Genomic DNA, 72089 nt, shown 5'->3' with positions numbered 1-72089 from the left:
ATGTTTTGATGGTAGACTGCTCAGTAATTAGTAGTCAATAACAAAAATTACTCAAATACTGTGAGAGATTTAAACCCTATTCCCAAGTTTTGTTCCGTCATGATTAATTACGCCTCTCATCTTATAATTGATTCAAAGGACAGCAGATCTGTAGACATAAGTGGCAGAAAACCCTCTATTATTTATCCAATTAAACTAATCTCCACTGCAGACACAACTGCCTGCTACATCTTCCAGAACTTATCGTGATCAGGAGACAATGAAGGTGCTGAGGGACTGCACAAGCGGGAGCTTTTATCCTTCCTTCCCTCCCCTTACGTAGGGGACGGCAGCAATGCAAACAAGTCACATCTGTTCACCCCAGAAGTGATTCAATTGCTGGATGTGAGCTGCATTTCAGTGACACTCACTAACATCCCATCAGCATTGTCAAACTGTGTCAAAAGTGTCAGGAGGCGGAGGATGTTCTTTAGGTGTATCCAATAAGTTCCCTGTCATATTTTGGATGAGCTGACGACTGCCATCAAAGCGAGAGTATCTGTAGCTAACAGAGCGGAGGAGGAGGAGGAGGAGGAGGAGGAGAGAGCTACATTGCATCGCATAATATTGAGGCTGCTAATGTCTTTCTTATTGCTCTAAGATGCAGAGAGGACAATGGGATATGATTCAGTAGAGTAGGATATTTTGGGATATGATGGGATGGGATAGGGTAACATATTGGCTCAAATTATGGTCAATATGATTTTGATCTTGTAAAGGGATGTTCACAAATAATTCCAAAATTTTGTAGTTATAAAACCTTTGTAAACCTGTAAAATGAACATGCTTAAGAAATCCAAATTTGTGCACGTGTAGAAAAGATTTGTATTTGTAAAAACTAAAAGAGGCTGTGCAACTGAAACCTGTGAACAAATGACATCAGTGGCAACACAAAGACAGAACGTCTGTGAACAGATACAGAGCAGAAACTAAAAAGGTCTCACAGTGAGTGACCGGGAGGTAGATTTTCTGCGACCCAGGCGGGTTTACATTAGAGGAACCAGGGGCACGTTCAATCTGAAAACGTTGCGCACCCTTTTGCTACAGTTTCCAGGTTGAACAACATGTCTATGTTTAAAATAAATATTTCGCTACTTTTTGTCAGGGCTAAATGTGCCACAGGGGTCTCACACAGCATTTATATCCCTTTGTCGTGCGTCCAACGTATTGAGACCATGTCCTGCATTTTGATTGATTGTGATAGTGCTGAATGCATAGAAAAAGCGATGCGTGAATGCATGTGTGAATGAGTGAATGTGGCTTGCAGTGTTAAGTGCTTTGAGTGGTTGACAGGACTAGAAAAGTGCTATATAAGTGCGGTCCATTTACCATCTAGTTTTCAAGAGTCAACACTGCAGGACACATGCTTTTTTTAAAACTTGGCTTTTATCCAATGGTTGTGAGGAAATCAGGGAAGGCTGTCGTCATGGAGTTTTGTTTGATGGCAATCAAACTGTGCACACGTGGATCTTTGCTGCCTACACTACTCCCAACGGGGAAAATTGCATGTCACCACAGTCACAAGCTATGCAGATTTCAGTGGAATATGACGGACACTCCCACGTAGAAAAGGAAAAGCAGCTGCAACAAAGACTGGGAAACAACTTCTAAGCGGGTGAAGCCAGTGGAAGATATTTCTCTTCTGCCTTTTTTGCCAGAGTTATTTTTCAGTTTCACACGGGAGAGAGCATGATGTGACGCGACACAGTGCACAGTGTGAGACTCACAAGAAACATGTGGCTCAAAAAGAGAATTGTTGATCTGTGGATGTATTCCTACTGAAACCTAGAGATGATTGCCACATAGATGAGGTAACAGCAGCGGGCATAACTTGCATTTACCACATTGTTCAGCTCAGCTTTGGTGACGTGTCCCACACTGTCCCACACTGTCCCACACTGTCCCACACAAACATACTCTTTCCCCACATTTGGTTTTTAGGAATCTGGTCATCCCAGTTTGCATTTACGCACAACACATTAAATATTTACCATTATTTTCTGCAGCATCATCAAATATAATTAAACCCACCTGGGTCACTGATCTACCATCTGATTGGACAGTTTGACTCTACTTTGTGATTGGGTTGTTACTGTCCAATCGGATTCAGGTGTAAAACCAGGCTCAAAACTCAGACTGTATATAAAAATAAATGCACAACTTCAGTGTCCCACACTGTGTGGGAACTTTGAGCACTGCCCAAAGTAGCAGTGCTCCAGCTACATTCATGAATTAATTAGTCAGCATTATCAGCTGCAGCAAGGGGATGTTGATGCATAACGCCACACTCCGTACCCGTGCTTCACAAAAAATGGTTTTGTGTTGAATAATGTTTCACAATCAAGTATGTTTACTACAGCGCTGCTGTTCATGGTGTAGAGCTTACGTTATGTTAGGTTAAGCCTGGAGGCTGCTGAGATTAGGGTTTAAATTGGGACACTATAACTTCTTTACAACTGGATGGAATATCAGGCACAAGAGTTTGGCCATCTATCTTGGGAAATAAGAAAAATACATCTAGAAAGGCAAGGTACAATTTTTAATTTTTTTTTCATGTGCAATATCCGATAAAACTCTCTTGATAAAAAGGGAAGAGAGACACAGACCAGTCAAAATAGAGAGGCAGGGTGCTGGCTGTGGTGTTGGCTGAGCCATGGGGGACACAGAAAGAAAATGAATTTCATTCCACGCGTCACTTGACTCCCTTATTTATATTAATGGTGAAATAAAATTGATTGGATGACATCTGATAAATATTTATGTTTGGTCCTAAATTTTTATTTATGTACCTTTACTTTGTGCTTCATTTAACATATAATATATGTTTCTTTGTCTCATTGATGAAGGTTGATTTTAATGGACACTGAACAACTGTCTTTGATCACATATCTGTGCTTATAAAAAAAAAAAGATTTACAAGGGGACAAATACAATCACTGTAATGTTCAGAACCATTGAGTGTTTGGATTCACACCAACTGTGACTAAGTACAGCATCACAGATGACAGGTTTTGAACATTTAATTATTTTTGAAAGACCCCAGTGTGTTGAACTTCGAAGTAATCTCAAAGTCCTCTATTTTCACTTAATACATTTAAACACTCTTTTTCAGAAGAAGCTCAGAACCTGGATACAGCAACCAGTAACTTCCTGCTTCATGTATAATGTCATGTCTAAAAACTGTCAAAACAACAGTTTGTTTTTCATATTCTTATGTTACTTGATAGATGATATGCACATTTTTTTTTTTTGAATACAGAAACTATCATATCAAAATACTATTTTGGTTTTGTTTTTTCTATCTTGGGTCAATTATGTAAAGTCATTAAACGTTTCCATATGTACATGGATTCTTTTACTTGTTTGTTTTTGACAGTTTATTGTGACATCTATGCTTGCGTATGGGTTTTGCTTACACCAAATTTCTTTTTAGCAAATATTCTTTTAGTCACTTCCCTTTTTATAATTTGAGCAAGTGTCTTTTGACAGAACTTTTTTGCAGAATTCTACAAGCGAATAAGCGTATAATTTAAATAATACATCCATATGGAAGACAAAAAGAAACACATAAATCATCATCCATCATTTTCATCAACATTTTATCAGCATCACCAAGAGAAAGTACATGGATCCTCTGTATTTGAATATAGCCACTATGTTCTCACTGAGCAGAGGAAAACAAAGACAGTTAGTGTGGAATTGGCAAGCAATGTCAAAATGACAATTTAAAATATCAGAGAATGCTCAGTTATAGTGCTAAACACCGGTGTGAAGAATGAATATGTATATGATGAATTAAAGAGATTTATTATTCCAGTTTGTATGTATATATTCAAAACTGAAGGCCATGTTTCTCTGTGGTTAAACCTTGAGGAAAATAGGCATGTGTATTTTTCATTTTGCTTACAGTGCCCATTGAATTTTGCCATAAGGCACAGTGGTCATAACATAAAACAAATCCTTGGATGCATGGCATCTCTCAAAGAGCAAAGACCCTGTTTGGGCCCTGTCACGTTTGCAAATCCAGTACGTTTATAAAAGAGTTAGTTTCTCCTGGAACTCAGTTGAAAATGGTACAAAAATTTATTACAGAAACATGTTGTGCATTTTAACAAATGTTTGCAACCCTCATAGCATTCATAAAACCTCTGTGTGGCACATAAAGGACAAGGTTGTGATGACGCATTGTTATGTTTGTCATCATGTGGAGTGGTGGTTAGCTTGCATGCTGATTGCATATGCAACATCTTTACCTTGACATGCTGACAACACTGAGACAGAGTAGTTCCCTGATTATGAACTACAGCTCTTTGGTATGCATGCACGCCTGCACTAGCAGCAGTAAACTGTATACATCTCTGACAATTTGACGCGACTGTAATTTAATGTGTCGCCTCGGTTGACGCCAGTGGAGGACGGACACAAAGACACCTTGAAAGTGGTATTTTAAGATTTTGTTGTAAAGCTCTGCAGAATGTGTTCAAACAAAATCTATTGTATTCTCTTTTCAGCAGTGTTAGTCAGTGCACAAAAGAAGCAGAGGTCAAAATGTAAACAATGTTTGCTAAAAACATAAAAACAACATACTTTTAAAGTAGTAAGTAGAAATAAAGGTTATCTATACAAATATAAACAATACCAGTCAAGTGTGCATTTGTAATAATTGACTACTTAATTGTAGACTATGTGTTCTGCTAATGCAGGTGTCACTACTTGTTCTTGTGTATGAGATTTCCCACCCTTTGAAAGAATTTCTCCAGCTTATTTTCATGGTGACCTCGTGTAGCCCGGGTAAAGTTATGTTCATTAGCTGCCTCACCTTTAGTAAGGCTTTTGGTTTTCTCCTGAGAGTGTGGAGATGGAGATTGTTTCTTTTCAATCGAGCAGAAAGGCTCGAATCTGCTGTACAGGCGATTCTCGGCTCCTCGACTTTTGCCCCAGCTGCCTGCTTCGAGGCCAGACCTCGTGCTACTGTCGAGACCGGTAGATTTCTTTGGCGTGGTTGTTTTTGGGAGGGGAGCCTGTGGTCGTTGCTCCTCAGTTGTGAATCGAGGTTTTGAGTTTAGATGGTCGTCCTTTAGCCACTTCCTCTGGTTCTCTGAGGAGGACCTGACTGACTCAGTTGTGCTTTGGTTAAGTTTTCTATCTGATGTTTTCTCCTCATCCTCCGCCGTTATAGTGTCTGTGCTCCCACTTGACTTGAGACTCGATGTTTCCACGGTTCCAAATGAATCCCCTTTTTTCTCCGGTATGTTTGATACTATTTTCTTCTGTAGAAAATGCTGAGAGCCCATCCTGTTGGATTTAGCTGTCAAATCCTTGCCTCTCACATCCAGCACTGCTGCAGACACAGTCCTGGATGGTGGCTCCTGCCAGTTGGGACCCTTTGAGCCTGTGATACTCTTGACATCATGATGAGAGACGGACCTTTGATCCTCATTCAGATTCAACCCATATCCGCCATTCTGTGCATGGATCCCTGCTGCGCTTCTATGTATCTGCATCCTTGCAAGGGCATCATACATCTGACCAGAGGACTCATGTGTGTAGTCAGTGTTTGATCTTGGATCTGCCACACTATGCCTTTTCTGCCAACTGTCTGCTAGGATGTCAGGGTTTGTTATCATCTGTCCACCTGTTGCTCTGCCGTAGCTGGTATATACAGAGTGGTGAGAGTTTCTCCCTGGGCCGTAGCTTGCATTGTTACGATTGTCATCCAAAATCTGCCAACTTTTTCTCTTTAACATGAACTCATCATTATTTATCCTATTCTCACCTGCTGCTGTTGGATTCCACTGCATCGATGAGTAGTGCAAAGGGATGTTTTGTGCTGCTGGGGAGCTAACACTGGGGGAAATGTTGTTTATGTGTCTATTTGGTTCCATTTGCTCCGGCATGTTGGGCCTGAAAGCAAGGGAAGACCTCAATCTTCCCTGCATGTAGGAGCCACCTTTGTCCATTGATTCAAACTGGTCTAAATAGTCAGAAGAGTCTCCGAATGGGATGTCGGGGCGTTTGAGGTAAGACTCGATCCGCAATGTGCGCATGAACGCCTTGGACGTATTCTCCAGCGTTGGGATATTCTGCTGCATGGACAGAACCTGTTTGTCACTGCCATTGTAAGACTGACGTATGTTTTGACCTCTGTGCATCTGTGGCACTTTTAAATAATTATCCATGGCATACTTGTTTGTTCCATTCCCCGTGTCTCTGGAGATATTCCAGTTGCTCCCTCTGGGCCTCATGTTCTGGGGCGGGATTCCCTCTTGTCTCTCTCCCGCGTAGCTGTGCCTTTTGTAGAAGTTCATCGCCTCTGCAGACTGGAAATGGGACAACTGGTTCTGAACACTGATCCCATTCTCAATCAAGGGCCCGAGGTTGTGAGGTTCCTCTTCGAAGAGCCTCTCTTCGAGGTCTCTCGTGCCCAGTTTCCTCTCACAGGTCTTGCGGTAGACCGTGTCCAGCGTGTGCCTCAACTGGTCCCTCCGGTCGATTTTCTGGGCAGAATGAGAATTTGGCAAAACCTGTCGTCCATGTTGCGCGTTGCGTTGGAACAAGCCCTCCGGGGGGCAAAGCTCAGCTGGTACAGTCGACCGGGCGTAGAGTGTTCGAAACTCCTCATCGTACGACTTCACCAGATGGCCTTTGATGACCTGCACCATGCTCAGATTGATCTTCTCAAATGACCACGTCAAGCTGTAAACAAACACGAGAACATGAATATCAATCAATGTTAGGACAAAACAAACTCCCTTAAAAAATGTTGCTTTATATGTGTTTTGGCTGTTTCGTTTTCATATTTATACTGTAAGAATCTTTTTTTTTTTTTTAAGTTTAGTCACAAAGTGCTTCAAAATGCATGATGATGATGACAGCAATTTAGTAGAGTGACAGTAAATGTAGTGCTTACGAATGCGTACACTTTAGTGGTCTCCGCCACAGATCCTCTTGTACTGCAGTTTCATTTACCTGTATGAGCCATAAATCGCTGTGTGGCAGTCGACTAAGAGAAACTTCTGCTCCATCGCCCCATGAAATTTAGCTCCTGATTGACAGAGGTAATCCTGACCTTTCACAGTGCGTACCCTCATATTCTGTCATCAGAACAGTGAAAGGAAAACGAAAGAAAAGATTTATCACAGTTAAAGTTTACAGAAAAAAGGTAATAAGCATGTCAATCATGATACTTGTATTTGTTGAGTTCCTGAGTTGTTGTCATTGTTGCATGTCATATGTACCTAACAGGAATTAAAAGGGTGTGTTTGACTCACAGATAAATGATTATGACTCCACCCAACAAACAGGAGAAACCAGGTTTCTTTTACTCAGCAGTGAAGCTTTAACACAGTATATTTAAACAGACTAATTGACATCTGCACCTTTGTATGCACGTGAACTTGTAGGCAAAGACACAATGTGCACGAGTTGTACATCAACACCTCAAAGCAACAAAACAAAGAATTTGGAATGACTTTACAAAATGTGTTACTGTAAACTGCGTTAGAATCAAGAAACATTGTTCATATTGAGATTATCACGCTGATGTTTTAGATGGTATACTCACCCTGAGTTGTTGAATTTTTACATCTTGATTTTCAGCCATTGTGAGGAAACTTTTCAAATGGAAATCATCCAAAAGCACATAGACTGGGACCCCTCGTATCGAGGCATCAACAATCTCTCTGAATATATCGACATCAGTGAAGACGTCCATCACAATGGCAACGACCTGTGAGGGAGAGGTGAATAAATCATGATCAGTGAAGACCAGAGTGGGTACAATCGTACATTTAACCCCGTCACACTTGTGAATGACATATTCAAGAACACACTCACAGTCATACTTTATGCACATGAATAATAAATGTGAGTCTGGGAATCGGTTGTTATTGTAAATGGGAGACAGATTAAGCATATGCAGTAAAAGTAGCCAATATGATTTTACTGAGATGGATTTAGGGAAGTGAAGGAGAAACTGGGGATGAATGTTTTGTACTTTTAATCAATACAACATTTATTTGCCCCGATTCCATTTCTGTCACTGTCAATCTCACACTGGGCATAGTGAAGCTGCAATGAAAGTTCATCAAAATAATGTGCAGTGTGTAGCAGTAACATCATACTGTGTCTCAGTAGCATGTAATGAGCTCATTAATGAACTCATATCCAACTATATAGCAGTATTTTTTTAGTTAATCTATTTCCCTCTTTTAATTTCCTGTGTAGGATAAGTCTCTGTAAAAAAGATTTCTATCCCTCAAATGTACCATGAGATAGACATCTACGCCCAACCAGTGCATTTAAATAAACATTATTTCACGAAAATTGTGGTTTTGTCAGATGTCAAGATATTCCAGCTGTTATGTCATCCATTTCATTTGGATGGTTTTACGCTGCACTGGCTGCAATTATGGGGAACAGAGAGAAATAGACTCTGGTATGTTTCTCTGTCCAGACCTCTCTGTCAGTCTTTTGCTGTGTAAGTTGGTTTAATTAAGAAGAACATATTGCAAATATATTCTTGGGTTTAATTAAGAGCGAGCACAACAGTAACAACAATGCAGCAGAATATTAACTGCAGACTAACCACAGTTGTGAGCTCCAAAACTAGTTTATGATTCATCATGACACAGTCTGAGAAGTAAGTGAGGCGTTAACTGTGTGAAAGACATGATTCCATAATGGTGTAATAGCACTGCAAATGGTTCCCACACTTTCCTCTTATGATGATAAGTTGCAAAACCAGATTTTGACCTCAGCAAACCTAGCAGACACTCCTTGACTTTGGTAACCGAGAGCAACAAAGGTCTGTGGAGCTGCCTGGAGGGGGTAAAGGTGCGTGTGACGTACCAAAAGAACAGTTCTCAAATTAAACAGTACATCTAAGCCAATATGCTGTTTTGGTTTGTGTGTGAGTGTGTGTCTCAGCACTTTGTTGCAGGTAGTTTTTATTACCTGTCTTGCATCCTGAATATGCCTCCGGATCACCTCTTTGATAGTGGGGTTGCTTTGTCTTGGTGGATGAAAGAGCAGATCTATATTTGTCTGTAGGTTTTCATTCATGACCTCCGGCCACCCTAAGTCCAAATCTGGCGTGTCCACATCCGAGTGGACAGGCCAGTAGGTCCCTGAGGATGATTGGTTATCCGGTGCATCATTGATTTCCTCTGTTTGGTTTTGAGGTGTGAGCTGTTCTGCATTTTCAGTGATGAAGAGAAGCTCATCCTCTGACAGGAAGCTCCCGATACGTTCTCCCTTGAGGAACTCCTGGTAACTGTCTCTGCCACCACTCAGCAAGTGATCAATCGCCAGGCGATATGACTCCTTGTAGTGGGGCTGGATGTACTCTTCCGATTTAAACTCTCCCCTCAAGGACGACAGCATGGAAAACTCTGAAGACTCCATCGCTCCAGACTATTTCAGTAGCACCTGTCAAAGATAATGGAAACCAATGACATGATGTCAGAGGATCTGAAAACAAACATAACACTGCAAGACTGGCTCTTGTTGAGCCTAATAAAGTAAACTGTTATGACGTATGTGGAGAGGTCATACTGTAAAACTATGAGCAATAACAGGTACATGTAATAATCTTTAAGGTATAATACAATACATGGGAATGTCATAGTGTAATAGTAGTGTAGCATAGCTTATTATTTAAGCCGCAATAATTGTTAAAGTAAAACCCCACTTCTGCTTTTCATGATACTGTAGGTATACAGTGTTCAGGCTTTTATTTTAACATGACCTAAGGTATTTCAAATCGTCTCAACACTACAACTAATAAAAAGAGATTTTTACTGCACCATTTGATATTGAAAGAAATCTGTAAGTATACAGACACAGAAACAACAGTTGCTTAGGAACACTGAATTACAAGAAAATCAAGATCAAGAAAAGACTGATACTGATCTCTTTATGAACCAGTGAATCATCTGTGGACCTGCATATTGACCACGTTCTGAATGTATTGGTCATGATTAAGTCTGATAAATGGCCGAAAATCTAAATTAACCAATTGATTATATGTCGCTAACTACTTCTTAATTACCAGTGGGTTGCTCAGTTTCTTTCTTAGTAGCTAAACAGGACTCTGTGTACTCTTTGTAAAGGTTCCAGTTTTTGTTTACATTGGGATTGTGGGTACCGGAGGTTTGTATTTTCGGTTGGTGCAAAAGCACAGCAATGTGTAGGTATTATTTTCATCATTTCCAAAGCATTATCAGTAGCTTACATACAACCATACCTATTATTTCCGTGGTTAAAAGTGTGATTCTCAACATGCCACATCATGAAAACTGACTCATTATCAGATGCTGAACCTGTCCACCATTGGGAATCAAGCAGTGCATGCCCAAGAGGAAAATGTTACTGCACCTGTATTTAAGGTGGGGTAATATAAAACCAGATAAAATAAATGTGACATTTGTGAAAGACTTCACACCTCGTCTTTAATTGCACTACTGTGGAATAAAGTCAGAGTTAAGTAAAGGCTTTAAAATTTGTTTGTAATGTAATGTGTCCTGCACATTCTGCAAAACCATACAAACATACACTTACTAGACATCTTTTTTGACTTAGTGATATATAAAGTTGACTTTTCAAACCATAATTCATAGACTAAGTAAAACTTCATGACCATTTTTTTTTTTTTTTTTAAATAAGTTCTTCACAAAAAGCTATGCAAGTAAACTGTAGCCTGTATGCATTTAACTGAATCTCTCAATGTTTGCAAAGTCTAAGGAAGGTTGAAAACCTTAAAGGGGATAGAACCTTTCTTAAGAGTTCATTTCACATTTCAAGACATTAATAAACAACTTTAATGCCTGAATGGTTTTATTTGTGATGGTATTTGACATTGTTGCCTCTCAAATCTGACTGGATGAGAGCAAACCTGCACAGCAGTCAGACAGAAACAGGTGACTTTTGCAAGATTCAAGCTGTTCCCTTTGATATATGGCATGTCCGACACACTTACAGAGAGCAGCCTAGAGAGCAGAGAAACAAGTTTACTCTGTGATTCTATACCACTGGACGGCTACGAACAGGCGTGGGAAAGTTTGTGTGAATGTTTTACTTTCATTTGAGGTTAGGACCCTTTCCTTTTCTGCTCGTACGAGCCTAACGTTACAATTTGAGTGAAGTTTTGAACGTTCGGATGGTTGACTCTGGTGTGCCTTATTTAAATAGATAAGCCAAGCTGTAAAAGAAACATTGAACAGCTATTATTGAGGTATGTTTAATCTTAACCTACAGTGCACACCATAACCTTGTACAAACAGCATATTTATTTAAAATAATTTTATCACAAACCTCCCACTGTCCAGAGAATTCATTTCAAACGAAGCAGTTCGATCGTCTTACAGAGCAGCTGCTTCATGCTGAGCCTTCAAAAGCAGATAGTGTGAGTTAGTCACGACACTATTATCTTATGCTGAACAACAGTAACTTACATTTAGACTGGGAACTATGTGAAAATCCTCTCGACTTGCTCCCCCGGATATCCCTCTTAGATCTATGTATGTTCAACTTATGATCAGTATTTGGAGAAGCTACTGTCTGCCAGCTGGAAGAGACAAAGACAAGGAGGTGTCTCAGCATGATAAGCTGTCTGCAGATGGAGGGTGTGGATTCCAGTTTTGACATGCAAATGGTCTGGTTTGAAACTTGCTCACAGGCAGCCATAAACCTGTTTCAGACACGTAGCCACTCCCCTTCTCTCTTCAGGGACGAAGGTCGCCCTGACGAAAATCAAGATAATGACAGACATAAAGAGGCTTTTATGAATACCTCAGGGTCTGGACCTTTCAAAATGTTCCGTCCAGCACTGTGAATTTACACAGACTTAGACAATAATGCAGGATTGTACTTCAGTGCTTAATCTGTTTTGTATCAGGGGACAAAAGAGGTTTGTAAGACTATTTTAAGTAAAGCATTTATGTGTCAAGCAGGAGTTTCTCAGCGACAGGAGCCCCACAAATCCAAATAAACTTAAATTAGCCAAGGATCATGACTCGCTTTCATCTCACATGTGGGTGAAATATCAGGGTGGAACTTACCAAACTGTGGTGGGGACGCAGCTGTTCTTACATCTGTGGGGAGCCTTGCTGATTTCCCTGTAAATGTAGGAAAGACTCAACCTTATTGAAAGAAATAATGAGTTTTCTTCTATTTCCTCTTCCTTATTATAAATCGTAGTTGTCTGTGACATTTGTTATTCTTCAACCTGTCTGGTCAGCTCTTGCAAAATTCTTGAGAAACTGGCTCATTATGTAACATCTGTATTCTTCAGGGGAAAAGATGCAGTCACAGCAGTCATTTCACCAAAACTAAACAAGCATTCCCTTGAAGCCTTAAGGCACAAGATGGCTCAGTGTGACCTTGCTCAATGGCTTTTAAACATTTACACACAAAAAATATATAATTTATTCTATGAATAATAAATCATTTTTGTTTCAATACATGTATTTATTGTGCCAAACTGGAAGCTTCCCATGAGGGTAAAAATGACTAATTTTACAAAACACAAGACAGAAGTCACAATCACAGTCTGTTTCATGTCTTTTTAAGGACATATTGTATGTCCATGGCTTTATGGATATATTTGTACAAAGTTCCATGTTTTAGTTGGATGCATTTTTTTTATTTTTTTTATTATGTAACATTTTTTGTATTTTTCTTTCATTTGTCCTACGTTGTGTTCAAAAGCCTGTATTCTTATGGTAAACATTGCATAGACTGCACAAATAAACTCCTTACACAGCTGTGTGTATTGTTACAAATGCATGTTTTTTTCTTTTGTAAAAGTTTCCTCTTTTGGAATCCTTTCTTCAAAAGCACATTTCACATATTATCAAAGGACCATTGCTTTTCAGTCCTTTTTAGTCAGTCCTTGTTGTGCATTCGTGTTACATATGTTTACCTTCACCTGTAAATGTCATCACCATGCTTTGCTCCCTATTCAAACAAGACTGTGTGAAAAAAATTGCCCTGCATTTTTTTTTAAGGTGGAAAATGAAAGCATACCATCTCTGAAGGGCATAAATGTAATTATTTCATTGAACACCATTAAGATATCAGGGATTTTTTAATGAATAAATACATTGATTTGATTGTAATTATTTTGGCCTGGCTCTTGCATGATTCCAGGTTGAAAAACTAAATATGAAAATTCAAAACAGCAAATATGTTAAATGCACACACACACAGTATGTGACAATCACAGGATGTGGGTTTTCTATTTTTTGTGGGGGGTTTTTTTCATTTATACTGCCTGTGTGCGTGCGTCCGTGTGTGCGTGCACATGCGTGCTGTCCTCATTGCAGCTCTGCAAATTAAATGTCCCATTTTCAGAAGTGTTAATCAGACACCCCCCTTAAGGCAGCAGTGTGACATGAGGAATGTTTTAACCTCACGCTGGTGGAGAAACCTTAGAATTTGGCTGCCATCCAACTTCAGTGAAACTCCACTATCAGCCTCAAAATATTTCTCAGGTGAGTCCAGGTCAGCATGTCTACTATCCACAGGCTCGAAGCAACCTTTGGCTAAATGAACCTGTCCTCTGGTACAGCTGTTGCACACACACAGGCACACACAGGCGCGCGCACACGCACACACAGGCACGGAAACACACACACTGACCTCACCCCTAATTGCCTGGACATGCAAAAGCACACAGCACGTGTGGTTATGTTTAAAGATACATTTTACCATTCTGCAGCTGCAGGTCTGAGAAAACAGTTTAATGATCAGGAATACTGAAAAGAATAGTTTGATATTTGGGGAAATATGCTTCCTGGCTTTCTTGCTGAAAGTTATAAGATCGATAACACTTATGTCTGTAAACTAAATATGTAGCTTAGTTTAGCACAAGGACAGGAAACAGGGCAAAACTGTTTATGGCCTTTATGTTAAACAAAGCTAAGACAAGATGAGCTAGCTGGTAGCTATTTACCATCCATAAGAGTGGTATCCCTCTTCTCATCTAGGTTCCTGCAAAGAAAGCCGATAAGCATTTTTCCCGAAATGTCAAACTATTCCTTTGAGCCTCCGACAGAGTAAAATGATCATAATAACAGGCTGCTATGCTTTGATTTCGTTTAGCTTCATGTTGCGCTAAATCAGAGAAGACAATGATTAGACTCTGAGGAGATGAGAGGAATATGTTTTTCAAAGTCTTGTTGACAGTCACTGAACTATGCTAATCACATTTGTTAAATGATTATTAATAGATTATCAATTCACTTGAATGTGTCTCTTCTGCGCATGTCCGGTTTTCTTCTTTTTTTATCAAGAGTTAGATCCATCCTTAGGAAATTAACTTGCTCATGAAATTAACTTTCATGAATGTCTGAATGTTTTTTTTCTGGCCACGCTATTGTGCCACATGTGAAATACTAAGATAAAGTCAGGAAATGGAATCACCTTTGCCATAATAGGATCATTTAAAACTGAAATGAGTTTTTATTACATTAAATCAAAAGTGGGGATTTACTGCAATGTAACTGTAATTACCCCTTCAGCGCCGTCTTCCAAAAGACTCATTTATTGATAAGAACCCACAGAAAACTGTTCATGCAGTCGTGATATCCGATCATACAGTGCGTGATATGTAACACGGATATGTAGTGACTCTGTTCCTTTATTAAGACTGAAACACCTCTGGTAGTTCCTCAATGCTTCTTCTGAAAGGAGCCTTGAAGAACAAGATATGTGCACCTTTGTTCGGTAGTGTCTTGAATCTGGGTGTGTGTAGATTAAGTAACGTGTGCACTAAGTCACAGGGAGTTTCTTTTCCTGAAGCGGCCTCCCTGTGAGTCACCTTTTGTGACACCCTATCCCTGCTCCGCGCACAGTCGACATGATCAGTTCCTCAGGTTGTGTTATTGGCGTGAAGTGACATGTTGTTGTGTCGTCGTGAGGTGCCTCTAATCAGCTAAATGCAGAACCGACATTGGGATAAACATCAGCATGAAGGAGATCATCGAGTGAACTGAAAATACAAGGGGGATGGATAAGTCTCAAAAGCATTTAATAATCTTTTATCATGCCAACATTGCTTTGTGTTTGTTTTTCTTGTGCTATGCTACAAAAAAATAATATTTTTCTTTTGTGGAATATCCTACAGAGACTGAGCAGACTGACAAGACAAAGAATTATAATTTAAATTTCATAGCCCATTCATCATTATTCATAGCTCTATCATACATAGTTTAAATCAACACTGTAGACTGTAATACTAATGTTTCAAATATGAGCAGCATAATAGCATGTTCCCATAAAACGTGACATCAAAGGTGTCAGCGGATGTAAATTACAGGTTTATCTGTAAAAGCTGGATCTCCTCTGAGGCGTGTGAGAGAGTTGTTTAAACAGTTCATTACAGATGGTTGATAACAGCCTTGTTTGGTGTTTTGCCTGTGAAGGATTTTGGTCTGTAGAACAAGGAAATAATTCATGTGATGAGGCCACATCAATCAAATATTACTGTCGTGCAAAGTACAGCTACGCTTGCCAGTTCCTAAAATAAATTTTTACATAAGAAATACATCCAGGCAACTTAGGAAGGTGACCCAAAGCTCCCAGTTGGTTCACCTTTTCACTTGCAGAATATTTGTATTTTTAGGTCTAATTCAATACATGTCTCATAATGCTAAGTTATGGGAGGTTGTAGGTTAACTGTATTACTTGGTAAATAAATTTATTCTGTGACTAGTGTCTTGCATTCTAACTCTGAGGTTAGGCCTGTTTATCAGTTGTAAGTAATTACTCATAACATATTAAAAAACATTATTAAAGTGCATTACTTTTCGAAATCCACAGAAGCAGACGTAAGTAGTTTCATTACTTTCATTACTCAGCAGAGCTCAGTCAAAGGTGCCTTCAAGCTATTCTGTCTCTGCTCCACTTCTGGCCTTCCATACATTAGTCGTAGTAAGAAAGCGTCACTGGGATTAGTTAGTGAATAAATCATGCAATTACTAAATTTCAAATTGTAATCCCTGTAATTGTGCTCAGACAGAATACAAGGTGAACTTTAAGCACTGTGTGATTGTATGCAAAATAAGTGAAAAATTCCCTCAGGGGGTGATGTGAACTGAGATGAAGACATGTCCACACAAGTTGAACATTTTCTGAAAGAGTTAAGAGGAAAAAGGAGGAAAACTGGAGGAAATTAACAAGAACTTCAGTTACAGGTGGAGTTAAACACACATGTGGTAGTTTACAACTAACTGTACAGCTGGTACATTTTCATGCAGCTTTGTTTCATGTAGGTTGTATATATACATGAAATCTTGATGGGGATTTTTTTCTCCAATACCAATACCAATCCAATACTCTGTCAACTTTGTTTGCGTGTGGGCTGTAACATATAGTGTCTAGGTTTCTCTTAAACCAGGGACTTAACATGTTTTGGGGGCTTGTCCACTTTTTCTTTTGTCCGTCGGTGCGTCATTGGAGTTTCATGAGTATTTTTGTCTGTACTTGCCTTTTCTTTTTCCAAACCCCCATAGATGGAAGAACTGTGTATTTTTCTGTGCGGTTACATAACATTAAACAAGATCATCGTGACCTCGGGAATGAAATTGGCATATATAGTGGGCATGAATTAAGTGAAAAACATGTTGTTTTGTTAAGAATTGCATTATATGATATCATGCAGCACACTTTTGACTCAAGTAGATTTTGAGATTAAAAAATCGTCTGCACTCATAAACTGCTTTTGTCATTTCTTTCAGTTTAACATCTGTTCATTTTGTTTTTCTGTCACTGCGTATAGCCATGCCCTCTACAGGCCTCACCAACAGCAGAATAACGGTCACAGCTACAGTTTGGAGCCTGGGATGAGGAAAAACATCTTATTTTTGGTTTTATCTCAGTCAGAATGGTGCTTTCAAACAGCGTTACCAACTCATGCTGTCAGTCTATGCTGCTCTCCAGCTGGGTACACTTGTTAGAGAGCAGAACATCAAAGTACCACTTTGACACTCAGCTGATGCAGAGCAAGTCCAGGCTTTTTTTTTTTTATATAAATAAGTTTCTTTCCTGTGCTACTTATATTGTATGCACAACTCCATCTGCACTGCAGTTCTTGTCACTTCAAAAGGGTGTAGTATCCTTGAGATAAACAAGACTGTACAATGTGTTAGTCACAACGTCTAAAGGCAGAAGCGACGCAAACACTTGACGGCGGGTGAAAAAACGCTGCTGCTTTTTCCTGTTCAGATCACAAATACTCCTTGATTCCTTTCCAAGAACTCTGTGGCCTTTGTGCGTCCCTGTAGTCTTAATGCAGTGAATCTGGGGATATGGCCATGTTCAAGCTAACATTAGTGCTGCTTGAAAAAAGACAGTCCCCTCATTCATATGAATGGGATTGTTCTGTCAATGCAGCACAGTCTGGCAAAAAAAAAAATAAAAACACCAGGTCGTTTGTTGCCCTGGTAGTTTACTTTGCAAAGTGAATACCTCACAATCATCGCATTCTAAGATCATTTTGCCTGTGATAACTTTCCAAAGTTGTGAAATCTCTCATATTTCCTCATCTTGCTGATACCTGAAGTAGCACAACACCACTGATGCAGCTCATTGTGTTCTCTTTAACACATGGCTGTTTTTGGTTTAAACATTTAAGGGAACGCTCTTTTCATCAGTCTCTCCTCAGGGGCTGTCACGATGTTGTACGCTTGGACCTACATATATGCTTTTATTTAGCCATTGCTCTGTCATGTTCAGCTTTCACATGAGAGTATGATTAAAAAATATATATATATTAGACTGTGAAAATCATCTCAGTCTTAAAATGCATCTCACTTCACAACTTGCTTCAGCTGTCAGTGTTGTGTAGTTGTGTCCTGCAGGTCAGTGAGCATTGTGGCTACTTTACAATGATGGAGGTTAATTAACAATAAATCATTATAAGGTGCCCAACAAAATGTCTTATAAATACACGGCCAGCTCACTAAGAGCCAGCCTTTAAAATGGTAATGACAGTTGAGAAAGTGTAAGACCAAAGAGAAAGTGAATAATGCCATTACTCCTATTTCTAAACGCAAACTAACTACAGGTTCAATCCAACGCTCGAATGACCACCAATGCATCCCTTAAAGCCTTAGGACAATGAAGGTGATGATAATGATGCACAGTTTCCCAAACACAGACGGATCAATTTGCAATTCCAATTTCCAATTTAAAGCCAGCCAAGCCAATTTTATTAATTCTTATTCATTCCGACTCTGGATCAAAACTGAATATTTAAAGAAACTATGTATTGAATCACTTTGGGGGCATCAAAGTCAGACATACACAAAAAAAGGGGGATAAAGGCAAAAAATTTAATAAAAAATACTATAAAATACTGTGTTGATCTTATGTTACTACTACTGAAGATGCTTATTGTTCAGTAATATCTGATAGCCGTGCTATTTATCACCAGCATCTTCAAAAACTGACAAACTTAGTTAATAAACACATTTGGTTAATAACTTTACTCTATGAAAACATCTGTTTAAATATAATATATAGCTTCTATTAATTATTTAACTATCTTTTGTAAAAGGCAAGACAAAATATCTTGATCTATCTCTTGATGAGGGCATGATGCTTTTGTATTTAAGTATTTAATTTGTTTATTTGTGAAAACAAATTAAATTGGTGAGTGATATGGTCATGTTAATATGCTAAAGAGTCTCTGTATTTGGGTCCCTATGTGTTTACATCAGAGAAGGCCACTGATTCATATGAACCAATTAGAAGAGAATAGAACTACGACAGGCTAGGTGTGAATACATGTAGGGTTCCATCATCTCTGAAGGTTTCTTAATGAAGACACACTCATTAGTCGGCATGAATGACAACTTATAGAGGTCTTTCAGTACTCTGTTTTAAAACTGAATTGAAATGGTCAGAGAGGTGTTGCTGCCAATTTAACCGAACAAATTACATACAAAATGCACAGACTACCTGGAACAACATCTACCAGCAAAGTGCAGCCTCTTGAGCTTTATGTAAAGCTTGTGAAGTAGAGCCGGGGAAAGGGATCGCATAAACAAGGTGTACACGGCAGCTTCTGATCCTGATGTGACACCATATGTCCTCATAATGTTCCTCAGATTAAAGAAATGTCATTGCGACAGTCCTTTCTCTTTGAGTTGTTATTATTATTGCAGATTCATTATCATACTGACTTCAACATAGGACGTGATGGTGAGTGACTAATGGAAAGTTGGATGCAGGACCACCATCTAAAATAATCTGAATTAACACTGAACCATCTAATTCATTTGTATATCTTGTATCTGACACCTAAACTGTGCAATGTATTTTAAATATTACATGGGTCTGTGGGACATTTGTCAGCTTTTTACCAAATTTCCCAATACTGATCATGTACGATACACACCTACGGCTTATTGCTCAACACCTCCTCCTCCTTATGAAGAGCCATGATGAATATGTGCAGTGCAGCTGAAATGATTAGATCAAATTAATATCTCATTTCTTATAACAATGTGCATATAATTATGAAGAATATTATCATTCAGCAATCCATTGCTCATCCTCATTTCCTTGTTTGAAAATGGATCATGACTCGTGTGTAATATTAATTAAGCAAAATAGGGTCCAGTATTTACCCTGATGGCTAATCAAGATAGCTACATCAATTAATTCATTGATCCATCAATCGCCTGATTGTTGCTACAGTAAAAAGAAAAGAAAAAAATCAATCTTATGCACACATAAATCACATTTCAAAATATAGTTCAATTCGTTTTTCCAGTCTTTCTTTATCTCCCTTTCCATTCTAGATTAAACAAAAACATCACAGCTGAGAGGAGAGAAAAGTTTTTCTCAGAGTTTTTGTGAAAATACTGATATCAACTGTGAAAAAGTTCCACTCACCACCTCATACCTTCACGCTAGGACACTGGAAGAATTAAGAAGACCGACTGCCAATGCTATTTGCTTTCAACATTTTTGCATTTAGTTAGCGCTGATTAGAACCTCGGATGCAAACTAATTTGAGCCAATACACAAACCAAACGGTTATAAAATGAGTTTTACACAATTTCAGCCACAAACAGTTACACCTCTGTTAATATTCAAACAGCTTCTTGCAGGTTAATGTTCAGAGAATGTCAAGTAAGATCCCCACAGTTGTAAATAAAACATGCTTTTGATTCTTACATCTGTGTTCGACACAGGGAGCGTATTTTTCATAATTTGTGACTGTCATTTCTCTGGACCAAAAGAAATGATATTGATATTTTCAGACATCTGTTTTGATGAAATGATGTGTTTTAACCCAGTAAAAGCCTGTGATTGAATGCTGGATTGGTGAAGGTCAGGGATAATGCACTAGAGTCCTCTCTCCTGCCAGCGAGGCCAGCAGGAGATTTGCAGTCTAAAAGTGTCACTCTGCCTCCCATGATGACATTCTGCAGGGAGGAACAGTTACGTGAGGACAGTAAAGCTCAATCAGCAGACAACAAAAAAAAATTCACGGATCATCTCAAGCATTTTTATGTCGTAGACGTAACATGAGTGTTACGTTACAGACACAAACAATTCTGAGTTGCTTAATTACCAGCTGTGCTCACATTCCTCTTTTTTATAACATATCTGACACATTATAGACAAGGAAAATCATGTGACTGTTCATAGACTGTTTTGCTAAAGTCATACCCCGAACAGTGATTGTCCAAAAGTACTGTAACTTCATATGGAAGGCTTTTCTAGGAGTGTGGTAGAAAACCACAAGATTAGACTGTATTTACGATTTTCATACACCTGTATACATACAGGACTGAGTGTTTGCATGCTTCAGATCAGATTTTTGCAAAGACCTTGATTCACCCTGGCATCTCAGGCTGCCTCCTAAGGTTTTTTTTCACATCAACACAGGAGGTAAAATATTCCCTAAAGGGGTGATGAGTGGGTGCAGACTAAACATAAGTGCAGTATACAATATACTAGTTATGGCAATAGTGTGGAAGGAATTCAGTCCTGTTTCACTATAAGATCCTTTCTGTAAAATACTAGAAAAGTAATTTGTGCCACAGACCACGGCTCCATTAAAAATTCACTCAGGTACAATTGAGAAAAGCATCTTTTCATAAGCCACTGTGGATCAGAGAGTTCCTGAGAGAGAGTCTGTAGCAATAGCACATTCTCCGAATGCCTTGTCCTGAACTCCGGTGGCTCCACGGGGGTGCGATTTATCTCCCCTTCTGTTTTCCATATACACAAATGAGGTCAAAGATAACAGCAAAGACATTTCACTCATAAAGTACGGCGATGACATGGCCCTGGGTGTCTACTCACTGCACATCAACCCTCTCGCCACTTGGTTTGATGGTATAGCTTCCCCGACCTGAATGACAGTAAGACCAAGGAGCTGTGACTGGGAGGGATAAAAGGAGCAGACAGCATTGGACCCGTCTTGGTCAGTTATTATGAAAGGGCAGGAAGTGGAGCGGTTAGGCACAGGAACAAGCTGACCCAGGTGGTCAACCAGGCCACGGGGAACAAACAGCTACAACTCCAAGACCCCTGCACAATTGACCCATAATCAAGAGGGCAGCCAAGATCTATAATGACCTCACCCACCAGCCTTCACCCATCATTCCAGATATTGCCCTTTGGTGTGAGACTCAAGGTCCCACTGCGGTGACTATTCTCAACAGGGACATAATATTCTTATTGTCAGAATTGTTTCTGCCTCCCAAATACAGAGTGAAATGACTTGACAAAAGACCAAAGCTCAGTATATCCCTGCAATGATTGAAATGCTCCTGTTGTGTTGAGTGTGAGACTATGGGAATCCAGAGGTCAGGTGTATTAGTGGGAGGCGCTCAAGTAATAAGAGGCAAGATTGAGGTGCAGTAGGCGTCTTTGTCATGCTCCTCTTGTAGGAGGAGAGAGGGAAAGCTGGTTGAACTGGGTTCCCTAAAACAGTTGTGGTAATTTAAAGTACAATAGGAAGATTAAATGAAATGAGACACCAACACTGAATCACGAAGAAAACTGAAAACAGATAAAATCTCTTCTCTTTTCATTTGGCAAGCATCACAAGTGTGCATCACAGCCAACATCTGATAAGGAGTGGGACAGACAGCCAACTAACCAAATTCTTATTTTATTGTAGTGCTGAGTGTTCAACTATATCAGTATTTAAAATGAGCGATCACAGGAAAAGTTAAAGGTGACAACAAATATTCCTCTTAATCTACCCCACTCCGGACGGACACGGCTGTCTTTAAGTCATCGCATTGCTAAAGCTCAGTTTTGTCCGTGAACACACTGAAACACACAGCTGGTGTTTTAAGATTTAGCCACTCTGGAGACAGGTCTGAAAAGCTCAGTTTTCAGATGAGGAAAAAAAAACACTTTTTTAGTTTGGATGTAAAGCTGAAACAGAGAGATAAGGACTTTTCTAAATTGAACTGGCCTTATGTCGATATGTGACGGATCTGCGTGTCATAAATTTTGTCATCTGCTCAAGACAGCTGTGTGCACCCCAAAAAATTTGAGTCTGTATTCACTGTTTGTTTTTTTTTGTTTGTATGTTTGTTTCTCACTTTTTCATGCTCTTTAATCAAATACAACAAAGAAAAAAGCACTTCTTCTTGGTGTCAGGAGGTCACCATCATGTGTTTTTTTTTTTGTCCATAATCAGCATTGTCCATGCCTTCCATTAAGTTTTCTATACAAAGTTAAACAATAAACAGCCATGAACTACAGACGTTTGCTCCTTTACAGTGAGCAGCACCCGTGTTTACTGGCTTGTGGCTTGAATTTCTGTAGACAGCCTCGGCCTTATCATACACCCCCTAGTGCTCGGAGGAGTATCACACAAATCAAATACATTGCTCCTACAGCATCAGCTTAAACTGATATTGGTTTTTCGGAGGGGCGTGTTTTTTAAAAAAAAAAATTTTCCTGCTGTCTCCATCCACTACAGCACATTGCTCAGCTTCTGTGCTAGTATTCCTGGATAATGCCTTTGGGGCTAAGATTTTTTTTTTTTTAACCTCATGGAAAGTGTAGGGCTGGATGGTGAGCGTGTAAGTGCGGGACTTGCTTCCTGAGCCCCGTGTGGTTAGGTCCAGGCAACGACACAACGCTTCGGTAGAGGTTAAGACTGTGGTTTTGGTTACATGTTCAAAGGGTAAACGCAGATCTTGTGCTTCGAATCATTGTTGACGTTTTCAGTATATATGATTATTTATTTATCCTGTATTATTGCTAAGAGCAGATGTTGTATTGCAAAAGTAGATAACATACATTCATAAAGAATATTTGCTCATTATGCTGATATTATAACGTAAACCAGAAGTCATTCTGTTCACATTCTGTACAGCAGTAGTCCAAAACCTACAGGTTGGGTGAGTGGTGCAATTCAGTGTTATTGGTCGGTTTCACTGCTCTTTAATATTAAATATTGAAGATTCGTAAAAATTATAGGCTATATAAATCACTGCATCTACTCATTGGTTATAAATAATAAATGTGCAAACCTGAAATGAACTGAATTGAATTAAATGAACTTGAATATTAGAAAATCAAGATAATCATGGTGTAAAGCATCCTGTGTACATTTCTCACATACCAGCAACATAAACAACCTGTGAACCCGACGTGAGGGTTGAGTCAGCTGTGATTCACTGCAGCAGACGAGCGCAGCCTTCTGTGATGTGTTTCAATGTCACGACCCCTTCTCTGTGACACCTGCCTGCCTCCGGTGTGGGTGTGTTTTTTTTATTTACAGCCTTTGGTATGAGTGAGATGCACTTGGTGTGTGTTTTGGTTTTATTTGCTCATTTCCTCCTTTCCCCGTGTCCTCTGTATCTCTCTCTCTCTCTCTCTCTCTCTCTCTCTCTCTCTCTCTCTCTCTCTCACCCCTTCAGAACCCTTCATTGTCCAGCCAGTCCCCACCGGATCATTGGGTTTTTGTGGATGTGTCACTCCTCTAGCTCTTCATCCAGCCAGCTCACATCTTCTGGCTCCCCTCTGACTAGCCAACCTCAATGACCCCCCCCCCCCCCCCCCCTCCCCCTACTGATTATCTTTCCTCACACTCCACTGTAGTATGACAGCCAGATGCTGTCCTGCTAGAAGCTTTTGTTCTTGTGTCCACATCAGATTCCTAATGAAGGATGGAGCTCCTTGGTGTCACAGCAGGTTGTGTGGCACAGAGCCACACACATTAAGGGGTTGAGGGTTAAGTTACATTAAGGTCAAAACCTTGTATATAGCTGGATTGCATCTGGTCAATTTGCGAAAGCTGTTCTCGTTGACATTTTTTTCTGTTTCTGTTGTCAGACAACGGAACAAGTATTAAATAAAGACTTTATAACCACGAAGACGTCTGACATAATCACCAAAGATACAAGTTAAAGACAATGATTTCAGCTGTATTTACTTAGTTTTCAACCAGTGTATTTCCTCAAAGAGTGACCATAACTCCAGAACCTGACAGGTCTTTATTAGAGGCAGCTCTTTATTTCTAACTCCCTGTTTGATATGTTGCTTTGAGTCGCTCCCATTTGCTGTGTCAAAGTTATTGCATTACGTGTTAATACAAACTCAACACGTCCTGTAATCATTTCAAATTAAAAGCCCTCTAGCGTTTCATGTGGCAGAAAATATTTATTTTACAACAGGGATTTTATTGTTGTGCTGCAGTAAGAGTATTGTCTCATTTCTGGTTGCTGGATTTTCTGTTTTTTACCTGCTATTCAGATCTGCTAGTTTCTTTAGCTCACCAGTTACTGATGGCTTCTTCCCTCCGACTCTCCTGCTCTGTGTTATTAGGTTTAGTTATTCTTCTGCCTCCTTTAGTAATAATGATACATGTAATGAAAGAAGTTTATTTACCATAATGCAGCTCCCGAGCAGAAACCAGTCTTATTTTGTTACACCTTTAGATATCAGAAGTATTCTGATTGATTGTAATCTGTACAAACTAGTTATTGGAGTGCAAACAGGAGCTGCATGCAAACGCAGCATGACTGTGAATAATGCAGGTTTGCCAAAAAATAAACCAATGAACAACACAACAAACCTCACTGACTGGATGGCAACATTACATTTGTATCCTGTTTTTATCAAGTTTTTTCAATCAATCAAAAGCATGATGAGACCTGTATTACTATACATATAATGTCCTACATGGTTCTTATGTACCTGGAACACTAACATTTCCTGTATTTTGAAAACCTTTGAAGATACTGCACAGATGAAAAACTAAACACTAGAAATTGTCCTTGAACACATACTGTGTAATATCACTCACAAACCAACTGATGGCATTTCTGAGCAGCCTAACATCTTGTGAAATAAACAATATATGGCATGTCTGGCTAAGACTTGTAGTGACTGTGCCATAAGCTCATAAATAATGGGGGTGAACACCATGAAGCAGATTTGGCACACACGTTAAAATTTTCTCTCAATTTGAAACATTTTCAGCTCTCATCAGTTTGCATCATCCCAGGTCAATTCGTGTCTAATGTTATCCTCACATTAACTTTGTATGTGATCATCCCGTCTCTAAAATTCACTTCACATTCTGTCTGAACGCACAACATAAGTTAAACCAGAACACACAGATAACATAAATATACTACTGAAGTTATCATCACTTAAACTTTCCAGTAACAGTTGTATCTCTGATGTCCACTGAAGATAAATGTCTGTAAATTCTTTAAAGGGCTTATATTTACCACCACTTATACAGCGTTTAATTTGAAGTGTTGATAGTCATAAGAAGATGTAGTTTTTACTGAGCCTCTCATCTGATTGGCTGACTGTTTTCTGAGTGATTGAATAAAAACATAGCAGATTTCAGGTAAACACTCAGAGAAACCAAATCCCGCAAGGTTGGCTGGTGGGTCCAGGAGGCCGAGGCCTGGGGTGTGGCTGAGAGCAGTGTCTGCTTTGTTGTGACATCACAAAATTACAAAAAGTCCTGACTGCTCATTTTTAGGCTCAGTTTCTGAATACAGGCTGTGTGCATTTCTCTGTGGACTGAGCACTTTGATAATTTCACAGTATTAATCTAGAACTTAGACCTGCTTTATAATCAAACAACACATGGACATCTACCTTTATACTATATGGGACCTTTAAAAACTTACATTTTTACCTGGACCACAACAGTAGGGCCAGCCCATACAATGGTGAATGTCCCTGACTGACTGACTGACTGACTGACTGACACATCTGTCTATTACTGTGCGCAAATGTGTATTTCCGTTGTTGAAATAACAAAATTGGAGGATAGTGCAACCTCTGTGAATGTGTGCACACCATCAAATGGAATAGAAGTGGGAACTGAATGTTAATGAGTGGAGGGTGGTATTTGTCTGCTGTATGAAAAGCATCAGCTGCAGTAAAACCTACAGACTCTACAATCACTACATATTGTGCCAAGGTGAAAGTGAAGTACCATCTTCAGATTATAGAAATTTAAATCAGGTAAATATCTCAGACCTTTGCTGTTTGCAGGCGGGTGTCATAGAATTATTTTTGATATTCAATTATTTTTATCTTTAAAATGGTGGATGGTTACAGGTTTGGGGGGGGGGGGTTGAGGGTTGAAGGAGAAGAAAGATGGGAGAGGGGATAAGGAGGGGTGAAGGGGGTAAAGAGGATAGAGGGGTAAAGGGTGTTGGGGTTGGGAGGTGGGTGAGGGAGAGGGTTGGATGGGTTAAAGGGAAAAGGATGTCACCTCTCTGCTCTTTCCTTTCTTTCGTTTTCCTTCCCGTCTCTCTTCTTCCTCTCCTTCCTCTCCATCTTTTCTTGCCCCTTCTTCTTCTTCATCTCCTCCTTGTCTTTCTTCTCTCTTTCCATCCTCTCTTTCTTCTCCTGCCATTTCCTCTCCTTCATCTCCCTCTTCAGTTTCTCTTCCTCCTTCTTTCTCATCTTGGCCTTTGTCTTTGTCCGCCATCAATGCGAGCTCCTGAAAAGACGGACACAGCACATGTTGCAGTATTTTCTCTTTCAAAGGCTAAATCTGGAAGAAACTTACAATCCAACAAGTTAGAATTCAAATTAAAGTGATGGGTTGATGTGGCGTACCTGCAGCTCCACATTCTGCAAGATGAGGCGCTGGATCTCCTCCTCCATGCCGCTGGCCTTCTTCATCCAGTCCTCCTTCTTGGTGAGCCAGCTCGCCTCCGTTTGTTTGTTCAGCTCCTCCTTTCTTGACATCTCACACCTGAGCTTCTCCTCCAGGGCCCTGATGTCATTCTGCCACTGATTCTCTTTGAGCTGGATCTCAGCCTCAGCAGATTTGATGGCGGCCAGGTATTTAAGGTTTTTGTCAACCAGGACCATGTTTTCAACCCAGGCACTGGCGATGGCCTCCTCTTTTTCCTGGGTAATTTGTCTGTTCTGCTTCTCCTTTCTTGTCATCTCACATCTGAGCCTCTCCTTCAGGGCCCTGATGTCATTCTGCCACTGATTCTCTTTGAGCTGGATCTCAGCCTCAGCAGATTTGATGGCGGCCAGGTACTTAAGGTTTTTGTCGACCAGGACCATGTTTTCAGCCCAGGCACTGGCGATGGCTTCCTCTTGTTCCTGGCTAATGTGCCTCACGCTCTCTTCACAGCACTCCTGCAGCGCTTTGACCTCGGCGTCTGCCCTATCCTCCCTGACAGTCAGCCGGCTCTCCCACGCTGCAGTGAACTGGAGAATGCTCTTGTCAAAGGCATCCTCCATGTCCTTGACTCTGGCATACTCTGCCATCCACTGGACTTGGATCTTCTCCGTCTCGGCTTATTGTAAACACAGGCCTTGAAGGAGTGGACTTCTTTCTCCAGCTCTCTCTTGTGTTCTTCCATCTCTTTGTGCTCCTCATCCAACTTTTTCTTTGCCGTTCTTTCTGACTCATCCAGCAGCTTCTTTCTCTCTGCCTCCCAGCAAACGTCCTTCCTCGCTGCCTCTTCTTTCAGAGCAGCGTTTTCTGGTGCCAGCTCTTTGTTTTGCCAGTTTGCATTGAGGATGGTCCGTCTGAGGGCCTGCAGCATTTTGCTTATAGGATGGGCTTGTTTTTGAGCAGCATCCCCAGGCTGCTCTTGTCCAGATGACTGAAAGACACAAACAGACACAGCACATGCAACAGGTAAGAAACGCAGGAGGTCTTTCATCTTTAAACTTATTCACACTGCTGAATGAATTTTAGCTATTTACGTGGATCTGCTTTTAAAGACAAACCAGATTAATTTTTCATCCATCAACACACCCCCCCCCCTGTTAAAATCACATGAAATTATACTGTACAGCACAATAGTTCATTTGACCTGCAAAATTCCATATCTCACTCAAAACATTTAATACGTGTCAAAATTAAAAGTTCAACTAGAGCATAACTACCAACAAAATCAAGTTTCCCTGTGTCACTGATTTAGCCACAAGTACATTTAAATACTGTTTGTGTATTTCACTAAAATACAGCCCCTCAATATAGTAAAGTGAAATATCCTATCCTATCGATATCCTATCCAAGAAACCTATCTATCTACTAAAAATTATCTATTGTCTAGTGTTTTCTGCTTAGAAAGTCTTACCTCATCTCTCGAAGTGTTGGTGTTCTCCATTTCGTTCATACACAGAAATCGTAATGGCGTTAGAGTTGTGGTGCTGTACTCGTTCGTGTGGTCGAAGTGAAATGAGCTTTGTTTGCTTGTGTGTTTGTTTCTACTGATATGTTGGGACGGACTGGAGTTCAATTGGCTTTGATACGGAACAATTTTCCACATGACATCACAACAGGGTTCACAATGCGACAACATAACGGCAATCAAGAGTGTTCGCTTGATCACATGACCTGGAATTAAACCTTATTGTACCACTCACTGTAAGATTTCTGCTGGAATCACTAAAAGTATAAAGAGCCCAACAACAGCTGTATTGCCCAACATCTCGAAGCTTTAATTTAAGGGGTGTAACAGCACCACACAGAGTCGCCAGGTCCTGTTTTTTCTGTCTGCTGATTGGACTTGATGCCAAATCATGCCTTGTGTGTTTCTCAGGACAGCCTGTGATGATAAGAGTCAGTTCACACACAATTGTTGACACTCTTTAAGGTTTTCACCAGGGCCATACAGAAACCCTTAGATGGGTGGGGGCTCAAAGTTAAAAAAAAAAAAAGGCACATGGAATAAGATTTTAAAACACAAACATAATTTACAGCATAACCTGCTGAATTATAGCAAACAATATTCAAACAGAATGTAACATGGAATATTAAAGCAAACTGCATCATACTAAATAAGTGTACATCAACATTTACACATTAGAGAGATTAAATCCTGGTTATCTGTACTCCAAAGTAGCAAAAAAAATATTGCCAACAATTTAGCCTTTTATTTAGCAATTTCACTATGTAAGAGAACCACTGCAGCCAGGACCACTATTACATTACTATGTTACTATTACTATTAAATAGTATTGCACTTATGTTGCATAACTGATGCATGATTTTAAGATGACGTTGTTGTGTAAGGCTAATAACTCAGGCATGTGAGCTTGGTGTTAGGCGACTCTATCGTAAGACTTGTTAAACTATTGTCTCAGCAGCAGCAGAAAGGTTGAGGATTTCATTGAACTTGTTTGATGCATCGAGCCTCAGTCCACACTGTAACGCCAGAACCAAATGACATCACGTCTAGACGACCAGCCAAGCTGTGCCTCGACATTGAATCACTACGCCTTACAATTCAGACTCTGGGAAAGTGCTGTGTAATGTAATGTATGCCTACTCTTTCAACAAGCATTGAATGTTTTAGCTGTTTGGGATTCATTAAAACTTTTGATTGCTTCTGGAAAGGAGCAACTAGTTTATAATCCTATCCATTTCATAGCTTTTAATTCTTTCCGACACAGACATCAGCATGACCCTTTCCGCACCGTAGCTTCTCCTCAGAAAAGCCCATTTTACAGTGTCCTGCTGGCCTTTTCTGTTCCCATTGTGACCAGGTGGGAGAGGAAACAGGTGTTCAGTAAGCCACTTCTCTCCCCGGATGGTCACACCATCCAATCTCATTCACATTCCATGAAGACAGCCTGTTAAATCATTTCCTTGACTCCTACACCCCTCCATTCCTGAATCTGTGCCTGCTGCATCTCTGAGCTCCATTCTTGTTTTTATTCCCTCCAATTCTGCCTCTCAGACTAAATGCCTATACCGGAGTCTATTCTATTCTGTCTGAATAATCTGGCCTCCATTTAGAAAGATTAGAAATAAATCCACACCTCATGTCAGGAGTTCAAATTATTATTATTGAACTTGGTCTCTAGCTCTTATTCAAACCCTGCAAAATTCTGGAGGGTAGTAAAATCTAAAAACTGTAATTGTGCTGCCTCCCTATGAATTCATGTTAAGGTTGATGACCGCCTTCTAAATGACCATTGAGATCTTTAATAGATACGTTAGAGCAGCTGATCACATTTTTTGAGGATGAGGACAGAGGATACCCTCCTTCTAACACTGACCATCTTTTTAATTAATTATGACTATGCACTTCAAATCATGCCTGTCAGTGTACTCTTGATCCCGTCTCTCTCAGCACAGTTATCAAGGCCCTTCAAGCCATTGATCCGAAAAAATATGGTGGTATAGTGGTATATAGTCATATTATCACGATGATACGATGAACAGCATTATTATGGTAGTTATACGACAATAAAATATTATGGTAGTAATATAATAATATTATGATAATCATTATATAAAACATCAGCAATACACATGTCCAAAAGCTCATTGCGCAGGGCACAAAAGAACATATCCCAAAACGCACATTTTTTTAAACAAAGTTAAATCAGTGTGATGTTAAAAATAGTTGACAGCTGACAATTAAACTGCTCGGCGGCAGCTTAAACCAAATAACTTACCTTGAGCTGCAGGCCAGGTGCTCCAGTAGTTTTGATAATCCAAATGTGGCCTTGCGCTCAGGTGTTGTGGAAAGTCTCTCATCGGGGCCTGGATGTCCAATGAGTTCAAAATGTCAGTGTGGACATGCATCAGGGAGAGGTGAGTTTGTCTCTTCTAGGTCATGAGTTTTTCAGCTTCTGTAAACAGAGCTCTTGTTTGTGGATGGAGCTTATATAGACGTGTTGCTTCATCTTGAACTGTGACACGAGACTCTCCTGTGACATCGCCCAGCATTTTGTAGCTGGAGATCAGGACGGCCTGGTTCCAGCTCCTCCTCGGGAAAGCAAACCAAATTGGTGTAAACGCACGGCTGAACGTTGTTTTCCCAAAAGGTCTGGCCGGAAATTGAATTTGTGCGGCTGGAGAGACTCCTCAAATGCCGCTCCTCCAGTTTAACTTGTGGTCATGCTATCTGGTAATGTCTGTTTACATATGCCACTTCCTGTGATCCAACTGTTCTCATTCGCAGATTCGTCATTTTCAGCATACCTGGCCTACCTGTGCGTCTGTGAAGCGTGAAGCGTGATGTTGAGGACATCGCCGAAGTAAAAATGAAGCATCTCCAGTTCCTGAAAAATGCATATCTGTGTAAATAACAGCCTGAAGACAATAATACTTAATACAATATTTTGCTGGGCAAAAAGTAAATATACATTTAAATGAAAGCCGGCAACAGGATTCAAACTGCGGCGCTAGAGAATTACGAATACAAGGCAATCGTGTATCTCGCTACGCCACCACTGTGTCCCGCAAGCTGTGCACTTTATGCAGATACATTTAGTTTACGTTGTCACATATTTAACACTGTTTATAGTCCAGATGATACGCACATGTTAACTTTACCATACCTTACTATGCTGTATTTGTAAGGCCTTGATAGGGAAGCTGCCAGTTCATATCACTTCTATGCTTGACTGTTGTCTGCAACTGATTTAATTAACTGCATTTATATACTTCTACTTTTAATCCAGTGTTTTCTTTTACCCTGCATCATTATTTTGTATCTTTTTTTTAAGTCATTTTAAGCTGTTAGTCAACATCATTGTAGATGAGGGTCATCCCTCAGTTTTATAAACAAAGACATCATTTGGCACATTTCACATATTTGAACTGAATTCTATTGCATTTCTCTGTGCAAGTTGACATATAAGGCGTCAAATTGAAGCAATTAAAAGTTATGATTATGTATTTTACACCTGTGCACAAACAGCCAAGAATCGCTTGAAGTTCATGTGAATATGATCAGGTGGATGATGCATTTCAGGGTTTGTTTGTTGTGCAAAGTTATTTTCCCAGTGTCAAACATGCGAGGAAAATTTCTATCCAGTTGTAAACATCTACAGACTACTTGCTGAGTTACTGTCAATTTCAATAGCCTTTACTCAATTATGATTTTTTTTTTTTCCTTCAGGTATTTCTGCTATAATTATTCATAGCAGCCTATTTGTGTCACCATTAAGTTAGTGGTGAGCGGTATCACATGAAAAAGTGAAATACAATGCATATTGCCAGCAACTACCGTAGTAGAGTAAAAGTGTGAGTCAGGTTAGATTTGACTCTTGGAAAATGGTTTGCCTTTTGTCATTGTGTTCCTGAAATTAAGAAAGTAATTACGCTTAAGCTTAGTGATTTACCTGGTTTGCACTGTTCAGGGTGTGCTGTGGCATCAGTAAGAGGTTTAGGGAATCCTTGAGTTTGTAACATTGCCCTGTTGCGGCTCAGTATTTACTGTCAGTGTACCAGTTAAATCATGATGGATAGGCTAATAGAGCAGCAGACAGCCCACTTTGTTGCACTAAATTTCTCGTGACCAGTCTCTCCTATACGCACAGGAGAGAGAGCGAGTTAGATGCTCAGTCGCTGGCTTGAGACGTCAAATCTGGGTTCAGGCCGAAAGAGTTTGTTACTGTAGCTCTCGGACTTTAATTAATCTGGCTGGTCTGGGCTTGAAGTGAAATTGCGGTACTTCTTCTCTGCTCTGCCCCCGCCATCCTAAAGCGAACTCCCTCAAATAAAATGAACCTTATAATATCTGAAAATGACATTTTTATTCTTCTTTGTGGCATGATTCAGGAGTTTTTCATGCTGTTAATGCAACTGATGTGCTTTAATGCAACCAGCAAAGGACTAAATAAGGCCCTGAGGCTACTGAAGCTTTCACATGGACACGTTACATTTAAATGACTTTGTACACACAAAAAGATGTCCTAATGTTTTTTTTCATCTCTTTTTAACAGGATTTTCTGCTTTTCCTAAAAGGGGCGACCACTACTTTATTCGTGTTTGTTGGCAGGACGCTGATATCTTTCTGCCTGGCTCCCCCACAGCTTTTCTAAGATGCCTTCTACCTCTATCTCTCACTGTCACCTGTACTAACTGGGAGGTGGTGCCTTGTCACTGCTTTCCCACATTCACATCACTCAAAGTGTGTGCCTGTCTGTTTGTAGGAATGGATTTATATACACATATTGACTTTACTTCTGTCCTCTGCCACCTCGCCCCTCTTCAAGATTCACATTTTTAGCTACGGTCAAAAATAGGTCATGGTTCCCAGAGAACAAATCCTAATAACTGTGGTGTTTCCATGTAAAACCTCCGCACTGTAGTATGGTCCTTTATTTGCATGGGTTTGAAACTCATCTTTGAAACAAGTACATTGTTTTTGCAATAGACGTGAAAGACATAAATGTGTTTCATTGTATTCATCATAATGACTCCCTGGACTGTTTCAGGGTCTTAAAAAATTCATATGAAAGCCATTTCATGAAAAAGTAGACTTCACAAGGGAAGCCTGAACCCTTTATTGTGCCAGTGCATTTCAGAAATGTATAGTATCGCCTTACTCAGCACTCACAAACAATAAGGAGTATAAACACAAAATTACTGGGTGTCCTCAATCTCCAAAGTGAAATTTTCCACACAGACACTCTGCTTTTTATTGAACTATTAACACAAAAACATTCTTCCACCTACGTGCAGGACAACAAATTAAAATAGAACAAAGTCTGATGAAGCTTTAAGACGGACAGACGTACACATAATAACACACAAGTTTTCTGAAGTTCATCGTCATTGTTCTATAAATTTGAGGGACGATTACAAAAAATGCTCCACACTAACAAGCCAGTATCAAATAAGAACAAATAAGAGTCGTAATTTTCTCCTTACGGCCATCTGAGAGACGGCCTCCTCAAGTTGGTCTGTGTTTTTTTGTTTTTTTTGACTCACCTCAGATTTTCTCTCAAATTGAAGGAACCAGTTGCCGACTGTGGCCCCATCATTAACCCTTGAACGGGCAGCTGGCTGGCACAGCTGGACAGTCGCGGGTGTGGGAGGAAGCCAGAGACTACTCAAACCACCTGATCACAGCTGCAGCCACAACAGGCAATGCTATATCACAGTGGCCGCAAGGTCACAAATTCATCTCATTATGTTTTTGAAATCTGTAAGAGGTCTCCTCTTCACTTTTGTTGTGGTCCGACTTTGGATGATGCATCTCGAAGTGGTGCTCATTTCCCTGCTGCTATCTCAGGATGGAATTGCTGCAAGAACTCGGAAAAACAATTTAGTTGCAAAGTCCAATCACAAAAACTTTTTCTCTCTCCCTGCCTCATTCTGTTGTTCAGCTCCTCAATAAGGGTTTCAACAGGTCAGATCCGTCTGACTCTGCAACGTGGCACGGTCGGCTCTCCATCACATCACATGGGGACAAAGTAGGTGTCAGACTGGCTCTCGGTGCCACTTTACTGCTCATAAAGCCCTGTGTTGACAGATGAGACGAGTAATCAAACATAACATAAATCCACAATCCCTCTCAAAATGCCCTGTGTCATATATCATGCTTAAATATTACATGTCATTCATTTATTTGAATCTGAAAGTGCCAAACTATAATTTTTTATTTCATCATGAGCTCTGATCTTTGGTCTGAACTGGCCAACACAGTCATTTATGACTCTGGGTAACATCAGAGTCCCCTGCTGATGAGTATATGATTTATTTCGGTCCTCAGATACAACAACAACAAAAAACAACTAAAAGGTAGAAAGGGAGATGCTAGAGAGCACAAAGGAAATATTTATTATTAGGTTACTCATAAGGATCATCAGCATTAAATGATGGTTATGTGATAGTGAGTTTATCAAGTGGGAGTAGAAAATGGTCAATAAAGCCTTACAGTCAAGAAATTACCATTTAGTTACCTTGAATGAATTTTGCTGAGATGAAATAAGTGATTGCTTTTTCAGACTTTGAATTATTCAGCGTGCAGCTGGAGTTCCCCTCCAGACACATTTCAAAGTATAAATACTCGGCTGTGATTACTACCAACCCCCGAAGAGGGGCTGGAGGTACATCTGCACTTACCTCCTCTTTAAGAAATCCTGGATCAGGCCTCATGCACCCACCACCGCTGCTTGTGCTATAGGCCGACCGGTGAAAGAGCAGTGCGCATCAAGATGGTTAGCAGAGAAAACATTGGAGAGACTCAGCCGCATGTTTGAGCCTCAGTCAGACCCAGACTCAGAGGAGGAGCCTGTTGTGCACAGTTATTTTTTTATGTTGTCTGTTATCTTGTTAGTTTGTAAGTGGCAGTGGCTGACACAGCATTAACAGTTGTGTTAATGCAAACTCTGGCTCTCTGTAGGATACTGACAGTCCGCTCTGCATTGGAGGTTTCAGGTTTCTTTTGCCCCGCTCTGCAAGTTGACAGAATCAGTTCCTTAGGTTTGTGACGTATGAAACCCAGGCAGGTCATTGGTTCACTGCAGTCCCAAGGTGGAAATACTCAGTCACGGCTTTGATTGTTTATTTCAACTTATCATTTGTCTTGAGTTATATAAAAATCACCATATGGATGTTAACAAGGTTAAAAACCGTTTTCATTGGAGGGGGTCTTTAAAGAAAATGCAAGATTCTTTTTCCTGTTTTCCTTAATATATAGGAAACCTATTTTCTTAAAGGAAAAATTTACCATTGGTTCTTATACTTACACATCAAAAAATGCAGTAAATCATTTTAACTTTCTTCCTTTCACAGTAACCATTTTATTTTCGGTATGTCAATTTCATCATTCACACTTGTCAAAAAGAAAAAAGAAAGCAAAAGAAAAACCCAGGTCTGACATTGAATAAAAATACATCAACCTCAACATTACAACAAATGGTGGTTATGTAATAATTATGGATGAGCAGCATCATTGCATTGATTGACTGAGTTGTCTTCTGATGTGAACGCGTCAGTCAGTTTGCACAGTTTCCAATGGCAACGAGATGGATGTGTTCTTGAATGCTTTGTTTTATATGCACAGTCTTTTGCTTAGGTGTAGAGAGCTGTCAGTCTGTTGAGAATTACTTCCCGTGTACAATTAAGTGTGGAATTATAAAGTCACATAATGAGATTTTAAAGGTGTAGAATAACCCACAGGATAGTACAGGCACCAAAGTAGAAAGGGGAAGAAGTGGAAAAGTTTGTCAGAGTAAAAATAGAGCTGATAAAGAAGAGAGGGCAGCATAAAAATCTGAGGATGAGAGCACTACAGCCGGAGACATAATGGACAATGTGCTTCAGAATAAATCAGTCCAACCCGACAAAACACTTTAAATTGCTGTGAGGTTCAAATGTGAAGTTTCACCTCCTCTATTACATCTCTCCTATATCAAACCGTGAGTGTGTGTGTGTGTGTCATAAACACACCCTCTGTAGTGCATTATGGTCTGCGTAGAATTGTAGAATATATTTAGTCTACATCTGAAACAGTCTCAACAACATACTGCGTGCCTTACATACATAAGTATTTCACATATTGACATGTGAGTCTACAAAGGTACGAGTGTTTCGTTTGGTGCGAGTGAAAGACTGTGTTTATGTGCAACAGATTTAAACTTTAAAACAACGACTAAAGACTTGAGCGTCTTTGTAGTTTGATGCTAAATGTGATGTGTTCATGTGTTTCCAAGGGCACAGGGGTGCAAGACAGCATAAGAGGAGTAAAATTTGATTGGCCCCAACTTGTTTCCATGGATACAGATATCCTAATATAGCTGTCTGTAAAGTGTAAGTTTTGATGAGTGACAGAGTGTTCGCTGTGATCTGGACACTCTGATCTGCTGTTTTAAATGTTTTAAAACAACAAAGTGAGAGCTCCTTAAGCTGTTGAATTCAAGGTCAAGATATTTTTACACAGCTGCTTGAACCTTCTTCATTTGATTATAGGTACACATTTGATGTTGAGCTATTGTTTGCAGGCAGTGGACGCTGTGAGTGCAGCAATCACCTGCACCGTTTTAACTCCTGTTTCTCCAAGAGCCAATCTGAGGTTGAGTAGATTTTTTGCTTTGAGGATTTCTAATCAGGGAACATCCCAGAGACCAAATCAAATGCTTGGCCTGTAGCACTCATGCTCTGCAGATTGATGCACTTCCTATTCTCTTTGAAAGGTTCTATCCATGAATAAGATATAACCAGACTTTCATGTCATTAGCCTGTAATTTTATTTATATCAACATGGAAATGTGCATTTGGCAGCGGAAGGTTTATACAGTGAAACTCAAGCAAGACAGGGAAGTCCTTTATTACATAATACAGTTTCTCCTTGAATCGATTAATAATATCAAAATAGTATTTTCTTTATAGTAGTGTTGAGTTACAAAATTGCGTGACTTTTATATTATACCACAATTACCCTTACCGTGTGAATTCATCACACAAAAGCCTGTACGCTTTTTTACATTTTCTTCAAAATAGCTTTTGCTTGAAAGTGAAATTCAGGGCTATAATCAGATTTGAAATATCTTTTGTTGCTACTGGAGGTTTTGCACCAACTGACCGTTTGCTAAACTCATCCCCCAAAGTCCAACTGTCCAAGGGTAACTTCAGCAGCTCTGTCAGCTTTTTATTGGATTTAGGAAATATTTCAGTCAGTCTTTTTATCTGAGAAAGTGTTACATTCAAGTTAACATGCTGATTAAAAATATAAACAGTACAAAATAAAGGTACAGTCTGATCCTTTTTTCTTATCATACTTATAATGCTAGGTTTAACTAGTTCAATACTGCAATACAAGAACAACGCTGTTTCTTTATTTACGGCACATGAGTCATCAACTGGTGATGGCGGCGCCGGTGAACTTTGTCAGAAATGCACATCAGACGGCAAAATAGATGCACACACACACATACACACACACACACACACACACACACATTTGTACAGCTATCTTTTGGAGGACCTATCCTTGACATGCTGGATTCCCTAGCCCCTTACCTTAACTTTAACTATCCCAACTAAATGCCTAACCTCAACCCTAACCCTAACAATAACCTAAACGTAATTCTAACCCTAACCCTTAATATGTCCAAAAAGCCCTAAACATTTGGGGTCCAGCATTTTGGTCCCCACGAAGCACCACAGACCCCACAAGTATCATGGGCTTCCAGTTTTTGGACCCCACAACTATAGTCAAACAAGCAGACTAACACAAACCTTTCGGCAGGGGCTGAGTCTGACAGTTTCTGTAACCAAATCCAACAATCAAACATTCACACCTACAACACAACTATTGCACAGCCAAGTGCATCACCGTGAAGGCAGGAGAGTGTCTGAAAATAGCTGTTGTTATCCCCATATTTAATGGATAGTGTCTTCTTCCATGACGGACGGCTTTTTCAGATAACTAATACAAACAGATACAAACACCTCTGCCTTCTGATGAAGTCAGACAAACCACTTCTTTCTTAGCGTAACCTAGATTTAGTCTCAGTCTTTTAGCACAACACCTTGTAACATATTTAAGACCATCTTACAGAGGTCTCTAACAAGTGAGCAGGAATCATTAAAAACTCTTCGGGAGACAGTGTTTTCAGCCAAGTGACAGAGCTAACATGAGCTTAATTAGCTAGCTGGAGCTGATAAAATATGCTAGGAGCACTTGTCATTTGAGACAGCAAAATTTATGGTTGCAAACTAGAAAAGCTTTTGTCTTCCTCAGTCTGAATTTAATTGTTTCAAAACACGAAACTGCCACCACTTATCATGGTAAACTGCACCTAAGGGAGATCAGAAAACTTGACAGACCAAGGGGGTTGGGAATTAGCAAACGCAACTGCATGACTTTTTAGTGTCTTTGTAAGGCATCTTAAATTCTTGTAGTCAACTGCTGTAAACAGCTGTGCATACTATATGATGATGCACTCATTCACTAATATAGGTAAGGTGCAATTAATCTTTGGTTCCTCCTTTAATTGTGCAATGGGCTTAAATACTGAATATGTTTTAGCAGATTGTTCACTGAAAAAAAATTGATAGGATTAAGGATTAATGCTTTTGTGTTAATGCTTTAAATATGAGTCTCAAAAGCTTCCATCCGCCCCTCAGAAGGACTGAAAGACGCTGCAGCATCTTTCACAGGACGGCCGATCAGGTCTTCAGGCTCTGTAATCTGCAGGTCACATAATGAGAATGGACTTCTTCTTCCAGGCTTCCTCTCCTCTCTCATGGTTTTGCCTTTAGAACTTGTGAAAAAATCTTTCCCTGCTTCTTCGGGACTCATATTTGCCACCTGAAATAGAAAAAGACACAAAGGTGTCCAAGTTGATTTTTACAGCCAGCGGGAAATGAACAGCAGCCTCTACCATTGTGCAATTTCCAGCAGTTTTTAGTAGTTGGTTTTCATTTAGCCTGATTTCAGCCCACAGTGAAATTGGCTGAAATGAGCTCTCCCTGAGGCTGTCTGGGGTTCGCACTGGGATAAATATTCATTGTGTATTTGATTATAATTGACAGTTATCTTTCTGGATTGGATAGTGACTGTAATCAACTGCTCTATATTTGCTCTATTCGTACCAAGACTGAAAATTTGAACTGATAAGCTGTTTATCCCAATTACATATCTGAACATCTATGAAATGTATGAAGGCGTTTTAACATTGCATTACCATATCACATTAAGCAGCATCTATCATTGCCATTTTCTCTTTTGTCACAAACACATTTTCTACTATTTCTCTGACTAAAAAGGTAAATTTTTCATCATATTTGAAAGAAAACATTTTGGGGTGTCTACAGCTTATCAATATAATTGTGATGCTACAAACTGGCGTGACATTTGCCCAGGTGTAAAAGCTGTTGCAGAGGCTGAATGCAGGTGCAGTTAACCCTGATTAAAATTATCATATTTAACAGTATTTCTGCTCTCCTGAATGTTGCTGTTTGGCTTTTTTCTGCAGACAGAGTGATTTGAAAAACTTTTGAATCTCTGATACACCTACATTTCTTGCCATCTTACAGAAGTTAAATGAAAAGATCAATATAGATTTTATCACTCTGCCTTTAGCCTGCCCCAAGATGTGTTTTGCCAAGGTAGCACAACCACCAGATGAAGGAGAAAATTATCGACCTATAGCTCCAACAAAGTTGCCTTGCAACTCCAGAGGTTTCATATTTACATATTGTATTGTATATTTTACACGTGTGAACATAGAAATTAGTGGTTAACAAGCTGTTAGTTTGTGCTAACATGACAGTAACAGCTGAATATGTAGTCAGAGTGAAATTGCTGGCGTTGCCTCTGTTGTAACTGTGATTTACAAAAGCAACATGTACTTGAGACAATTTGGGGGCTGTTGATGTTTTTCTCTGTTGGCTGTTTCCACTCCCTTGTATTACATGAACAGCAGTGAAACACGCCCTGGAATAAATTATTTTTCTACTGTAAGACAGAGATGAATTTGAAACCTTATTTTCCTGTCTCTTGGTGAGACAGCTAAATATCAGACGGTGAGACAGCTAAATATCAGAATTTAATGGTACACACGAAATTGTTTGGTATTGAAATATCTAAACCAAAACAAGTCTTTATGGCAAAACAAATTAAAAAAATTAAAAAAATTGTTTTCCAGTGCCTTAAAATGTCACATTGGCATTGGCCACTAAAGACTGTCACCCTGCCATGGGTTAAAGCCACTATGTGTAGAATCATAGTGATCGAGTGGTTGCAAATATGACAGGGTGTCAGAATATAGATGCCATACCCTGATACACATTGTCTCATCCTAATTCAGAAATAAAATACCAGTACCAGCCTCTTTGGATTCAGAACCTGTTCAGGGTTGTCTGTGGAGGTGCATCGGCTGATACGAGCTTGAAGCTGGCTAGAAGTGAAAAACGTACAAATGTCTATGAGGTTCTTCCTTTGGGACATCGTTAAGGCCAAATATTTCAAACATGTAGGTATCATATTTTCACTGGACAATTGTATCTTACATAGGATACTCTTAGTTCAGTAACATGCTGTGTTGAGGCAGCGGTTGAAACATTATTATTGCATTAGATGTTACTGGTTGGTATTTTCACAGAGCAACACAGCACTCAGAGCAACAAGCCAACAGCAGCATCCAAGTTGGATCAGGATGCGGGTGACAGATGCAATTATCTTGATCAAACACAGTGCAATGTTCCTCTTCTTTTGTTTTGTTCTGTTTCATTTTGTGGTTCACATTTCCTCTGCCAAAGCAGGTAAACCCAGCGCCTCTGTCACATCTATGTTCAAATTGACAGTACGTAACCTGGCTGGCTTTAATTCCATAATGTCTGGTAAGTTTATTTTGTTTCTATTTAGTTTTCGGATTTCTGAGTTTTCTTTAACTTTAACTTGAGAAAAACTGTAATAAACTTTATTTACAGAGCACGTTTCACACAAGAGATGCAGCTTAAAGTGCTTTAAAATAAAAATAAAAATGATATAGCACATTGAATCAATGGCCAATAAAGAGACAGTGGATGATAATATAAATGAAAATAAAAACAGAGACCACTATGAATACACTAGGAATAATAAAGCATGAGAGAATTAATTGAAAGTCAAATGAAATCAATAGGTTTTAAGCTGTTGTTTAAAATGCATCTCTTATAGCTCTTGGCAGGGTATGCCACAGTCTAGGAGCATAGAAAAGCTGCACTGCCTGTTTTCTTGTGGGTAAAGTTTTGTGTATTAAAAGCCTTAAGATCTAAGAGATCATGATGGATTATAAAACAACAGAGAGTCTGCAATGTAAACTAGTCCCAAACCATTAAGAGCTTTTCAAACAAGTAAGAACATGAACCTTGACATTTATTCTAAAAGACACTGGGAGCCAATGGGGCAATAAGCTCTCTCTTCCTTGTTTTAGTTAGAAATGAAGCATCAAAGTTCTGTCTTTCAGTTAACTGCTTTGGAAGACCAGTAAAAAGTTAATGAAATAATCTAATTTATTTTGAGCATTAATTAAGTTAGATAGGAGCAGCTATACTTTGGCAATATTGATGATAAAAAAGATGAAAATGATGATGGTGATAAACTGTTTTGGTCACCTTCTTTATATTTAAGACAAAGTAAAATGATGCTCAGGCATTTTATCATCAGGGTCCAGATGTTGAAGTTTATAACAGACTAGATCTCTGTTATGTTGAGGGGCAACTAGAACTTGCGAGCAATTTTCTTCTTCACTTCCTTTATTTGTGGCTTGCTTCATTTCTTGGCGCTTTTGCTATCAACTCTCAATCAATTTTAAATAGTTTGCTAGTACATGTGCATGAAATCAAACAAAGCAGGGACCCGCTCTATAGCGCTACTAGTGGTAGAAAAACTCCATGCAGTACCTTTAAGAATTTATCTGTAAATACATTGAATGAAGAATAATGCCATCATAAGCACAACTGTCAGTTAACATATCAAATAGCATAACTAACAGAACACATGAAAACAGCTGCAGTAAGTTCCAGTGAGGAAGATGAATGAACAATGCCAGTACACTCAGTGTTGAGTCATATCCTGATATGAAATGCTCATGTACATTCGCTGTGAAGCAATCTGAAGCCAGAGATTAAACTAGAAAATGAAAGACGCGTGGTGGTGGAAGGAGGAATCAGCATAATCAGTAACGGCAGCAACAGTCCTGCACAAACAGCAGAGAGCGTTTGTGGGCTGTCAGATTATGCAGATTGCACAGACTCCTTTAATGACTTGTGAGAAAAGGGTTGCGATTGTAAACATCAGCTGATGCTCATCGGCTTCTTGCCTACATGAATCGTCTGATGCAACATTTTTTTGACTCTGTCTTATAAACTCTGATGAGCTGATGTATGTATATATATATATATATATATATATATATATTTGAGCCTAAACATTCTGGTCTGGATTTTTAACACCAAGAGGATGTTACATAATCATTTACAGGCAAGGGGTGTAATTTTCTACTGCCAAAAATATGTGTCATTTTTCTTGAATTATGAAACAGCAGTGATAACCAAATGGATTTTACTGTACATTGCTGAGTGGGGAAGGTCAAGTATATGTCACAACGCTGCGAATGGGAGGTTAAAGTTTTAATTGCTAAAATTTAACATGAGGGCAATGAGATTCATGCTCTCTGCTGGATAAATTAAGCCGCACTTGTGACCAAATTAGTGGTAAACGTATTGTTCTGATGGTGAAACGTGATGAGCAACTTTAACGTCCACTTTTTAAGTCCAAAAAAGTTCAGATCAAGGTCTGCAACTTCACTGCAAATTGATTTGACATGGGTAATTTAACACTTTCTCCTCATTTTTCTTTTTTTGAAGAAGAAGAAGAATTCCTTTAAGTGAAAGGTATGACCTTCAACTTCAATTTTTCATGTATTTTTTTTGCTGGTTAATTAGACTTATTTTAGTTAATTGTAACAGTATATCACTCATTTAAAAAAAAAGAGATGTATTGAGATTATTTCCCATCAAAAATATTAACTAGGGCTGCATCTGGTGTTGTGATGACTGACAGGTGTTTGCGGTTGAAAAATCAAAAAGGAGCCAATCAGAGTTTTGTAGGTGGGAGTAAGAACTAGGACTGAGCCAGAAAAATAGCCCCGAAAAAATGGCAACAACTACAGCAATGAAGTTAAATGAGATTGATGCAGCTGGTTGTTGTGAGTCGAAAATAATAATTCTTAAATTGACTTATCTTATCAATTAAAAGACTCACCCCTCCCTCACAATCATCATCCGTCAATCATACACATAGCTATAATCCCACACCAAAATCCCTTTTCAAAATATGCATGTGCATGTGTTCAAACTCTAAGCAGATATGTTTGTTTGGCATCTCACACACACCACTAAAAGATTCTGTTGCATTTGTGTGTAAGAACAAAACAGCCTCAGCAGCATGTAAATTGAAATTTTAATCATCATGTAATTAACATGAACTGAAATTAATTAACGATCACCTCGCTGCATAATGCGGATTGCAATGAATCAAAGATCTGCGGTTAAATTACAACAGCAGGGTAAGCTCTGGTACATATTGCATACTGCCTATTATTATGCTCCACATCACAACAGACGAAGAAACTAAATATTCCACCAAGATATCCCTGGAAATAAACCATTTCTGACCTCTGCATCAGAAATTGTGCTATTGTTTGTCTTTCTGGTGGTAAACGGCTGCCTCTCAGGGGGAGAGCAGTGTTTTTAGCATCAAACACGTCAGGAGCACTGACGTGTTAAAAACGTCTGCTGTGGAAGATTGTTGAAAGCGTATTGATATTGTAAAGGTTCAAATGTCCTCATCCGGAAATGTTTTTCTTCACTGACAATCGTCATGTTGACCTTGACATTTAGTGAGTTATATTTTCAACTAATGAACAAGGTTCAGACTATCATTGTGAAATGAATAGCTCGTTATTGCACAACGACCTTAGCCTTGTGGATTCTTCACAGTGCAGTGACCTTCAGTATTAATTGTGTTGAACATAACACTGGTAATACTAATGATTTTCTCATATTTTCTGCCTGATTAAGAGGTTTGTATTAAAGATTCATTTTAATATTGATATGGAAAAAAGATCTCTGTGTAAACTCAGTAAATAACACAAATACAGTGAGATAATATAATTCTTGCACCAGAAGCTGCAGGAACAACATTAACATTAATTCTGTTTGTTGAATTGCACCACCTGGTTAGAAAAAAATACAACTCCCTTTTGCGCAGCCCAAACCAAAACCCTGCAATGGGTACTTTTTTTTTCCTGCAGTTTGATTGTGAACGTTTTACCACCTCTCAGTGCTGTTCATGACAAAAGCTTTGGCTGATAAATTGCCACACACTCATCTACTCTCCTGACAGCTCTCCAAACCCGTTTCCCCTCTTCATAGGGCAAAAGTGGAGCTCTCACTGAGATTCTCTGGAGCCGGATAAACAACACGAGGAGTCAATTTACAATTAGTTTGTTTGGTTTTTTTTCATTTGAAGATTTAAAAATGTTTTATTATCAACCCCCTCCTGGTTGCATGAAAAGCTTCTGCAGTTGTTTGCAGTGGAATCCCTGTTGATTGCAATGAACTGTACGACACGTGGAGAAAAACAGTGAAACTACCCACATTATCCGTATGGACATATACTCTGAGTGGAGCTGAGCAGAGGCGACTTTCTTTCTCTCTCCAGTTTAAGTTGTTTGACATGAAAAGGTCTGGAGAGACGCCAGGACCTCAGCAGCTTGTGAAGTACGAAGAATCATCCTCTCAGAGGCTTTGACAAGGCTGGCTGACGAGAGAGGTGGTGTGGTGAAAAATCGAACAAGAGGAGTAGAAAAGGTAGAAAAGAATAGCTGCAGGCAAGTGTCCAATTTCTTTCACTAGAACTAGTAAAATGATGTTTGACAACAGAGCCACACTGGATAGCTGTAGGTCTTATAGGAAAAAAATGAAAACAGGAATCTTATCCTGCAATAACAGAGAGCTTTCAGCTAAATATTCCACTGATTTTCTCCTAGCAGAGATGACCTTGATTAAATAGATAGATAGACACCATCCACATCTTCCCAACGTCACATTAATCATATGATTGAGGACTTTATTTGTTAAACCTGACCTGATAGTTGGAGTAATCTCAACAGAGACATTGAACCTTGAACTGTGGTTTACACTAAATAGTACTGCCACATATAGAACTGATTATGGGCTGGGTTCAAACTCTGTTATAAGTCTGTTTAAAGTTCGAGTCCCTGTGTGTTAAAGCTCCCCTCATGTGTGAGATTTGTAAAATCCAAAGGCAACACTGCAGAAGCTTGTTAGAGACGGAGCGTCTCATTTTTCTTAAAAACAAGAATGTATAATATATGCCATCAGATGTGCACGATATTATAATCACTTAAGCTTTCCACACACAAAGGCTTTGAAAGTGGAATTCACCTCTAAGTCATTATTGTTTATTAAAGCTGAAATCAAAGACTGATAAGAGATATTTAATGAAAGCTTACAGTACTAAATTATATGAATGTGTAATTAAAATTATATGCAAAGAGTGGAAAAAACCTATAGTGGAAATAACTTATAGGTGGAAACTGTCCATTATCTATACCAGTTACCCTTACAGGGTCGCAGGAGGGCCAGAGCCAAACCCAGCTGACACTGGGCGAGGGCGGGGTACACCCTGAACAGGTCGCCAGTCTATCATGAGGCTGACATATAGAGCCAAACAACCATTCACACCTACGGGCAATTTAGAGTCACCAATTAACCTAACCTGCATGTCTTTGTACTGAGGGAGGAAGCCCCAGAGTCCCCAGAGAAAACCCACGCAGACACGGGGAGAACATGCAAACTCCACAGAGAAAGGCGATGTTCAGCCATTGTTCTAACCAGGAACCTTCTTGCTGTGAGGCGACAGTGCTAATCACTGCACCACCGTGCGGAACTGTAAGGATCTCAAATGTAAAGCAAGAGAATGTGCACTTAGTAATTACTAATGTTGCTATTGCATTAAAAAAACACCTGAAGACTTGACTGACTGATAAGGAGTTTCAATACTGTTTTCTAATTAGTTATTGCTTACACTTGGATTATAGATTTTACCCATGATAAAACAGATTGTGCATTGTTTGCACGTCCCAAGCAATAAAATCATTACAAACAGTCCCATATGTGACTGGTACAACGGGTTTGACTGTTTGTTTCCGAAGAAGGCCATGGGATATGATCAAACATTACACAAAAAGTTAGTAAGTCAACCTTGAACTTAGTATAACTGAACCATGATAATGATTTAAACTTTCTGGAAACTTTTTGGCATGGCACATCGGCACGGTATAAAACCACTGTGTATTATTCATTCACTGTAATATAATTAATGCTACCAGCTTACCTTTTCCTTTTTGTTGGCAGTTAAAGTCTGCTTGACGACAGACTGCTTGAAGGGGTTTGGATAAAATTCTTCCTCATCCTCCACTGTCAGTCTTGGAATGGCCGTCATGGGGCGAATAACCCCGGGCTTCGTCTGGACAGAGGGATTCAGGGGTTGACAGCAGAGAGGAATTAATTGCCTTAAGTTTCTTTTCCAAGACACTTCAGTGTTACAAATGTTGCTTGATCAAATGAAAATTGAATTTTTACCTTTCTAGGATCCATCAACTTTCTTTCCATGCTGGCAGATGGGTACAAGCTGCTAAGAGATGCCTGAATAAACAACGTGGAAAAAAATACATTAACATAGTTAATAACGTCCCTCACAAATACTGATAACGAAGTTGACGAATGCAGGCTTTGTATAAAAGGCAAACAAAAGTATGAAAGGATTGCGCCTCATCTCTGTAATTGTGGCAAATTAAGCGTGATATCTTATAATGCAAATAAATTTGTGCTTGAATAGTGAGAAAAAAATATACAGAAAGCAGAGACTAGAAATAAAGAGTAGTTTGTTATTAGCTGAGTTTTTGGTGCCAAATAATTCAATTCAATTTAATTTGTATAGCGTATCTCAAGACACTTCACAGGGTTATGTGAAGACCTTACAATATTATAGAAAGAAACAGCTCAGTCGTGTGAACGTGGGACTAAAACTGTCTGAAAGTTAGACTGAAAATAAATATACTGTCAGCAGTGGGATGTCACCTTGCTCCTGTGGAGGTAAAGTCCTGAGTTAAATGTGTGTATTGAATTCAACAGACAAAGCCACCTGCTCTTACTCACATATTTGGTTTCACGTCCCAAGGATTTTGGAAGGGTTGAATTGTTCTGCTGAAAGTGAAAAAGAGAGAAAGACAGAAAGGAAGAACTGAAAGTAAACAACAGAGTTACACAAGACTGTCTGGTGGGAAAATGGGGAAAAGAAATCATCTGAAAATTGCTCATCACTCTTTCGAATATGTGGCACTCAACTGCAAAAATGACTCAAAGGGAGACAATGAAAAGAAATTGTAGGTGGACTAGATCTGAACTTTGGAGATGTGAGGAGAAAAGCAAAATTTCGTTTTTTATCAAGTGTTTTGTTATTTATTGACTCTTAACCTCAAGTTTAAGTTTTCTCTTCTGCAGCAGAGTTACTTCCTCTTTTCCTCGTCAGTGACTGAATTTCACAGGTTTTTATCTCACACACACACACACACACACACACTTGTTTTCTGTCGAAACCGTGAAAGGTTTTCTCCTTTGATGAATAATGAACAGATGTCTTTTCATTTCTCATGCTGATGCTGATGACACAGTCAGAATTCACTTTTATCCCACTTCCAGTTTGTGTTTCAGTAAAACACAGTGTAAATCTTACTTTAATGATTCACTATTTTAGTTATATTTTTATTGTAGCTGAAAGCTGAGCTCCCATAACTCTGTTGCTGAGAGATGATCAAACCACAACAAGGATGCCGGAGCATCCAGAATCTTGCTTGTGACGTCGTTTCACATTGTTGTTGTTGTTGTGCACAAACAGCTGTCTAGTTACAAGAAACTGTCCCTGAACAAATAAATAATATCATCGCTCATGTATTTATACTGAAGAATGATACACTAGAAATTGCGCCTACATTTGCATCACTATGTGCGTAATGTCTCCATTGTGTGAACTTTAACATACAACCACACTTAGATATGTTAACAAAAGGTTATGTATTATTGCGGTGGCCCTGAGAGCTCAACGCACTGCAACTTATGTAAACACACAAATAGACAAAACACAAGCAAATTCATAAAAACAACTTCATCACTTTGACAAATCACATGCTGCCAATACTCAGGCTAATACAGAAACGCGCTGCAAGTAACACACGACAATGGAAGTGCTCACGGGACACAAAAAAGCGATGAACCTGGCTGGGACGCACTTGTTGTTCAATGCTTTTGAACAAAAGTCGCAAAGCAATGAAAAACAATTGCGTCACAGTCGAGTTCACCACTTTTTTTTTTTTTTTTGGTGTCCCTCAGGAAACATTCCGGGTGTCGTCTGTGCTACTTGCAGCTCGTTTCTGTATTTGGTTGTGTTGTGAGTATTTGCAGCATTGATGTTTTCTGAATTTGGTCATGTTTTGTCTATTTGCATGCGTTTTCTGAAGTTACAGTGCGTTGATCCACCGTATATTTCAGACTCTTTTCGAAACTTAGTTTTACTTTATTTCTTATTTTAGCCATTTTACTTTTTTTGTGTGTCTTTAGAATTTCAACAACCAGAGAGAGATTTCAAGCTATAAGTTACAGGATCCATTTAGTGGTTTTCATACTGGGAAAGGCTCTTCAAACTAAATGCATCTCTAAGGGTCAAAATGTCAAACTAGTGTTTTTATTCATCTTTAGGGGAAAATCAAGAGTTCATGAGCTGGCCATGCAGTTGAAGAAACACACTTTACCTGCACACCAGCGTTGGGAGTCGATGACCTGGAGGTCTGCGATGTTGCAAAAATAAACCCATTAAATCACTTTCGATTTCACACATCAACTTTTGGACACGTTTCATTTTTTTTTTTTTTTTTTATAATTGAGTCAACTCACTGCTGGAATGGAATTCGCCAATATCTCATCAATAACTGCGTAAAGTTCCTCCGACTGTTGCCGGAGCTGAGCAGGTGAGCACATCTGTAGGAAGCACAAAAGTTTTTGATGTCTGTTGTGTGAAGTTTGCAGTGAACACCAGCCGGTACTGTGCGGAGTAATACCTCAGCGTGAGTGTCCTCAACATCTCTGTCCAACGTGTCACAGGGACTGTCCTCTCGCTCTACCTGCTCGTCGATCGCCTGTGAATACAAAGCAGGGAGGACAGACTGAGTTTCCTGCCGCTTGCTTTGGGTGATTATACTCTCGACAACATTGCAGAATCTCCTTCAATTCATATTCAGCCACTCTGTATTCCTCACAGACAGCGTTCCCTTCTCTGAATCTCTTAATGAATCATACTGCAGTGTGAACAACACAACAATTTGTCAAATTTTCATGTCTTTTTGAGACTGATTTGACTTTTAATCAGGTTAAAAAAAAAGTGACAGTCTTTCAGCTGTTTTATCTATAGCTTGTAAATCCTAATGAAATTAGTTTTCTGTCTCTTTTTTTTTTTGCCTTACTAGTTTTTGCAATTACAATTAGAAATGCAATTGTCCATGAAGCCCCATGAGTGGCAATTTAGGATTTATCTTTTTCATGGAAAACTTCCCTTTCTAATGCAAGCTTTGTTGCTTATTCCCATTTTTCATTCCTCACATAGTGCTTCACATTGCAATGTTGGCGAGAGTCCCTGCATCAATCCAGCTCATTATGGCAGCTGGATATTTAACAGGATAACAAGTTGAATTACTGGGATTAGAGTCAAAAAAGTGAACTCACCTGCTGATCCAACAGGAGGGTGTTTGTGGGAATTGCAGCGAGTGATTTGTAGCTTAACTTAATCTTGTGTGTCTAGGGTTTATAGACAAGACAGAAGAGCAGACAATGACTTATAAATGAATTTAAAAGTGAAATTTCTGCCTTTCGACTAAAGACAGACTTCAGAGAATGTCTTATGGAAATTAATCATTTGTGTTTTACATTTCCTTGGGCATGCTTTTTTTCCCCCTCACACTGCCGCAGGCCACTGATCATGCATAAAACAGTCAGCTACACTCGAATCCTGCGCTCATCTGCTTCCACAGCGCTTCCTTGTTCGCTGCTCAGCTGGCTCATTTGACTGACGGTAAATGTCACCAAAAAGTTCAGCTACGACCAACTTTTCCACACTGACGGGCAAAGAAAACTACACAACTGCGTACCGATTGCTAATATTCAAACCATGGTGTGGCGTTACTGAGCTTCCAGCTCTCCGGCCTAGAAACCAGAGCTTTCATAAAGCCGCAGCATTGATTTTTTTACGATGATGGCTTTCCTTTCGCTTCAACATATGGTATTGGATTTCAGATATGTCAGTCGTTAGAATCCAGCAGTCTACAGTATGTCTGAAATGTCCACAAAGCGAAGACATATAACAACAGCAGTAAATGATACAGCAATGACTGACATCTAAAAACAGATTTGATATCCATCCACCGAGTAAGTGAAATCTGTTTATAACCACATGGTGTGGGAGAACAGTATGTCACACAGAACATATTAAATAATATCCTGTCATGCATACGGCAAAAGGAGCGGCTACCTTTCTTTTTTTACCCTCCCTGTCACTGCAGTCTGATATTCCACTCCCCGGCCTTGGGGAGGGCGTGATGGAGCGGAGGGAGAGAGAAGGCGACGGGGTGAGGTCTCTGATTGGTGGAGCAGGAGAAGGCGTAGGGGCGGGGGAGCTGGTGGGCGAAGGCCATCCCGGAAAGCTGATGGGGGTGTAGCGGGAAGGGGACAGGCAGTGGGCTTTGTGAAAACCTTGTGACAGTGTGGCGGGTTTGGAAGCAGAGCAGCTCCTCTGTGACTCACACCTTCCTGGTGTGGTGTTTTCTGAAGGAGGGAGAGGTGATGCTGCGTCTGTGCGTGCAGGGAAAACTGTGAGGCAGGGTGAGCGTGGCTGAGGGGGCTGAAGCTGAGGAGGACAGGGGGGCGGAGATCTCAGTTTTTGAGAAAGCGTATGAAGCCGTGAGAGAGATGAATTTGGCGAGCGACTCCATTTCTGGGGCGCAGAGGTCTCTTGCTCATTAATAAGTTTAGGGGACAGGGAGATAAGTTTTTTTAGGTTATTATCAGCGTGCCCCTCGAGGTGCATATGAGTGTTGCTGGGTTTCAGCGCAGGGGACTTGGAAATGGCGACATGTGTGTGTTGCAATTTTTTGGAAGTTGTGCAGTCTAATGTTTCTTCATGCTCTGGTGGAGAAACAGATTTGAAGTTTGAGCAAAACAGAGGCAGTGGAGCTTGGGGTAGCTTGTTGCTCTTCACTGGCGAGGGTGAAATAACCTGCTCCCATCTAGGTGCACTGTGAATTTGCTCCGAGCATCTTTTCGCATGAGTTTGAGCGCATGGTCTGCTGAGCTCATTTGACTGCACAGGCGGAGGGGCGGTGATACATCTAGTAGGTTCCCTGTGACCGTGGCTTTGACTATCTATAGATGCTGATGAGGAGAACCGAGAGGAAAACTCCAGGGGAATGGAGGCCACACTGGAGGCTGCTGAGCAAGCATTACAGAAGGACAGAGTCACGGGGTTAACAGGCCAGCAGGGGGTGTAAGGCCTCTGCAGAGCAGAGGACAGAACGGGGAGACGGCCTTTTCTCAGGATGGCAGTGAGGAGGGAGAGTCGGGTGAGAGGAGGCCGGTGCCGGGGAGGAGGCGATTGGGGACAGATGGAGGAGGACAGGCTCTCGCAGGATGAGAAACAGGTTTGAGGGATGTGAATCAGACTAGAGCCCGGAGCGAGAAAGTGCCTCTTGACCTGGGTGACAGAGGGGGAGAAGACGCCAGAGCGTACAGACGAGCAGGGGGAGACGGTGCGGCTGAAAGAGACGGGAGAGGTTACAGAGGAAAGCTGCACAGCAGACCAGCTCTTGTCTCTGTCCGAGCCCTCCGAGAGGATGGACTCTCTGGATGAAGCCAGCGTGGGGAACAAGTCTGCAGAGTCTGTGGGGCTCATTCTGTCGTCTGACACAGACGCTATATTTGCAAAGCAACCCGAGCTAACCTCAGCACGTCCAGAGGTATCGTGACACTGCCGCTGGGAAATGCCCCTGTGTTTATCAACAGCTGTTTCCATAGAGGCCGTGCCGGCGGCTGCGTGGTTGGGTGTATTTTCAGACTGAGCGCTGACTGAGGGAGAGGCTTCGGTGTGAGATAGGCTCACGTGATCCAGCGAAGGCTTCAACTGAAAAAGAAACAAGTTGTCATTAAATGGCAACTTAAGCATGCGTGGGTTTTTTGTGCTCTAGATGACAGTTTACAACCAAAGAAACAATTGCTGAAAATGGATTGTCACTCCAAATTGTTAAAAATAAAAATAAAAAGCCTCCATCTGCCACTCTGCAATAAGTCCATTATAAAGTAGACCCTATGAAAGATTTTTAATTATTTACATATTGACTTTTTATTAGATTCCAATTAAACCATCAGATTTCACTTTTCAATTAATCTCCTGACAGTGCTTTATAATGTGTGTCAGCTTTATAAGCTTACATTTTAAAATTAAACAGCATGCATAGATACAGATATACAGCAGTCTACACACACACACACACACACTTATATATATCTGTATTATAACTTTTCGTTATAGTATCTCAATGTCACATAGTATATGACATTGAGGGTGCTCTGATTGTACTTACTTGAAGTTCTGTCAGCGGTTGGATTATGTTTCCTGCTCCTCCCTCCAAAGAGTCTTTAATAAAGACTTTCTCTGCTTTGAAAATCTCCCCGTCCGACATGGTCTCCCCGGTTGTCTTCTCATGGGACACAGCTACGTTCTGACAGGAGAAAATGAAGCAAATGTTTAGGAGGAACTGAGCAAGTGTAACCCGAGAAAACCCTGAGGTGAACTTCAGCGAGCCTCTCTAAACTCAGGGGTGTGCTTGGTTTCACCACACCACATGTCCCACACATATAATTCACATGTGCACGCACATGTCCCGCTAACATTGGTGTAATACATGCCTCATGTGCAGAGCTGAACAAGTGACGCAGGAGGCTTGTAAATAAGTGAGACGGTATCTCCAAAGAGCGTGAGTCCAAACAGTAGTCGTCTTTGCTGCATTTATATCACTGTGTATCACTGTCCGCCACAGTATCTCTTTTCATACTACCATTAGAAGCCGCCCACGTTTTTAAATCCTACATACAGGAATTATATATGGACTCACTCAGCATGTCACACAACCTTAGGTTAAGTTTAGGCAACTAAAAAAAAAAACTGGTTTGAGCAAGTTAGTGGTCGTGCCAAACTCAGACATCATCCCTTAAAAATTACTGTGAGAGCCTTTAACAACTTCGTGTGGCAGGGGGTGTTGGGTAAGGGGAAGAATGTAGTAAGAGGGGGCCACAACACCACCCAGGGAAACACACCCCAGGATATACCATTTCTAAACTCTAGCTGTTTGTTAAATGGATATCAGGACACAAGCTTGTTAACTGATGTAATAGAAAAATTATATCCTGCACTCTGTATGAGCTGGCTTTGTATATCCCTGAATATGAATCTGTTCCCACATGTATGCTCCTTATCTGGTCCTGCCTGGTACAAACTAAGGAGTAGTTTGTCTTTGAACACACACCTGCTTCTTCTTGGCGGTTAGACAGTCAGGATGGCACCTACAATTGTTCACACACACATCCTGACCCTGCTTCCTTCTTTCTTTTCCTCTATAAACTTAATGTACACTCTTTGTTTGAATATCAGTCTGCAATCTCACTCTGTGTGACTGTACACTGATCCTTTGCAAAGCTCTTATTAAAATATATAAAGATAACTTGATCATTTTGTCAACTGTTCATATTCAGATTTCCACCACACTGATAAGACAGATGTGTTTTTGAATCCAACAGAATATCTTATTAGAAATAAAATATCAAATAGCAGGGACTGGAGCTGCTGAAAAGGTGAATTATATAAAAAGGCAAATGAGAATCAACTAATGTAAGGAATAAAACTATTTTATTCAATGCAAAAGTACAAGAGCTTAAAAATTTACAAAAAAAATTACTAAAGATTATCAATACTAAAATACCTAAAACCAGTCCAACATACATTTAGCAAAATACAAAAAAAAAAAAAAAAAAAAGGGAAAGTGAGCTGAGGCCACTGGTGGAGAGGCAGGAGTACACAGCGGTGCTACAACTCAGTCACCTCAGGTGCAGCACAACAAACCTCACCGCAAACAGGATCCAAAAATACATGTGTCCCAGTGCTCTTACTCGCATGCATAAAGGTGGGAGGACCTCACCTGGGGTGCCTAGCCTCCCAACCTGACAGCACTCAGCCACACTGCAAAAGAAAAGCTAATGCAAAAGCAATTATTTTTCATAACTTGTCCCATGCCTTTTGATACGTTTCATCTGACATTTTAACTATATCTGGTTGGTTGTCTGTTGAGACTGAATGTATGGACTGGGAATTTACAATTGAATTGCCCAGGGGGGATAAATAAAGTTGTCTGAACTGAACTGAAGTGATTAATCAGAGGTAAATAAGCAACTAGACTTCTAAACAGCCAAAGAATTAACAAAGAACAAACAAGGAACTAAACAACCCACAAACAACCCAGTCAACTAAATAATTGAAACCAATAAAGCAAAATAAATCAGGCAAAACAACAGCAGGTGAACGGCCTCTGGTACGGGGCATGAATGGCCCACTATGGATGAACCGGTGTAGAACTGGATGAGTCGGCACCGTGGCAGCCAATGCTACCAGCCACAATTGACAGGAAGCAGCAAGAGACTGAAAGAAGCCAGCAGGTGCCCTTTATAACCTGTTCCTGATGAGGAGGTTGGCTGGGGGAGGAGTCATCCCAGGGCTGTGTGTTCACAGGCCCCGCACTACCTGAAAGTGTTCACCACTCACACTGTTGTAATCTTGACAACAGTCATTTTTCTCATGATCATAAGAGGTTGATTGTCGGGAAACTGACTTAAAACAGTGACCTTTATATCAGCCTCACTTGTATTTACTCATGTTGTATTGTCTTTTACTAATAGCGGCTTTCCCAACTGGGCAACACACTGGCTACTATTGGTCCCATATCCATTAATTGATTCAGATGTGAGTGAAAACTTGAGCATTTCAGCACTAAACCCAAAGGGATTAAAGTCAAAAAACACAACTTTCTCTATGATACAAGGTGCTACAACCTAGAGGACAGAGCATCCAGAGACAGGCACATACTGTATGGTTTCATCTCACATTACTGTTGTGTGTAAACACCTGTCCAGCTAAACAAATAAAAATGTCCTCAACAGTCTAAGGAATATTTGTTACTTATAATCGAAGTTGCTTTTTTTTTTGTAACCTTCACTGCATTTTGTGCCCAACAGACTTTATTGGCGATGCCCCCCGGATAAATAACCACCAGAAAACCTATTTCAAAAGGTGTGGCTGCATGGAATTTGTGTTATTTACACAAATGGAAATTCATTCTATTCGTTTAAAAAATGTAATTCTATGGGAAATTTGATTGCGGTTTATTATATTGCACGAACTCGGGTTAAAGGAATATTCTAGGATAATATGTGTGACATTTAAGTGGAGCTAAAAATGGTAACTGCTAATGACATACATCATTACTGGCATGATCTCCCCCAGTTCTGATAATTATGATCCTAAAAATACATATGACACCATCATATAATGACAGCTTTCAGTTTTCTAAATCAATTAAATAATTCTGTCAGTGATGCTGTTTTGCTTTGCTGTAGATAAGCAATAATCATAGGCTGCCAGAATGACTTTTATTCCTGAGACTTTATTTGACATACATGGCAGCTTATGTCAATAATATCTTCACACACCATGTGTCAAAGGCAGTTGCATTAGAACTTCAGTCATTAGCACTGCCAGTCCACATCTGTTGCCATAAAAAACTCACTTTATGCATGCTGTGACGCCCCTCCCACTGTCTTTGAGGTTGTCCTTCCCAACCTCAGCAGGCAGTAGGTTGACATGTGAGGGTTGTCAGCTGATGTTGTTCACCTGAGCCTTGTCCTTATATGCTCTCATCCAACTGCTGATATCCAATTTCTATCAAGCTTTTGCCTCTGCACATACAACACCTCCACACCACATGCCACTCATCCATGTGCTGCTTTCACTAATCTCGCTAATTTTCACTCTCCATAGTTGTAATAAATTGTTTTTCACTATAACCTTTTGCATGGACTCTCTCCTTATCATATTCCCTGAGCCAGTCTGTGACACATACTAAGGTCATGCAAGAGTAATAAATTATAGGCATTACAGCACAAATCAAATGTTTCTACTTAATTTTATCACACTCTGTGTGATTATGGTTTTAGGCAAATTGCCTCACAAATTAAGATGAATACATTTGCTTAATTTATTCTGGTCATATTTAAATATTTAAATTTTGTGCCGCCTCTTGGCAGAAACAAAATGTCTCAGAGCAGTTGCACTGGGTATTTCAGAAAGAAAATATATGTGGTGCACAGTGGGTCGAGTAGGAATATAAAACCCTCTAATTTACAGAAAGATAATTAGGCTGGGAAGCTCTGAGCATTGTGTGGTAACTCATATTTCAAATCCTTGGTGGCCTCAGGATGTAAATTGATAATGATGACTTGAGGTTACTTTACTGATATAGCTACTGCAGAGGGACATGTATGCAATTTCTTTCTTTTGAAAAGGACATTTTGTGAAGTGCAGGCTGCTCCAAATCACAGTGGTGGATTAATGAGGATAAACTGTCTCACAGGTAATCCTTTACATTCTGCCCATTGGCATCTCGATATAGAAGCTCTTGCCTCAGGGAGTATTACTTATCTGTTATGTGCAGATACACAATGTCATTTAGACTACTCTAAGCTGCGAACAGCTGAACTATTTTGGATTACTGTCAAACCAAATATTATTTATAAATAATAAACCAAACAACAATTATAAGACAACATATATGCTTTTTTGATTATAGTATACCGTAAGCAAAGCTAGCTAGAGCCAGCAGGCAATTAGCATAGCTTACTGCAAGCAGGGAGAAAAAGCTAGCTTGGCTTATTAATCAGTGAGCCATATAGGTGCTAGCAGATGGATATCAATACCATTGGACAGAGCCAGATTAGCTGTTTCTGCATTCAAACACAAGACTATCAGTGGTCACTTCTAACTCTTGGTACAAACAAGCATTTTTTCAAACTTTTTTTTTTTTTTTTTGCCATAATTTTTTTTAGCACAGCTTGTCAGTGCTGTAAAGTAACTAGGTTTAACATTTACTGTACGGGAAGTACAAGCACCAATATGTGAGTAATTCCACTTTAAGATGCTTTGTATTTATACTCGATACATTTCAGAGGGACATATTGTTTATGTGTTTTCCATATTATCATGTAAAATATGATGCATTGATGTAGATCAGGTTAAGTAGATTGTGTCCATCTCAACTGGCTGCAAGATTTGAATAATATTTACATGTTCTTGTATCAATAATTATAATCAAACAGAATAACTGATAACTTGATAATATAACCCTCTAAAAGGAACCAAATGCAAAATGAGTACTACTCTACTAATACTTGAGTAAAATCTTGAATGCAGGACTTTTATTCGTATTTTTTTACATTATGGTATCGCTGCTTTTAAAGGCTCTGGTTCCACTACTGCTAATGATAAACCAGCAAAGCCAGATTTGGTTTTTGAAACTAAACCAAAGACGGACAAACAACTAATGAAGTGGAAGTGGAGTTCAAATTAATACATGGCAGAGGGAATTGAGCACAAAGTGGATTCGAACACACACAACACACAATCTAATATTGTGCATACATGAAAAGGTAATACATCTTATGTATGCTAAAACACAGGGTTGATCTGAGTGTAGCTGTGTAGTTTCATGTTGTCAGCATATAATATGAAGGGTAGCTACTTCTTTAGGTAATAATGTGGGGGGGGGGCGCCCCTGTGAGAAGACCTTTGAAGTCTCACACAGGCAGCCAGGGAGCTGACTTCAGGCAGCAGAAGCAGTTAGCTATCCCAAAGCACCCAGAGCTGTGGTGGTGCTGCTGTGATATTCATGCTGGTTCCAACAGCACATTAATCCCTTCAGCAATTGACACCACTGCTGGGACAGATCAGCCTCTGGGATGGTTGCTGTCAATAACTATCACTTGAACATTTGTAATTTGTGTGCATAAAAATTGTTCCTACACAAAGTTTGGCTAAAGTTAAAAGAAAAGAAAAATGAAAAAGTATCTGTCGACAGAAAAAAAAACATGTATTGTAAAGAAATATCAATGCTGTGTGTGTTTTTGAGTGTTTTATTTTGTGAACTGAGAAATCAGAAGGACATCAGAATGACTGATGATTAGGTGTCTGGTATCACTGACAGCACGGGAACATCTGACTTGCTCGTAGGATATATAAATGGATAATGACATGGAATTTGTAACAATCAATGATGTTCATTTCAACAACAGTGGAACGCTTGAGAAATCTGTTTCAGAGTAAATTTATATTTTTTATTTTGTATTGACAGCTTCTCTCCAGTTTTAATGTTTACAGATGCACATTGTGAAATATGAAATAATTACAGCTTGTGAATCTTTCTTATTTCTCCCCGAGGATGAGTCACACTGATTGCTGTTCCACCGACTGAAGTCAAGGAAGTCAAGGATGTAATTGCTAAAATGCTGCAGGTAAGAGAGAGATTGATTTTTCCCCAGTAGCTAAGGTGTGTCCTTTAATCTTCAGGCCACTGACATGATTAATCAGTGGAAACTAGAGTCATTTGAAAAGGCTCGAAAATTGCAGAATTAGATTTTCTGACTCATGGTCAATTTTAGTTTCACTGTCTGTTCAAAAGAAGTTACAATCCAGAGTAATCTCATTATGTTTCCCTTAAAGTCCTTATTAAGAAACACTCACATGCAACTTTCAAGCTATTTTGTTTCCACTGCTGGAGGTTTTCGAATAAATACTGTTCAAAGTGAGATTTTTGGAGAAGTACTCTACGGTAAAAAAAAATATTATAAGTCAAGGTTCATAAGTGTGATAAAAAATTATGAATGTCATTTTAAGAATAAATGGAGAGTGTAAAACAGAAGGGCATAGCTGTCACATCAAATATAAAAGGAAAGCGTTCATATTGAGGCCATCATCACTCTTAAACTGGGACAGTGTGGCTGCATTTCAACTGCTCAGACGGGCAGAGTCGGCTTATTTTCAATACTGATGAGTCAACATTCAACCGAAATATGAAGCGTTACAAAGTGGAACCAGTTCAACCAGAGAGCGACGTCAGGTAATGCTGCATTCCATTGACCTCAGGAAGTCAATGACATCACACCCGAGTTGACCACGTTCCAGTGCAACATGTCAGAAGCTTGTTAATTGTTGTTGCTTTCTTGTTGTTATAATTGTCAGTAATTGCAGTTGACAACAACTCATTACGCAGTACACACCGTAACAACATGTCCACAGATAGAGGTTGGACAGTATTGTGTGTGTACAGCTGATTTAATGAGACACAAATAAGACAGAAATGCTAATAAACAGCGCCTTTGCCTATCGACAAAACGTAAAGCTTCTGAGAGCAGCCATATTGGATTTTGAGGTCAGGGGTCGGTTAGGTTGTTCCAACTTTCTGAGTCAGAAATCCAACTTGAAAATTCCAATCTCCCAGTTCAAATGGAACGCAACATAAAACTACGAGCACACAGAGACATTACAAGATGGCAACACAGAGAAAGGTCTGTTACCTACTGTAAACAACATGTACAGTATATAGTCAGCACATGCATTTTGATAGACGCCCTGTTATAAAAGCAGTAATCATGTTACAAACAATGAAAATCAGTTGGCGGTGATATCGCTTTTCAATCTTCAGAGTGTGTGCTGCCGCTGTACCTTATTTGGTGTTCCTGTGAGAGCTGCAGATGTCTCCTCTTCACTAATAATGCTTTGAAATGGTAGTTTGTGCACCACTGGCACAAATGTGAAAAAAGAAGGCTTAGATGGCACTCCTATTGAAACCTGTAAAACAGAGAAGAGAAACAATTTGTCCAAATGTTACAAGCTCTTCGCAACAATTTCCCAGTCATTTCCCTTCAAGCACTGACACTTGGTAAAAACAAGTGTGTCTGGAGATTACTTATAGTAAATGATGAGTCAAATATAATAGGACTATTAAAACACTATCTGTGGGGCTCTCCATAAAATCTCTGTTTCAGTCACTCTCAAAATATTTTCTTCTCACATCTGAATAACACTGAATTTCATATTCACAATATCTGATTTCTCTCTGCTACGCAGGGTTATGTAACTATACCCCGACACTGATGATCCATCGTCACACACATTCACAGATTAGGCAGTTTAGCACCCTGCAGCTCAAAGCCTTGACACACCCTCACTCAGTGAGGAGTAATGAGCTGCAATTAAATCAGCTCAGGTCCTCGTGTGCTGCAGGCACCTGACGTCTTTTACATGTGCTGCGCTGTTAGTTTTCGCGAACAAGTGCTTAAGTTATGTAACTGAAACTCTGTGTAAGTAAGACAAAGATGCTCCTTTGTTTTGAACAAAGGCTCTGCAGACTGAAACTTTGACAGCTTTGAAATCCACAGGCCTTTCCCACTGCAGGGTCAGGGATAACAACGTGTGCCTGATTCAGGAGCAAGTTCATTGGAATTAAATTTCAGCACAGCCCCTGAGGTGACACTAAATGCAAGTGACAGGTACTCTTGCAGAGCTGGTGGCGGTGCCGTCGATCATGATTGGTCAAGCTGATTTCTCACATAATAGATTACATTACAGCAAGAGGACAGCAGTAGACAATCCTCTCTCTCACTCCTGCATCTGTATCAAATACTGGCTGGACCAGCGATGCAGTGGACACAGGTTTGGGTAACAAACTGGCCCCAGCAGCGCCATGGATTCAGTAAAGACTGTTTGTGCATGAAAATGTGATAGATACAGTGTGATAGATGCTCTTGCCAAAAAAGTGAAAATGCACATTTCCCAAAAATGTCATCAAACTATTTCTTTTAAGCATCTTTGTACATAAAGGTGTAGATTGTGCACTTTCTGCACCTATCCCACTGTTTGCATCTGGTTCCATCTTTATAGAGTGGCGTCTTGCTTCATGGCTGGTTTATGATATATTTACATCAATTTCCGAGTGATTACAATACAGTGAAAGCTCCACTGGCATGTAACATACATGAAAGGCATTGCTATAGGAAAATAATGTTTTTAAAGCATCCATTAACCTATACAGCAACACTTGACACCCAAAACTGATGACTAGCCCTTGGCCTCAGGATGTCATTTTTTTGCATGACTACTAAAAGATGAAACAGCAGAAAAAGGACTTGTGTCAAACTTCTCCACATCAGTGTTGACATCATAAAACAACTCCTGGGAAGCAGGTCCAACCTTGTTACTGTTTGCAGAGGTGACCTCTCAGCTTTTCCTGAGCCTGTATAACCTGGTGACTCCATCACAGCATTTCACGCTATCAGCAATAATGGGTCGATTCTCACTGGGGCCACCCATGCTGTAAATGTATGGGGAGGCAGATTCACAAATTGTGGTGGGTAAATGCTTCACCTTCATGTATGTAAGACAGTACATTTCTGTGTGATTATGATCTTGAAGGAAGTCATTAAAAAAAAACAATATCTTTCCAAATATAAGGCTTACATTAAATTGCAAAAAGAATGCATGTCAATAAGCGTGGAGAAGTGAGTGGAGTCACGCTATATGGTAAATGCAATACTTGCAATGCAAAGGCTTCAAATTGTTAAGAAAGTGTCACAGTTTGGGTTCAATGCATTTTTTTTACATTCTGGTTGTGTGGAAACATTTCCTATTTATTTCTACTGCAGCAATCAAAGCACACACTCATCAAAAGCACTTTCGCTGCTTACTAATCACGCTTTTCATCTACACGGTGTTGTCGGGTCATCTGCAAACTGCAAACTGGAGGGTTAGGGCATTGAAATTTCCCTCACTAATCAGTGGAGGTTATTGTAGCAGATACTTGAGACTCTATTAAAAATAGATCACACAAAATCTCTGCACGTTGATGTAGACACAGTTGAAGAATTAGCATATTATTAGGTTGTGATCCACCTTTCATCTCACAGTTTCACTGCAGACAAAAGTTCAAGCAGCCAGCTCAGATCTTATTAACATGTGGCAGGTTAAATACAGGAAGAGGATGAGAAGCGGCTGCAAAACAAAAAGATTACCACAATGTTTACAAATCAGGTTTCTCCTAGAACTTCATTTTAAAACGTAAAAGTTGTATTCATTATTTGAATGACATATTGTGGCTCTTGCTAAAACGATTTCAGATTTTCTTTTTTCTTTTTTCTTTTTTTAATATAATTTCTTACTTTATACATCATGTAAAATAATCACATGCAGGTTTACAAGCACGGTTTGACTGCACTCGATGAAAACCAGAATGTGGCAGTCCATACTAAGGCACTAGCACTACATTACAATTTTGAATGTGGGGGGGCGATTATATCTGCTGTATGCTCAAAAGCATGACAACTCAACAAGTGGAACACCAATGCTACTTTACAATGCTTTGTGTTCTTATTTTTTGGGGTGCTGGGTCATTATAACACATCACATACTGTATAAAGGTAAAACCACTGAGTTAAAGAACTGAAGTGCACGCATTACATTTGTGTGTTTTTGACATATTTAACCTACAAGTTCAGATGTAGTCCCAGATCTGAGAGAATGATTCATGAATGTGTAATGAAATGTAGAACGATAAATAAAGCATACCTATTCTAGTGAGGGGCTGGCTCACAGGTCGTAAAAGTAAAGAGAAAAAAAAGCAGCACATCAATGGTAGTGATGCAATACCTCAATTTTAAATTCTATAAAGCAAGGCTGTAGCTCTTCTCATTCTTGGTGTATAGGACAGGCATCTCAAATCAGTTCAGAGGGCAATAAACATGAACATAGAGAACATAGAGATAGGTCATTCATAGCAAAGAAAAGCCTCTGACCTCAAGGTGCCCACGTGTTCTACCAGCTATTACAAACTAGAGAAGCACAGAGGAAGAATTACAAGGAGGGAGAAAGAAATGTCTGGATACTCACATTCAAAATTAAGCACAAGGGAAAAGTCTTATCCGCTGTCAAAACAACAGTATTTGCTTTGAATGTCAAGTTAGCGGTCTTATCCGTGAGTTGTGTCCAGTTAGTCAGTAAAAGAATTACAGCTCCAGATGTTACCTCTCTCCGGGATCATAATGTTGTTGTTTTGTACCAAGAAGATCACATTTATTCAAAGTGAATGTGTACTTTCTGAATTTAATCATATTATACATTCATCAGGGAAGATTTCTGTGGCCAGAAACAGGTAAATATATAAATGACTCATGCAGCAATAATTAGTTTCTAAAACCACTACAGTTACTGGTTAATATAATGAGTTTATAAAATATGAGATACAGGTAATACAAAATAGCTAATAGAATAGTTAAAACAGTTAATAGAATAGAATAGTTGATAATAGAATAGTTTTTATTTCACATTTTGAATGTAGGGCCTGTCATTGTAAGGGATTTTTTTTTTCTTTTTTAATTGCGGTATTACTTTAGAAGAAATGCATCTTTCATAGTAAAGAATGCGAGTACTCCTTCCATCACTTTCCTTAAATACATGCCACCCATGTTTGTTGTGACATGACACCCACTTTCCGAGCCGTGAGAAGGTTCACTTTTACTTTAAAGGGCCAAGATATCAAAAGGTACCAGAGCATCTGTACTCAGCTATAAATAAAGAAAAATAACAAATGCCTTGGCTAAAAATAATCACGTGCCGGCTTATAAACTTGTTTATGTATTTATGTTCTTATGTAACCTCCCTGTTTGCCTGTCCTCTGTAGTCATAGCAGAGTAAGTTTATACTGTGAAAGGTTAGAGAAGAGCGTTTCCTACTTGCCCATTGGAGCCCTCTTGAATGTTAAATCGCATCGAGCGTTGCCGAGGTCATGCCGTCCTCACAGATCACATTTCCAACCACCACTGGTTCACTGTGCTACATATCGCCTCGCGGTCTGCGTGCTCTCACTCAGTTATTTCTTGTGGCATGTCAGACCTGTCCCAAACACCAAATACAAGCAGCACTAAATCATTTCCTGAAGCAGACCACCCTGTGTGGGGGGCCTTTAAAACGGACACTCATAAACACTGACCAACCAGACAAATATACTTTAAGGAATCATGCTACTGAATGAATGCAAGGGATGTTGTTCCTTGTGATAAAGGTTGTAATAGGCGTTATCGTTATTATATAAATTTAGCTCCTTGTGTTCATTAATGCTGCATTGTATTTAAAAAAAAAACTAAATCCAGCTTTAAGTAGAACCGTATACTTTGCAAAAGTTTTACATTAATTATTCAGTTCAGTGTCTTGAGATGAAGCACATTGCTGTGCAGAAATAAAGCACAATAACTGCTGTAAAGCTGTGCTCCACAGATGTTAAAATCTATATATGAGCAGTTCATGTTGTGTCCCAGTAAAAGCATAAACGGTTGGGTGTGTCACTTAGTAAAGAGTTTAATTACAGACAAACACACAGCCCCTCCCTCCAGAGTAGATAAGGCAGGCAAATATAGCCCACTGCCAGCTGCTACTGAGCACATTGGGTTATCTCTCCAGATTATAAACAAACCTTATGAAGACAAGTCTCAATGCAAGACAAAAACAACAGACAAAAAAAAATGCATGATGATTTTCAATAGCAGCACACTTATGGTTAACTGTTAGTGTGTTGTTTAACATCTCAGAATTACTCACATACTTTCAAGGCAACAATTTTTGTGATTAACATATGTATAATGGATCATGATGGTTATCTAAATGACCTTACAGTGCAGTGGTAAAAAGGGGAAAAAAAATATCATAAAAGTGAACATTTACTTATTTACATGCAATTTTCATGAATTGTTAACAATAATATGCATTTACATTAATTCTCATAACCTGTAGTTTGTTACTGTGCATTTAAATTCGTCTGAGAGCAGTTTTGGTAGCCATTATTCATCTGAGTGTGACAGGAAATAACAGGATAAGTATCAGGTTGCTGCACAGACTGTGTCTATGTGTTTATGTGTGTAAGCCTGGAAGGTGGCAGCGGGTTGTAGAGGGCACAATGGGGGGGTTAATAGTGGTGATGGATTAAAACCAAATTCTTTAACTGGTTTCATTTTCTGGCAGGATTTAGCTTTGAGGTTAAATCCTCATTTCAAAACAGAACATAAAACCATATAGAAAAGTGAATGCAGGTCAGTGATATTACTTAAGCCTTTCAACAAATACCCAGCAAGAGGTTTTTCATTTGGTACATGTTTTCAAAAGAAAAATACCTTTTTCCAAACCCTCTTACCTTTCCCAGACTCTTATTCAAACTGTCCATTTCTGCTTCAAACGCCTCTCCATCCAGACGTGTCGCATGTGTCCAGGCTTCAGAAAACTTCTCTCAGGATAAATGTTGATCAGGGCAGATACAGAAAGCAAGATGCCCCCTCTTCAGCACTGTCTCCCGAAGTTCAAAGTGTATTACTGTTGGTGTGTGTATCACCCTGCAGATTTCCTTTTATAGACACATAATAGCCACAAATAGCTTGCAGACAGCAGTCAGCCTGCTGGGCACCAGTAACAATGTTCACACTGGGAGCTACAAGCAGCACAGCTCTGTGTCCCCGGGTGGAAAAAAAAAAGCCTCAATTGTTCCATTTAATTTTTTCTGAAATAATCTCTCACATCTTTTATCTCAAAGGATGACTTCAATTGTGTATTACTCCCCTGCATGAGTTCTTCATATACATATATATATATATATATATATATATATATATATATACAGCCATAATATGACAAACATGATGCAGAATACATAACCAATTTTCTTGTCTGACTGAGCTCAGATCAAAAATGAGAGAGCTGTGGATGATTGTATTGATCGGACACTGAAATAAGGAAAATAAGAGCAGTGGAGAATAAAACAATTTGATCTACAGTATCTGTGTCTTTCTCCACCAGGGTTACGGATGTGACAATTTAACTCATTATGATCTTAAATATTCATGAATGTTTCTTCTCTTTTTTTGGTATTTTATGGTGAAGCTGTAGTAAGTAAGTTAACTGAATAAAGGTAACTGTTCGAATGTTGAAAGCTCAATGTAGGTGTCATGGCAGGAATAAAAAATGCAGATATTTGAAAAGATTCTAATTTTCAGCCAGTATAGATTCTGTGTTTTTCAATGCAGCACATTTTTTGATATAAATAACATAAGATGTTCATTTAGCCTGCGGATGATCTAAACCCTTGCCAGACCGCAGACTGATGTGGCCAAATCATCTCAGCATGTTCCCAGTAATTAGTTATCAGGCAGCTTGTAACAAATTCATTTATTTGCGTGTTTGCCACTGCATTGACTTGTCTGTTGCTTTATCAGTGAGTGAAAGCAGACCTCTGGAGTGGATGTTAATCCTTTAAGTACACTACTTTCTTCATTCCTGTCACAGCTGTTCTTGTCTATTTCCACCCCACTGACTCCCTCCCCCCGTCTGTCTGTGGCAGTTTCACACAGGGACAATCACAGTAAGACAACACAAGCACATGTTCCCCTTAATTTCACGTCTGCTGTTGCATACTGTAAGGAATATTGTAATTTTGAATTCATTCTGAGTGGCTCAGGATAAAAAAGCACCTGACAAGTGCCCGAAATGTTAATATGTAAATGCTTTTGGGCATTAAATCTTAAGCATCTTGATAGCAACAAGTCTTAAATTATAACCCTAAAGCACTAAATGGTTGTCATATAATCCTGTTTCCCCAGATTAAAGTCATTTATTTTCTCTGATTTCTGGCATTTAACATTTGACACTTATTATTAGCTTTTAGCCTCGAGGAAATTCTCTGATACTGGAACATTCAATTGAGTCTTGTGTTACTCCATCAGTGAACACCAGCAGAGATGCATCTCCACACAATACAATACAGAGAAACATTTACTTACTTGCTTTACTTAGAAATAATTTTACTTACCAATATTAACAAAGTGAGGTGCAAGTTCTGCAGAGAGCTCCCATCACTCTCAAATAAGGTGTCCACACACAGTTTGAACTGTAGATACTCGATTCCTGTAAATGAACAGAAGTTTCCACTTAATTGACAAGCTGACTTTAAAGTGTTTTTGAAAGGATTCTGTTTCAAAATATCCTGAGAAAAAATTTATGTTCCTGGTAGCCAATCATCCATGTGTATCTTATTTAGCATATACTGTAAGAATAAAAGTATGAACGCACTAGTAGAACAATGAAGAATAGAATTTTACTAGAACATAACCAGCAAAGATGATATTTAATAATAGGCTACAGCTAACTGCAGCTTGAGTCTCAATTTTTAAAAAAAAAAAACACCTGCTGCTAACCCAAGAGTATGAAAGATGAAATGCTGAATGATTCATGCTTGGTAGTCAGAGCAGAAGCCTGATATTTGCTGGTGCCAGTGAGGGTGAAAATGAAACCCTATTTCACTCTGTCAGATATGCTAATGGCTATCATTAGCCTAGCCTAGGTTTTAGGACTCATTCCTGTGGCACACTTTAGTTAATTTAGGTAATCGTTTACAACATTAGAAAAACTCTATGTCAACTGTATGTAATGGCACAGGCACACTAAAATATTAAAAAATCCCTTACCCCTCACATTTGCCAGTAGTATTGCTGCGCTAACAATAGCTACCTACCAATTCTGGTCTGCATGTGTTTAGTAAACTAATCTGTTTTCTATTACAATCAAATCTGCCAAGAGAATAATGCAGATATGAATTGACCCAGCATTTTCCTTCATTAAAAGATTAAAACTTAGTTCCACCTCTATTGGCTGGTGAGAGTTGATGAGAAGTTGGCAGTTTGAACAAATGGTTAAAGGATTTTTTATTTTCTTGGGGAGAACTTGACCTTTTCCCCTCTTTGCTCTTTCCGTCCAAAAACGACTCTTAGATGTTTTCATCACAACATATAAATTATTTAGTTTTCTTTGACATTTAAAGTCAAGACGTTGGATGCATCACAGTGAAGAAATGCTTTATAAAATAAAAAGATAAAATAAAAGACATGTGTCATCACAACCCCCCACCCTAAAATGGTTGTTTCCAGCGCTCATTCAATTATAGTTTGTTAGCCAGCAAAGTTTTTCCACACTTTTTCCAGACATTTAAATTGTGAATGCTGTAACAATGTCGATTTAAGGTAGATTTTGTCAGTCTAAAGCAACCTTTCTGACAAAACTTTTATGACATTATTTGCAAGACTTAAAATCACTACAGTGGATTGAGTCATCCAAATTTATGCTCATGCTCCTCAGGTGGTACTCCCACTGACTTCACATGAACACCTCTTGAGACAGACTCATACCTCACAATAGGAGCCTGACCTGCCAGTAATTGACTCTGAATTGAATCTCGCACACAAGATGTGCTTTTCAACAAGTTGTGTCCCCAGAGGATTATCACATAGCAGACAGCCATCACTGACACCACCACTGATAAAAAACAAAAACAAAAAAAACAAAAAAATGTAAGTAGTGATGTCACTTTTTATGTGGTCTACAGCAAACATACAGAGGATGGACGAAAACACGAGTCTAATATGTTGCAATCCAGTACAACATCACCGCAAATTACAACCTCAAATATCTGTTACACCGACACCTTTCTGACACACTGTCCACACTGTTCATTCAAGTTAGTGTTTTTGCAGGACTCTTTTGTACTGAATTGCAGGATACTATGCAGGACTGAATGTCACTGTGTTCATCCTCTGCACATAGCCAGTGTGCAACATCAATATGGATTTGTCTGTCCTGCCACTCAAAGAAAAATAAAGCCTCTAGGAATAATATATTTGCACTTTATTTAGGAAGTGAACACTGAACAGTTAACTCTTTTGAGAATATAAAAGCTGTGAAATAATACAAGGCAGGTATTAACATCTATACTTTGTACATTCTAGGCTTTGGATGCAAGATTATAAATTCCTCCAGTGTTTTTTTTTTCTTCTTTTTTTTTTTTAAGAAACATTTCTGCACAGTGCATAATCTCATGAGTGTAAATACAGCAGGTGTGAGACGACGCGAAGCAGAGTTCCTGTCTGTCTCTGAACTCTGCAGGACTCGGACTCCCTGCCGTGCACTCACTTCAGCCATGTGGCATTTTATCTCGGTACAGACTATAAAAAGTTCAAGGGCCTCACATTGTCATAGGCGGAGACGCTATTTACCAGCACAGCCATGGCTTACAGTACAGTGATGTGAAGTAGAGGTAGCCAGCAGAATTCATTGTTTAATTGACTGTATGTAACGTTATGTCATGTAGCCTATATCATTTGGGCATTAGAGAACGGTCTGCTCATGTTTTACTGTTCAGTGTAGTTACACAGGCAAAAACTCTGTAGGTTTTAGTAGTAAAAATAAAGTCGTTAAGTTGCCCGATTCTTGCAAATGACTTTAATATCACCAAATACTATTAGCAGCAGTTGAATCTGATAGACAAAAAGCTTGACAGTAAAAAACACATTCCAACAGTAAGCTTTCAATTAATCCTCCACAGTATCATCACTGAAAATGCGTCAGTATCTTAAAAAAAAAAACAAAATATCTGGGTAATAACAGTCTGTGTCCTTCATGAATCTCCACTGTAGTCAGGGTGGATAGAAAGCGCTGTCAAAACAGTCAGTGTGTGTGCGTCTGTTAGGAATGTCAAAGTCGTGTAGCATATCCCTGCCGGGGCTCTGTGTCAGGAGCTCCACATCTTCATCTGAGGTAGAGGGATGAGTGAGGATGATCCGTGGGATCTGTCAGATGATTGCCAGAGAAGGCAACAGGATTGGAAAAGGAAAATAAGCAGGTCATCATTTGATATGTATAAGCAGTGTAGTGATGTGAAATCTCAGAAAAAATAATGTGATATAATTATTATAATTTGGAAAAATGAGGGGATTTCATTGTGAGATAATATAATGGGCGCTTTATCCTTGTAAGGGATGAAGAACCTGCTTACTGTCATTGTGTGCTTGCCAACTTGAAGCAAATCATTTTTCATTAACGCCTCCGCCTCAAGTTTAGATGAGGTCCTATTCAGGTCACTCTCCAGATCAGACTGCAACAACAGAAAGACATGAAGGAAGAGTTTAAGAATGAGGGAAAGTATATGTTTTTTTGAAGGCATAATCCACAAATGGCTTGAGGCACATTGTAAAAACAATGGTGAAAGTGTATTCTGATTGTGCTGCGACTTGCGTAAACCACCCACAATGCTGTTGCCGTTGCAGACAACCGCCTCAATCTTCTTGGACAAACAGTCCTCCGCGCTCTCCGTCTTGGGCTGTTTGCTGCAGAGCTGTAGTCCAGTCACATCCTGAGGATCCTGAGGATCCTGAGGCTCACGCAGGTCACACACCTCTCGAGGTAGCAGCCTCTCTCTGAGTACCTTCATCTTGATACAACTCCCGGCATTCCTGAGGGCACTGACCGCCTCGTGGTGGGTCGCTCCCTGCATGTCAAGGCCGTTGACCTGGATGGAACATGATCACGTTAGTAAGGGCACGAGTCAGATGTGAGGAATTGAGTCACAAACACATACACATAGCATAGGGTCTCCGATAATGGAATATCTATCTACTCCCACTACAGGCACTAAAAAGGATTTCTAATCAATTTTAACCTATCAATGTGTGAGTCTAGAGATTGATTTTCAGTTTTTATTTGCTATTTTCTATCTCTGAGCCTTGGGTGTCTTGCTGGTCTTATGATGCCCCCAATTGGTCATAAAAGGAACAACAGCAGGAAGAAGTCGAGCTTTACAATGATATTCCAACAGCCAATATAAAGTGTATGTATGAGATTTCCAATCAGACAACAATATTTCACACGTCGGCTTTATAGATTTTACAGCCAGTGAATAAGAAATCATGAAAAGAGATGACAAACATCAGAAAAATGATTCCCCTCCTACCTCCAGCAATCTATCTCCAACATGGATCCCTGCCTTTTCTGATGGCCCCCCTTTTGTTACTCTGGAAATAAAAATGCCCTGAAAGGGAATGAATATATATTATATACATATACATCATATTGTATATATATATATATTTAAGCTACATTTTCTTGAAGATGAACGTGCACTTGTTGGAGTTTAATCAAGGAAAACCAAGGAGACCATCAGAGGATCAAGAC

The 72089-nt window shown here is 39.5% G+C and overlaps 3 protein-coding genes across 6 annotated transcripts in view; all 3 read right to left on the bottom strand.

Annotated features, from left to right (window-relative positions):
- Positions 1 to 4098: 4098 nt before the first annotated feature.
- Positions 4099 to 11581, bottom strand: fam83b (family with sequence similarity 83 member B). Of its 2 annotated transcripts, none has more exons than XM_022762687.1 (5): positions 11493 to 11581; positions 8995 to 9468; positions 7604 to 7768; positions 7009 to 7133; positions 4099 to 6735 (listed from the first exon to the last, which is right to left on the bottom strand). In XM_022762687.1, exons 2-5 carry the CDS (start codon positions 9442 to 9444, stop codon positions 4749 to 4751), a joined length of 2727 nt encoding a protein of 908 aa, XP_022618408.1. In that variant the 5' UTR covers positions 9445 to 9468; positions 11493 to 11581; the 3' UTR covers positions 4099 to 4748. The 2 variants fall into 2 exon arrangements, with proteins under 2 accessions (XP_022618408.1, XP_022618415.1); XM_022762694.1 differs by lacking the exon at positions 11493 to 11581 and adding an exon at positions 11353 to 11408.
- Positions 11582 to 37454: 25873 nt separating this feature from the next.
- On the bottom strand, positions 37455 to 66498 carry mlip (muscular LMNA interacting protein). 3 transcript variants are annotated; one of them, XM_022762927.1, is made up of 13 exons: positions 66235 to 66498; positions 64784 to 64943; positions 60723 to 60848; positions 53485 to 53622; positions 52845 to 53024; positions 50579 to 50650; positions 49918 to 49995; positions 49754 to 49837; positions 49612 to 49647; positions 47963 to 48010; positions 47387 to 47449; positions 47139 to 47270; positions 37455 to 39539 (listed from the first exon to the last, which is right to left on the bottom strand). In XM_022762927.1, the coding sequence occupies exons 2-13, from the start codon at positions 64817 to 64819 to the stop codon at positions 39318 to 39320; spliced, it is 1215 nt and encodes a 404-aa protein (XP_022618648.1). In that variant the 5' UTR covers positions 64820 to 64943; positions 66235 to 66498; the 3' UTR covers positions 37455 to 39317. The 3 variants fall into 3 exon arrangements, with proteins under 3 accessions (XP_022618648.1, XP_022618664.1, XP_022618655.1); XM_022762943.1 differs by lacking the exon at positions 52845 to 53024; XM_022762934.1 differs by lacking the exon at positions 64784 to 64943.
- Positions 66499 to 70404: 3906 nt separating this feature from the next.
- The window catches only part of LOC111234271 (protein scribble homolog), a 3031-nt gene continuing 1346 nt past the window's right edge, over positions 70405 to 72089 (bottom strand). Inside the window, exons 5-8 of the mRNA XM_022762253.1 lie at positions 71869 to 71946; positions 71167 to 71427; positions 70915 to 71013; positions 70405 to 70708 (exon numbers count right to left, since the gene is read on the bottom strand). Of these exons, the coding sequence (XP_022617974.1) occupies positions 70556 to 70708; positions 70915 to 71013; positions 71167 to 71427; positions 71869 to 71946 (591 nt within the window). The 3' untranslated portion in view covers positions 70405 to 70555. The remainder of the gene's footprint in view (positions 70709 to 70914; positions 71014 to 71166; positions 71428 to 71868; positions 71947 to 72089) is intronic.

This window comes from Seriola dumerili, unplaced genomic scaffold, assembly GCF_002260705.1.
Source record: "Seriola dumerili isolate Sdu_G_001 unplaced genomic scaffold, Sdu_1.0 BDQW01000024.1, whole genome shotgun sequence".
In the NCBI taxonomy this organism is placed as follows: domain Eukaryota; kingdom Metazoa; phylum Chordata; class Actinopteri; order Carangiformes; family Carangidae; genus Seriola; species Seriola dumerili.
This window is presented reverse-complemented; position numbering and strand designations above follow the sequence as displayed.

Coding starts and splice junctions, on each gene's coding strand:
- fam83b (XM_022762687.1), bottom strand. CDS start 9,444: ATGGAGTCTTCAGAGTTTTCCATGCTGTCGTCCTTGAGGGGAGAGTTT. Junction 7,769..8,994: donor ATATTCAGGATGCAAGACAG/GTAATAAAAACT, acceptor TCTCCCTCACAG/GTCGTTGCCATTGTGATGGA. Junction 6,736..7,008: donor GCGATTTATGGCTCATACAG/GTAAATGAAACT, acceptor GTTTGTTTACAG/CTTGACGTGGTCATTTGAGA.
- mlip (XM_022762927.1), bottom strand. CDS start 64,819: ATGCGATTTAACATTCAAGAGGGCTCCAATGGGCAA. Junction 49,996..50,578: donor CCCTCCTGTTGGATCAGCAG/GTGAGTTCACTT, acceptor TTGTATTCACAG/GCGATCGACGAGCAGGTAGA. Junction 47,271..47,386: donor AGTTGATGGATCCTAGAAAG/GTAAAAATTCAA, acceptor CCCTCTGTCCAG/ACGAAGCCCGGGGTTATTCG.